Below are 72,089 nucleotides of genomic sequence, written 5' to 3'. Positions count from 1 at the left end.
ATCTATGGCATTAGCCTGAGGCTACAATCCCATCAATTGGCCTTTCATTGTGGCTATGCCCTATCTCCCAATTCTCTGTAACCCTCAACCTAGTCTAGCCCTCCATTGTCTTACCTCCCTATGTCCTCTGGTTACTTCCCACCCTTGACCTTATCTAGACCCCGTTCTCAGCCTCCCAGTCACTCCCTTCAAGATCCTTCCTAGATCCCTCCCATAGTCTTTCTGTATATAAGGTCCATCTTGTCTCCATTAAAGTGCTCAGATTCTTATAATCTAGCCAATAGCTCACTAATGTTCAGACTCCTTAAGAGTCTGCCCAATATGACAGAAGTTCTAATAAACCTTGTATTTGGCTGAAAGATGGCTTGGGTCAAATTCTTTCAGGCAGGACCTGTGTGTTGTGATTTTGGGGTCCCAGCACCCCTTAACCCCTAAACCTCAACAGTACTCCATTACATTTATATGCCACAACTAATTTGGCCATACCTCAAATATATATATATATTTGTACATATAGTACCTTTTCCTCTTTCTGTGATCTTTTTTAGGTATGGACCTAGCAATGGTATAAACTAGGTTAAAAGGCACATACTTCTCAGTAACTTTTGTATGTATAATTCCAAATCATTTCCAGAGTGGTTGTACCCAATCATAGGTCCACCAACAGTTTATCACTGTGCCTATTTTTCCACAGCAATGCCAACATTTATCATTTTCCTTTTCTGTCATCTTTGCTACTTTGAATCATGTGAAGTGGAATATCAGAATTATTTTAATTTGCATTTATCTAATTAGTAGTGATTTGAAGAATTTTTTCCATATGACTATAGATAGTTTCTTTCCTTGAGAACTATCTACCTGCAAATACCCTTAGACTGTCAATTAAGATTTTTTTTCCTTCTTATAAATGTGAATATATTGTTAAAGTTCTAAGAAATGAAACTTTTATCAAAGTTGCAGCAAAATTTTTCCTAGATACTTGATTTTTTTAACATTTTTTCAATTTATTGATGCAAAAAAAATTTTATGCAATCAAAATTATATATTTTATCTTCTGCTATTATTCCTATTCCTTCTGTAGTAATGAACTATTCTCCTATCCATAGATTTAATAGATATTTTCCCTATATTTCTCTAAGTTGTGTATAATATGATACTTTATATCTAGGTGGTGTGCCCATTTGGAGCTCATCACTGTAAAAGGTATAAAGTGGTAATATGAACTCAGTTTATTCCATTCTGCTATTCATTTTTCCTAACGGTTTTTATCAAATGGTATGAATGTACATGCATATATGTATATAAATATGTACATATGTTTATATGAGTATACACACACATATACACACATAGTATATGTATACACACACATTTATATGTATATATGTACACTACACATATAGGAGATTATATACACATATATTCATATATGTCTTGTGTGTATATATACACATGCATGCATGTATGGGATATCTATGCATGTGTATATATAATATAAAATGTGTCATCGTATATATGTATTTTGAATGTATGTATGCATATGTCTTCTTTTTCACCTTGAATATATACCCTCTCTGTCAGAAATCAGATGGCATATTTTATCATCATTCCTCTACTACCATAGTTAATCTTTGCATTGATCAGAGTTCTTAGGATGTTCCATTTTTTTTTCTTTAAAATGTTCTTTCTGTATTAATTGTTCTCCTTGTTTGTGCTCTGAATCATTTTCCACATATCTTCCCAAGTTTCTCTGAACATCCCTTTCATCATTTCTTAGAAGACAAAAGTATACCATTATATTAAGATACCATAATTTCTTCAGCTAGGCATCTAAATGGCACAGTGGATAGAGAGTCAGATCTGGAATCAGAAAGACTCATCTTTCTGAGCTAAAATCTTGCCTCAGACCCATACTGTGTGACCCTAGGCACTTCATTTAACCCTGTTTTCCTCAGTTCCTCATTTGTAAAATGAGCTGGAAAAAGAAATGGCGAACCACTCGAGCATCTTTGCCAAGAAAACCTCAACTGGTCTCATGAATAATTGAACATGACTGAAATGAACAACAACTTCTTCAGCTAATCCCCAATTCTTGAGTACCTGAATAGATTTCAGTTCTTTGCCACTGATGAGATCTAGAGGTTTAGGGGTGCTAGAACCCCAAAATCATGACACACAGGTCCTGCCCAAAATAATTCAACCCAAGCCCTCTTTCAGCCAGTGACAAGGTTTATTAAAGATATGCCATATTAGGCAGACTCTTAAGGAATGTGAGCACCTGTGAGCTATTGGCTAGATTGTAAAAATCTGAGCAGTGGCTGAGCAGATTATAAGAATCTGAGCACCTTAATGGAGACAAGATGCACCTTATGTACAGAAAGACTGTAGGAGGGATCTAGGAAGAATCTTGAAGGGAGTGACTGTAATGGGGTCTAGATAGGGTCAAGAGTAGGAAGTAGCCAAGGGCCATAGGAAGGTAAGACAATGGTGTGCTAGGTTAGGTTAAGGATAACAGAATTGGGAGATTAGGCAGAGCCACAATGAAAGGCCAATTGATGGGACTATAGCCTCAGGTGAACACTAGAGATTTGGCCACATGGAAAAGTTCAGGGTTTTTCCTTTCTGGAGTTCAGATCCTATCCTCATCACCACCATAAAATGGACTACTATCAAGATTCTTGTATTTATGGGTCTTTTTTCTCTTTCTTTGATCTCTTTGGAATATAACCATAATAGTTATATATCTGAGTCAACTATGCACAGTTCAGTACATTTGGGGTCATAGTTTCAAGTTGCCTTCCCAAATGTCTGCATCAATTCACAACTCCACCAACATGTCATCAATATGTCAGGTCATCATTTTTAATACCCCTTTAACTCAGTGCTTTAAATAAAACATTAAAATGAAAATTTTTTTTTTCTCTTCCTTACTTAATTGTTCTATCAAAAAACAAATAAAAAAAAACCTGGAAAATTATCTCTTTTGTCCCAGGTAGCTTCATTTATGATTCTTGAAATAGAGCTTTGGAAAAGTAAGCTTTGATAAAGCCCATTGGGATTCAAATTAAGCTTCTTGACTGTCTTAAAATCACTCTGGCTGTCACTGGCTGGTCCATAATAGGTCTCAACCAAAGTCTCAGTTGGTTATTGTTTGAGTTTTAATGGTTCAGAGTGAGTGTAAATAGCAATGATTTCTGTTCTGGCCAGAAACCCTGAGGGTCTTCTCTTCCAGTTTTTTTTTTAAGTGGTCAATTTATATTTTTGTAAATATTCATCCATTTCACTAAGATTGTAAAATTTATTGGCATACATTTGGGCAAAATAGTTCCTAATTATTGTTTTAATTTCCTCTTCCTTGGTGGTGGATTGACCCTTTTCATTTTTGATACTGGTAATTTGGTTTTCTCTTCCCATTCAATTTTCTCCAGAGGTCTATCATACTTAACTTTTCTAACATTCTATTTAACTCCTTAACTTCTTTCTTGATGCCTTTCCACAGCTCTGTTTCACTTAAATCCAATTCACTTGCAAGTCAAGACATCACCCTCCTGATGTCATTGGTCCTCTTCTAGAATGAAGGACAACCACCAGCAATAAATGAAACAAAAAAGAAAGAGTGAGATGTTCTTCCCAGACTATCCAAGATCCACTGATTTGACTCCAATTCTGATCTCTATTGCTTCACTACCTTCTACTCTTTCAGTTCTGGTTGGGTCACTGAGAATTGACTTTGGTTTTGGCTTTACTGCTTTATGACAGCTATGTAGAGATGAGTATACTGGCAAATGTTTAACAAGCAGTTCTTCAAATTTTAAAAATGTGCACATGACATGTTTTAATTTTAACCTAATTTAACATTTTCCCATCACATTCTAAGTCTAGACAATTAACAAAACAACAAATTAAGCCCAGATGTGTAATTTTTGCTGATTTCTGAGGTCTAAATGTTCAAATAGAAAATTTAACAATTGGCTCTCATGCGTCAGTTCCAGCTAGATTAGCACACCTCTGGAATGAAGACTAGGATATCCTCCAGTGGGTAATTGAAGCATTAGGTAGGGATCCCATGCATTAAATTTAGGAAAATGGTATGTGTATGTGTGTGGAGGGGGAGTGGGTACCTGGGAGGACTACATATCTTCAAATCTATCCAAGAAGTACCAGAATATGCTTGGGTGAGTAGAAAATTGTTATTGCTAATACACTGCCCCTGGTAATTTCTTTGTAGCTACTTTGAATATATTGTGCATTTGACTTTTTGTCAAATGCACAATACCATACTCCTCCCCCATACCCATGAACACACAGAATGTAAGGGTAGCACTTGTAATAGGGTAGCACTTGTAATAGTTTAATGTATGTCTGTATATCATCAATTCCAACAAGATGACTAGGAGATAGTAGCTACTTAAATGAGTGTTGAATGAATTAATTTTCTCATGCATGCCTATTTGACTGGAAAGAACATAGGAGTTAAAACCAGAGGACATAGATTTAACTCTAGGCTCTACCACCCATTAGTTATGTGACTTTGGACAAGTTGCTTCCTATTTCTGGGAATCTGTTTCTTCATGTACAAAAGTCCCTTGCAGCTCTAAACCCTGCTATTTCTGTAATTCAAGTGTAAAAGGGGGACATGAATGAAATGATATATTGACAACTTTCATTTTAGTTGTAGGTCTTGAATTGGAATGACATACTCCCTAACCATCAGATGAGCATACTCAGTTCACAGACAGAAAGATTAAAATTCATATTGCTGTGTCTTTGACATAAGGTAATGTGTGTGTGTATATACATACACATATATACATATATACACATACACACATACATACATACATATATATTTATATGTATGTGTGTATATATACCTATGTACATATATACACACACATATATATCTATATACGTACATATACATATGCATATAAATGTATGTATGTATATTCATTTTTGTATCCTCAGCACCTAACATTGAGCCTTGCATATTGTAAGGTTTTAAGAAATATTTATGAATAAATCAATTATTAACTTTCGTAAAAGTGGGAATTCACTGGATATTGAAGGACAGGGCAAAGTAAGTCATAGGAGCCTTTCCATCCAGTACCACTCTCTGTCCAGATCTCATTCTCACCAGAGAATTGAGACCACTTCAGTACAGTTCTATTACGTGTAGAGACCTAGCATAAGGGCCATTCCCATTTATGGAACTCAATCACAATGACTCATAATCTTTCCTTCTCCTATGTGTGAATAAGTCTTTAATCAACTCCAAAGGATTATGGCACTTTGGATATTGGATGAAAAGCAGCAGAAATCATCATGTGACTCCCTAAGAAAATCATACATGCTCCTGATATAAAAGGGGCAAGAGGAGGAGCCACTTGAATCTCAGTGCCTATAGTCATAGAAATTCTGAATTTGCTTCTATTAATGGGATAGTGTTTCTCCCTCAAGTACCTTTTCTTTTCTTTGGACTTTTTGCTTGTTTGTTTTTTGTTTTGTTTTTGTTTTAATAATTCATTTTTTCCTTGGCATGTCAAAGAATGTCAGGCTTATTGATTCCTCAGGGATCCAAATATATGAGAGGACAGCTGGATTCCCCTACTTAATTGTTTATTATTTTTTTTTAACCTTATACTTTTGTCACCATGGAAACTGGTAACTATTGAGTGCAAAAAACTCAAAGTTCTTTTGCAAATCAAACTATGTTACAGACAGGAATTAAATATGTTTATTTTAATCTGTTAGATTTTTAAATTCTGCAGACTTCTAACCTATGGTCCCAAGAACAGATCTTGATGTTATGTCATGATATACAATGACAGAATATTCTTATAAATAAACTCTTAAGAAACAAAGCTATACTTGGGAATTCTAGAACTTAGGGAAAAAGAAATAGGAAAGAAATAGAGTCTGGAATTCCCAAATTTTGTCACTTGCCACCATCATTACTGATCCCAAATATCCAATATCTTGTAGCTTAGATTTCCAGACCAGGTGATTTATGGGTGGTTGATTTTGATTGGACTTACTGGTACCAACATGCATAGTTATGGGGGAAGGCAAGACCCTTGGGATTTATGCTAAGGAGAGAAAGTAGCTAAGGGAGAAATTGTCTATCATTCCTTTCCCCAACGATATGAAATCTGGGAGATTTTACCTACTCCTTACAGTGGTAAAGAATAAGCTGATATTAGCAATGAATGCGAGGGTTCTTTTACTTCTAACCTTAATTACCTACCTTTCTTCCATTTTTTTGTTTGTATTTTTCATGGCTTAAATTGGTCTATGAGCTCTCTATGCTTCCATAGCAGTCTTTTTAGACAACTTCTCCTATTCTTCCTCATCGTGATAATTAGATCTCTTTTATATCAAATAGCGTCTTCTATATGTTCTTGGTTTTCTTGTCTCTGAACTCTTTGAAATCCACTCTTTCAAAATAGGTCACCCATAATAGGTCACACTTAGCTGATTTTCCTCTTCTTCTTGATCACGAACTCTTAGATGGTCAATTCCTTCTAAACTTCTCATAATTACTATTTCAGCAAAAGAATTGGGTTCCAGAATAGCCCTTACTATTATTTACTAAGGTATTAAAATATTAAAAGCTATTATGATTTTGGGCAGAGAAAAATATTCCAATGAAAACTAAATCGTGTGAGTCACTCATCACTACTATACTGTGCTATGATTTTTATCTATTTTCCAAAATCTCCACATATTTCTTCTCTCTTCCTAGGTGGTCTTTAATACAATCCTGCCACAAAAGTTGTTTCCCTTCCAACTGACCTTAATCCCAAACATTTTCCACCATGTTTTGCATCTCTGTTCCTTGGCATTCCCCAAAATATAATCTTGATTTACAATGCTACTACTCTACCTTTTTAAAAATTATGTTTCTTTTGAGAAAGGTATACCATTCCAAAGTCTTACTTCTAACATATGGCCCCACCAGGCCAAGTCTCAAGCTCTTTCTCCTCAGTTTAATCAGCTCACATCTTGTCAGAAGAGGTTTAAATTTGTTACTTCACTTATGCTCTACAGGAATCCTTTCTTTCCTCCTCTATTTCATATTATTCAATTTTAATTTCCTAACACAGTTTATAATTTCCCCTTGTCTCTCCTGATCTTTCTACTTTTTTTTCTTCTTAAAATCTTTCCATTTTAGAAGAATCATTTATTCTTCTTGATTCCCTGCAGAGTGGAAGGACATTTCACTCACCCTTTTACTTTATCCTTTAATAGGGAAACTAACTTGAACTTTGGGTGTCTATAGATATTACTTCAGTCAACATCAGCCTCTTCAGAATGCTTTAAAAATTCCTTCGCTTTCCAATTTTAGATATGTCAAAATGTGAAAAAAAAATATAAAGTAGGAAACATGGAATCTGAGTATTAAGTAAACTAAGCTGATTAGGAGAGCAAGGCAGAGTTGTCAAACAGTTGGATTTTTTGTAGAACTTCATACCTCAGGTCTTTGGAGATCCTTCCAGCTACTAATGCCCTGATACAAGTTACCTTATATTTATTTAGTATGTATTTTGTCTCTACTAATATGTAAAAATGTTATTTCCCCCAATATAACTAGTGACCAGTTTTACTTTTTGTGCATCTATCTCCATTTCTTAACATACTACCTTGTTCCAAGTCAGAACTTCCTAAATGATTGTTGATTGGTTAATAGATGATAGAAATTCTGAAAAATTCTACCACTAGAAGAAGGTTCTATCATGCTGGAAAGGCTTTTAGTATGCCCATAGCAACAGAATAGTCTGCTTTTTGAGGACCAGCACAGCTAAGAATAGAATAGCTAGCATCTCATATATGCATATTATGGCCACTGAAACCCATGACAGAAATAAAATAAAAAGTGGCCTCAGTCCGATAGTGCATTGATGGTCAGTCAGTCAACTGGCATTTACCAACTAAGCGCTTGCTATGTTCCAGGCACTGGGCTGAGAGCTGAGGATATGAAGAAAGGCAAAAGATAGCCCCTGCTCTCAAGAAGCTCACAGTCTAAGGAGGTATAGTGAAATAAGTAGTAGTCCAGTGGTGGTTGCAGAGTGGTGGAAAAGAGAGCAGAGGGTACTAAAATGACTATTTTAGACAATCTATAAATATGAAAGATTTATCTAAGTTTAAAATATTTGTCTATATTGATTTTTTTTTATTTTCAAAGAAATTTCATTATAAGTTATATTTGGGGATGGCCTAGGTTTGTGTAAAGATACCACATTTTTTCCTAGAATTACCCCAGTTACTTTAATGAGCAATTGGACATTGCTGAGTTATAAAATTGATCTTACATTTTAAAGTTTCTAAAAAGTGTTTTTTTTTTCCTACCTTACTTCATCTTTAAAATGGTGCTGTTGGACAAGTGGATTATCTACCAACAATTAGGATATTCTTAGTCACTGCTAATGAGGATAAATATTAAGACAGTATCATTCTGAAATGTAATCTACTCTTCATTTCTATCAAGACATAGCACAGCTACTCCCTACTCTATTTTTATGATAACCTAAGGCATCTATAATTATCTCAAGGGATATGTTTTTTAAAAGAAAACACTCTAAACAAAATTAATAATATTCTATAATTCAGTTTGAGGAGTCATACATTAATGAAATGAAACAAATCCTGAACGTGTCTCATCTCCAACTATTATAGACATAATCAAGACTTTTTTTTTCTGTTCCTTAAATGCTTGGGCCCACGATATTTACAAATATTAAACAAGATGTGTCACAGATTCACTTGTCCAACAGCAAGACCTAGAAGTACCTCCCAGAATATGTTAGTGTAGGCAGAGGTGCTAAAGTGAAATTTAGGAGCAGAGACATAGACATTTAAGGAATAGTGAGAAACTGATATTTGCCGTACCCCACCCCCACTTATTCCAGTTTCTATTTCAATGGGATTTGACAAACATAAGTACATATAATACAAAAACAAAAAAAAATATGTTTGGTTCTGGGCAAACCAAGAAAAAAAGAGAAAGGTCTGCCCTCAATGTGTTTACAATCAATAGGAAAGATGCAACATATATCCAGATGAGTAGATACAAAGTATATACAGAATAATTTCAAGAGAAATTATCTTCTTCAGAGCAGGGAATTGGAGGCTCTTAAGAAGAAAACTATTTTATTTGCAATAAGATTTTTGATCCTGGATATGATGAGATTCTGTACCTTAAAAGAGAATAGAAATGAAGACACTATTGTTTTGGGTTACTTTAATAAAAGAACAGAAAGGTAATATGCAAATAAGAAGAGTAAAAAGCACAATATGGAAATTAATTCTAATTACTTATGGAATCAGAAATTTTTACATGTAGTAGATGGCACCTGAGCAATGTTCTGAGGGGTCATAGACATTCTATGAGAAAAGGGTTAACAGGATATGCATTCCAGACATAGCAGGTAGAGAGACACAGGGAGACAGAGAAGAAGAGGAGGAGGAGGGAAAGGAAGGGACAGGGAGGAGGAAGGAATGAAGGAATGAAGGAATGAAGGAATGAAGGAAGAAAGGAAGGAAGGAAGGAAGGAAGGAAGGAAGAAAGGAAGGAAGGAAAGAAGGAAAAGAAAGAAGGGGAAGGAAGGAAGGAAAGGAGGGAGGAAGGAAGGAAAGGAGGGAAGAAGAAAGGAAAGGAGGAGGACACGAGACATAGTCATAGTTTATTCATTTCTTCTAAGAATGCTTTACAGAGGACAAAAGGACCAAAAATTGTACTCCATGGCAATTAATTTACATCTATTTGTTCCTAAGACACTTCTTGTCATGAAAATGAAGTAGTTTTAATTTATGCTACTTTTCCTATCTCTTGATATCAGAGATAGAGTTTGTAGGTTAAGTTGAAACATATTGTGATCTTGACTCTTCTCACTTGTATATTACCTCTCTGTTATTTGATGAAGGTAACCCACAAACAATGTTTTCATTTCTATCCTATTTTAAGGTACAGAATCCTGTCATACCTAGGATGAAAAATCTTTTTGCGAATAAAATAACTTTCTTCTTAAGAACCCCTGTTCCCCACCCTAAAGAAGCTAAACTATTACTTGTTTTTCTTTCCCAAGAAACTGAGGGGATATTTGAATTTGGCCAACTGACCAGGTCAGTCTATTTCACATGCTGATATCAAAGAAGTTCATGAATCTGGAAGAATTTGTTTACCAGAGTGTGACTCTCTAGGGAAGAACACAGCACATTTGTAATTCTAAGGAGACAGTAATGAGCAAAAACCGGCAGCATCCTGAACAGGGCACAGCTGTTCTAGATGCAAATAAATAAGAAGCAGTACAGGAGATCTGTAATAGGAGCTAGTTTTTCACACACACACACACACACACACACACACACACACAAGCTGAACTATTGCGTGCTGGACACTTGATAGTATTGTTTGCCTAAAACTCATTTAAACTACTCAACCGTTTGGATTTCAAACACAAGAATCTTCTTTCACCAAGATCAAGAAAATCTATACTCTATAAACATATTCACATGCTCACTAGAGACACCTAGGTGGCACAGTGACTATGATGGGGTATGGGCCCAAGCCAAGACCTTTGCCCCTTATCCCAAAAAGAATTTGGGTCCCATTTGTCTACAGGCCCCAGAACATCCTTAAGCTTTCATTGAACTCACTTACCTGGTCAGGGAAGTCTAGCGGTCTCCTGATTATTATTCCTATCAACTGGCTCTTCCTTATCACCTAGACCCTATGTTCCAGTTCTTTGTTACCCTAATAAAGCCTAGCCCTCCATTACTTTCATTGGGATTCTTCCAGGACCCACCCCAGTCACCCCAGCTTCAAGATCCTCCTTAAACTCCTCCTTCAGTACTGACCACTCTCATTAAGATATCCCTTCTCCCAGCCTGCCCCTAGTTACCTCAAAACTATTTGACCACTCCCAGATCCCTCCCTGAGTCTTTCTGTATATAAGATCCATCCTAGCCACCATTTAGGGGCTGAGAATTCCTCATGCCCATTCATCCTTATGGGCATTACAAATGGTCAGATTCCTTAAGAGTCTGACCTATATTGCTCATCTTTAATAAACCTTGTCTTTGGCTGAAAGAAGTCTTGAGTTGAATTCTTTCAGGCAGGTCTCACGTGTCATGATTTCAGGGTCTTAGCACCCCTAGCATCTACATCTCAACAGCTAGACTTATCTTCTTGAATTCAAATCATTTAACTCTGTTTGCCTCAGTTCCACAACTGTAAAATGAGCTGAAGAAGGAAATGGAAAAACACTACAGTATCTTTGCCTAGAAAACCCCAAATGGTGTCATGAAGAGTTGAACATGACTGAAATGACTGAAAAACAAAAAACAAATCTAGAGTTTCATTTCATTTGCAGTGCTTTGAGCCCCAGGTTCTTTTTCTGATGTTTTTAAAGAAAAAAAAAGATCTTTGCTCTTTCTCAGGCTGTTACCTTGAGATTAGGGATAGACCTTTCTCTAGGAAAGGCTGCAAAGTTTTTGTTATCTTGATATTGGGCAAGAGTGTTTTGTAACTAGACTAAATGTGCATATGAGTGAAATGTATTTGCTTCTATCCCCTCCCTTTTAATGTTTGTAGGTAGGCACTGTGACATAGTTGATAGAAAGCTGACCATGATTTCAAAAAGACCTGGACTTAAGTCCTCCTTGAAATACTTATTGATTATGGGACATTTGGCAAGTCATTTAGAATCTTACCATCATGCCCCACCCCCATCTTGATCAGTCTGGAAATGTAGGGGACACTCATGACTGAATCCCAATGGTGATTGGTACAGGAAATTGGTAAAGCTCTTGGCAGTCTTTCATTCCTAGGTGGTCTCTCCATATTAATGCTGCACTAAGTGGGGACACCCAATCAGTTTAAGCCCTATGCAGCTCACAGTTTCTGAACTCAAGCAATCTACCACGATCATCCTCCCTCACTTGCAGGAATTATAGGCATGTATAAACCAAAACCCAGAGGCAACTTTCTAAAACTATATGTTGCAGAAAAGGTGTCAATATCCATTGGTATAATAAATTCACTGCCAAGAATTCATTTTATTACTGATATTATTTTAATTTCTGGTTCTAATCATATATGTATACATAATCTCTCCCACAAATCTTTCTTGATCCTCCCAGGTCATTAAATATCTTTCTCTTCAGACCTAGCACACTAACTTGTACTTCTCTATCTCACTAATCATCTGATATTTTGCTTTGTGGCTTTCTTAGGTTTTGTATTATCTGCTAAATAGACTGAAAGTTTCATGAGGTCAGGATCCATGTTTTATTTTGTATCCTTTCAGTTATCAACACAATTTAACCCACAGTAAATGGTTTGTGAGTAATGTGTTTTTTTTTTTCCTTTGTTTGTTTATTTTACTGCAGGGACATTAAGCTACATTTTCCTAGACATCTCAATTGCATATGACAGCAGAGGCAAGGAAGTTGTCTAATATTCAGCAAGGGAACCTCAGTACATCAGAATTCCATGATTTCTGCATTAGCCCAAGTTTATGGACTGTATCAGAAGGCATGTCTGATAAAAAGTAAATGCCCTTTACCAAAGAGAACTCAACAGCACAGTACTGTTTCTCACCACAGAGAACATACCAAGAACACTGGTTGAAAGTCAGAGAAGCTTGATGCTGTGGGACCTAGTTTGCTGAGCAGGAGTTAACTGCCTGCCAGTCAATACTTGAAGTGTTTGGAGTTCTGGGACTACAAAAGAAGGGAATTTAGGATACTGGCTCTCCATGGATGGAGCTGGTGTCTCCTTTCTGGAATAATGGCAAATGGTGACAAAAAGAGTGAACAACAGATCTTAAGGCTGACACTTAGGTTTTTAACCCTGACCTCACAAGTTTCCTTGGTAATTACTTATTCACTAAAACATAAGCCTATAAGAGATAATATCCATTTCATATGAGGACAGCAGGGCTGAGAATGATTCTATTTTCCATTTAATTTCCTGCATGTTACCTTGCTGTCCTTTCTTAATTAAATTCTTTGTGTTTTTGACTTGTAGATCATGCAATGTCTATGAATATAGATTGTACAAGAGTTGCTATAGTTTCTACTAGATTCTGCTTAACTTAGGTATACACTGCCTCCAGCTTCTGGCTAAGCTAAACTCCTTTGCTCCCTCTTAGGGAAAAGCAAATCTTGTCACACTTTCCTAGATTAAAACATATAGTTTTTTTTAATTCTTTTAGAAAATGGAAAAAAAAAACTTGCCCTATTTTGAACAAAATATTTTCCTGTCTTGTTCTCTCTGGCTACTAATTTTTAAAGCAAGAGGTTCTCATTTCCAGGCTGCAATCTTTTGGAACAGCCAGATGGCACAGTGGATAGTGTTCTGTGCCTGGAGTAAAAAAGACTTGAGTTGTTCAAATCCAGTCTCAGACACAAAATACTTGTATGACCCTATGCAAGTCACTTAAACCCTATTTGTCACAGTTTCCACACCTCTAAAATGAGGAAAACAATAGCATCTCTCTTAAAAGGTTGTTGTGAAGATAACATTTATATAAAGCTCTTGACACACAGGAGGCACTATACAAATATGTTATTATTATTAACATCATCATCATCACCATCATCAACTGTAGGACAAAGAACAACATTCTCTTACCTAATATCCTTGGGCTCATTTTTTTTTTCCTTTTGATTCCTCTTATTCATTCTAGAATTGTTTACCCTTAGAGACTTTACCCTAGTGGTAGTTATCTCAGATACTTTCAATTTTCAATCTCTGAAGCCTAAGTAATAACTGAGGTAATGGATATCTGGTTAACAACCAGCAAACAACTCTTGGGTTCATGATTCCAGTTTTCAAATGCTAAATCCCTCAGTTAGCTCATAGAAATGAGTTTTTAAAGAAAGGAATAGAGTGACATCAAGAAGTCTGCAATCTAACTAAGATCTTCTGACATGGGGATTAGATTCATTACTTCAATTTATCATCTTAGTGAGATACCTGAGCACTGAGGGCTTCAGTGTCTCCCCTAGCATCACAAAATGTTAAGATCTGTACCCAAACAGGTATGACACAAGGTAAACTGGGACAAGGGCGAAGAGAAAGTCCTATAAAAATCAGAGAAAAGAGTAATTTTGAGGGGGGTGGAAAGAGAAAAAATTAAATCAGGAAATATTTCATCAAAGGGTATCGTCTGAGCTAAGTTTTGAATGAAATATAGGATTTCAACAAAGATATGGAGGAAGTGCGTATCAGGAATAGGAGATGGGCTTCATGAATACATAAAAGTCAGAGAGCATAGGCTCTGAAATTGGGGAACACTTAGTAGTCCAGTATTAAAAAATAATATATCTTATTGTAATATTTCCTTAGGTGTAATTTCTGAAATATTTCTCTTTTGGAGACACACAGAGAGAAAATCCCCTCATCAGTGCCTTCTTCCTGCCACAGAAGATTATACCTGCTGCTATATTATCTGGGCAACTGGCTAACCTACTGTCTCATTTTTGTGTGATGAGGCTTCTGTGATGAACCCTGTGGCTCTGGCTTTATGAAAGGTAAAACTCTCCTGGAGACTTCACTCCAGTGTGTGCCATGGTATTTTGAAATCCCTTTAGTTGGCACCTTTGATTCTCTAAAATAAATAGATGCATTATTAAAAGAGTTATGAACAAAGTATTTAAAATTAGCACACTACTAAGTCACAATTTGACTTTTGATGCTATCTGCCCAAATTAAAAATGAATTGATTTATAATTAATAATAAATGCACTTGTGTTCTTGGTTTAATCCTTAACTCAGCATGGCATCATGGAAATAACCCTGACCTTTGAGTCAGAAGGTCTGGGTTCAAATACCAGCTCAGCCTCTTTCTATTTTTATGACTGACAAGTCACTTGGCTTCTATAGATGTTAATTTCTTTCTCAATAAAATATTATTGATGCTATATATAAATACATGTGCGTATATGTACATGCATATATATATACATAAATGTATATACATATGTACGTATGCATAGTACATACATCTGTAGTAAAATAATGAAAATGTTTTAAATTTCATTTAAAAAGAAACCAAAATTTGCTTAATTTTTCTATTAAACTCAGTAATCATGTAACAAAGATTTTCATGTAGTAGCAAGAAGTAGTAGTGTGGTGCCATAGACATCAGTGCATCTGGATTTGAATCCCAGTTCTACTTTCTAGCTATGTGACCTTAGGCAAATCCCTTAACATCTCTGATCCTTAATTTCTTTATCTATCCAGTAAGAGTGTTGGATTAAATGATTATTACATTTCCTTCCAGATCTAAATCATTAATGATAATATTAATTAATATAAGAAAACCCTAAGCATGTGTCTCCTTTCTAAAGAATATCATTTTCAGCTGAAGTACTGTTTCCTAACAAGCACAAGAAATGCTATATTATTTGCTCCTTATGTAGGGAAAATAAAAAGGACTAGACTTGGAGGCAGATGGTTAAAGCCTTCTTCTCTTTACTACCTACATAACCAATGATGAGTTACTTTATGCCATTCTCACGCTATTCCCATCTCCCAGTTGTAAAGCATTATTGATTCTATGGCAACATTTTACATCTATAAAATAAATGTGTTACTTTTATCACATAGTTTTTGTGATAAAAGTGTGATGCAAACCTAAAAGTCCTATCAAAATCATTACCAGACAATGCTGTTTTATGTACAAGGTGTCACTTGTAAATATCCTAATTGTCATAGAAATTTTATATAAGTACATGTAAATTATCTTGAGATTTGACATTCAAAAATGTATTTTTCAGTGATGGCATTGGAGGCTAAATATCTTTCTAAAAGTTGAAGTCATGACTTTAATCATATGTAGTAAATACCTAATCTTCAGATGTTATCAACTTCACTAATTTCATCTCAAAGTCTAATATTTCTCGAGGTTTACTTCTTGATTAATTATGAGAGAACTAAGTCACAGATTTTCTTTTTCAGTTTTCATGTTCAGGTTCTGATGAACTGTATATCATTCCAATTCCATATCTGTCCCCGTTCTATATCTTGTCTTTTTCATTAGGGGGAATCTGGATTGGCCAGGATTATTTTTTTTTCCAGTGTCTACCTTTAAGTTAATTGTTACTCCAGTTTCTTCACCTCATCATCACCCAGTCTTCTCCTACTATTTGTGAGTCTCAGAGAATGAAGTGGCATTTCCTCCTTGCTAAGGCTAATCCTGTACCTATGCTTTTGATCCCATTCTCTTTTGTCAACAATGGCAGTTTACCCCTTAAACCAGTCATTCATCCTCTGTAATTGGTATTCTTTTCTAGTCTATTTTCTCCTTCACAACTTCCTAAAAACACATTCCACTTCTTAAAAGACATTTGTCTGACCGCCATCTCCTTAAGCCACCATCATAAACATTCATCCATAGTCATTTACACTCACTCCCTCCATTTCCTCACCTTCCACTCCTTTTTAATTGAATTTCTGATCCCTATTGCTCTACTAAAACTGCTCTCTCAAAGGTTAGCAGTGGTTTCTTCAATGCAAAATACAACAGCTTGTTGTCAATCCTGATCATCCTTGACCTTTCTGTACCTTTTCATACCATCACCTATCCCCTCTGAGGTGGCCTTCTCTTTTTGCCTGGTTTCTGACATTGGTCTCTCCTGGTTCTCCCAATACTTTTTTGATTACTCCTTCTCATGGTCTTTTTAAGGAATCATCTTCCATCTTTTACCCTCTACAAGTGAGTGTTCCCCAAATGTCTATACAAAGATATCTTCTTTTTTTCTCTTTATCACTCACTTGGTTTTCTCCCTCTCAGCTATTCCCCTGGGGCTCAAGAATTCTCTCTATACATATGACTCCTAGATTTAACCTATATACTTACTCCTTGATTCTTTCCCTGAAAGGCAGCCCTGCATCTCCAACTGCCTGCTAGATATTTCAGCCTAGGTTTCCACCTGGAACCACATCTTCAAAACTTCCCTATCTATGTCAAAAGCACCATCATGTCCCCAGTAACAAAGTTTAGAAATCTTCTGGTGATTTTTGACTCCTTTCTCTTACTCATTTTCCATATCTAGCCAGGTGCCATTTTCATCTCCTGAAACCTCTATATTTTCTACATTTACCATACCCTCACCATAGTTCAAGTGCCTATCATCATTTGTTTAAACTATTGTAATAATATACTAATTGATCTCCCTCCCAAAATACTAATGGACCACTAGTCCTTCTTTCTAATTCATCCTTCATGCGCTAGCCAAAATAATCTTCTGAAGTCACGGGTCTGCCTTCTTTCCTCAAAAATTCTCAGTGGTTCCTAATTGCTGTAAGACTAAAATACAAACTCACTACATTGGATTTTGAGGGTTAATTTAATAAGACACTAATTAGCATTTCTAGCCTTTTTTCCTACTTGCCATACTCTATAATCCAACCAAACTCTACTATTTTCTTTGCTCTGAACTCAACAGGTCATCCCCTGACTTCGAGCTGTACCTTATATCTAGAATGGATCCCTTCTGATGTCTACCTCTCAGAATCTTTTCTTTCTTTGAAGTTTAGGCCGGACGTTATCTCCTTCTTGAAAAATTCCCACATATACCTGACTACAAGTGGTTCCTTCTGTCTCACACTTTCCTAGAGGCCTATGATCACTCCTTTGCTTCTTTTATTCTCTTCTCTGTTTTATCCTTAATCTGTATTGATTTTTTTTAATTCTTCCAATGGAATGTTAGCACCTCAAGATAAATTCTTTAGCTTTTATTTTTGTACTAAGGACATGGACTAACTAGTGTGTTGTACATGGTACTATTTAGATAGATCAGTTTAATTTCATTTTCCTCCTGTCCCTGTTCCTGACTTTCTGGCCTTCAATATTCTTCTACAACTTTCTCATCCTGGAACCTCTCTCAGTTCCTCAGGTCTCCTTACCCCGGAAAATCCTATCATTTTTTAAGCCTGTGGACAATCCCATCCCATTTCTGCTACTGGTGAGTTCCTCCTGGAGCATCCATTTTGGGAAGGGACCAAGACCAGTTTGCCTTCATCTCCTCCCCCAGCCCTATTGCTGAAGCTCTTGATTTCAAAACCTTGTTCCCCTACTGAATACCCTTCAGCTTCCTTTTGGGTGTTGTCTTTCCCCATTAGAATAAGCTCTTTGAGAGCTGGGACTGTCTATTTGTTTATATATATATATGTGTGTGTATATATATATATATATATATATATGTGTGTGTGTATATATATATATATATATATATAAAATTTAATCTCAGAACACATTTACATTTGTATTTACAGCTCCTGGCACATAGTACTTAATAAATTCTCGTTTCCTTCCATGTGTAAGTCATTGTGCTAGTCATTAGAAATTTTTCTGAAAAAAAGACAAAAATAAAACCATCCCTGTTCTCAAGGAACTTACATTTTACTGGAAGAAACAGCATCCACTGTAAACAAAACATACTTTTCAGAAAAAGAGAGTACTAAGAATTGGGGAAGTAGCTTTGATGAGGAGGCAGCCCTGGAGGTAAGACTCTGCCAGGAAATGATCTAGAGATTCTAAGAGTGGGATATGAAAAGGAAATTCAATCCAGGAATATTGAACAACTTATGAAAAGGCATGGAGGAGGAAAAGGGAAAACTAAGTTTGGAGAATAGTACATGTTGGTTTAACTGGAACCAACTGATTCCCCTCTAGCAAGGGAGGAGCTAAGGAAAGAAAAATGTATCAACCACCTACTATGTACCAGGCACTTTGCTAAGTGTTTTAAAATGTTTGCTCCTCAAAATAATCCTTTGAGGTAGGTGTTATTGTTATCTCCATCTTACAGCTCAAGAAATTGAGATAGACAAAGTTTAAGTGACCCGCACAGAGTCACACAGTTGTTGATCTAACAAAGAAGAATGAGTAGTCTGGCAGGTAGAGGGGGAAAAAGAGAAAGCTTTGTGATAGAAACCAAGGGAGAAATGAAGAATGGGGTGTTAACAGTGTCAAAAGCTTTAGGGAGGTCAAGTAGAATGAGGACTGAGAAAAGACCATCAGATTTTGCACTTAAATCATTTGTTATCTCAGAAAGAGTAGTCTCAGTTAAGTGGCAGGGCTAGAAGCCTTATTGTAATAAACATTTATTGAATTTTGAATGTAAATAAAATATAATAACAACTGTTTAAAAAAGAAAGGACTACTTTAAAACCAGTGAGTTCCCATAATACTTTTTCATGATTTAGATGAGATACTGACTTGAATACGAATTGGACCTCAGATGATCCCCAAGGTTTGTTTGTTTGTTGTCCCTCTGACTTTATGATTTGTCATTCCTCAAAATACCTTTTCAAGTTACACAGGTTTATAACTTAATAGTCACCCTCAACTCTGCCCTGACCTACAATATTTAGTATGGTAGTAAGTCTTGTCAATTCTTCCTATTCTCTTCCACACTCACAGCCACAAGCCTAATTTAGGCATTCATTATTTCTCATTTAGACTACTGTAATAATTTTCTAAATGGATTTTCATCTCTCAGTCTCTCTCCTCTCCAATACATCATAGGCATATCTTGCAGAATTACCTTAGCAAAGCATAGGTTTGTCTGTATCTCTCCCTTGCTCAAGTATCTTCTGAAAGGGCCACTGTTGTGTCTAGCATAAAACACATCTCATTTTCATTTACAACCCTTCACAATTTGGAACCAGTCTATTTTTCTGAACTTATATCACATTACTCCCCTTCATATCCTCTGCACTTCAGCCAAAATGATCTTTCTTTTCTTTAAATTCAATATCCCATCACTCATCTGTGCACGTTTGTCACTGGTGGTCTTTGAATACACTTCCTACTTATCTCTGTTGCTTAGAAGCTAATGGCTTCCTATAAAGATCATCTCAGGTGCCAACTCTTATGGGAAGCCTTTCTTTATTTGTCAGTACTTTCTCTTTCTTCAAATTCCATTGCATTTACTTAACTTTAAATATTGTGTCTTGCTCAGAAAAATGGCAGCCCCTTAAGAGAAAAGATTGTTTTTATTAAGCATTGATATCTCCAGTGCCTGGCTTAATAAGTAGGTGCTTAATCAATTTGTGTGGGTCCTTCAAAAAGCACACAGACACACAAAAATAAATGTAGAAAGATCCCCTGAGGGCAGCTAGGTGGTGCAATGGATAGAGCACTGGCCCTGAAGTCAGGAGGATCTGAGTTCAAATCCGGTCTCAGACCAAACACTTGATACTTACACAGCTGTGTGACCCTGGGCAAGTCACTTAACCCCATTGCCTAACCAAAAAAAAAAAAAAAAAGGAAGAGTCCCTGGTCCCATTCTCCTCAAGAAAGGACAAGTACCTCTCCCCTTCATGGTTCTAAAGGTACCCCTGAGAAATTGAGATGCCTCTTCTCTAATGTCATCAACTCAAGTCATAATTCTTGGTGTTTCTCCCCACTATTAGCAACTAGATGCTAGCAATACATCCATTTAAGTAAGTAGCAATTCACAAATTTACAAAAGGTTATTTTACTTAATCTTTTAGAAAGAACAAAATTACAAATATATTTACCCAACACCTTGAAGATAGACTGTGCCCTTTGCCTCCTTGGTCTTTAGGAAGCATGGGCATTCCCTTACCATAGTTTCTACATAGCTGCTGGTCCCACCAAGTTCAAATTTAATGTGGCCTTGCTGCCAGATGACTCCTGCCTGTCTCAGCTATCTCTGGATGGGTCCCAAAGGTAACATCACTTAATCAAGGAATATTATTAACAATGTAATATGTATCAGGCCCAGTGCTAAGTAGTGGTGTTATAATATATGGTATCAATTGCTTCAGGGCATCAATACTGGTCTGGCTGCAAAACCTGTCATGGATTCAACAACTATACTTCCAGACAACTAGCTAGCTTGGTCTCTTCACCTTTAAAACTCTCAGGGTTGTAGCCTTAAATTTCCTTCACATAAAATGAACAAATGCCAAGGTAAAAATAACCAAGGCCCACATTCACGAAGCCACACATCAGCATCAGAGAGAGAAGGTCTGAGGCCTCTAGCCTCTACAGCATTATCTCTTAATCAATTCTAACATCCAAAAAAAATTCTAAAAAGAAAAGGAGTCCAATCAAGAGGAGATTCTGAGACAGAATAATGCCTTTAGAAAGCACCACTCAGATCTGGCTCCTCAAATGCCCCCAAAGAGACCGCTGTTCCCCTTATAGTTAACAATCCACAACCAGTTACAGAATGTCTTAGCATACCCCAAAGTCTCTCCAACATACCCTCCCACCATTATATAGCACTACAACTCTCCCTAAAGCAGATTCTCCAGGGTTTATCACAAGGAGAATGCTATCAATGCCACTTTTAGCATGCTCATAAAGACTGGGCTCGTTGTCAGGCCTCCATTAGACTTTTTTTTAAAATTTTTTTGGTGAGACAGTTGGTGTTAAGTGACTTGCCCAGGGTCACACAGCTAGTGGATGTTATGTGTCTGAGGCTGGATTTGAACTCAGGTCCTCCTGACTTCAGGGCTGGTTCTCTATCCATTGTGCCACCTAGCTGCCCCCATTAGACAAAAATGGAGAAATTATTTGGTCCCATCAGTAATTGGCAGTCAGACTACGTAAGAGGGAACTGAGTTTAAGAACATGAAAGGATGGGAAATCATGGCGGGGGGGGGAGAAGAAGAAGGAGGAGGAGGAGGAGGAGGAGAGAGAGAGAGAGAGAGAGAGAGAGAGAGAGAGAGAGAGAGAGAGCACAAAAGTGGATTGGTAAAATATAAACATGAGATCTGAATCCAAGAGAAATGTTGCAGTATATAAGCTAAAACAGCGTTAGAGAGATGAATCAAGCGCTTCTGTGCAAAATTAATTTAATGATCAGCATATGCTAATAATCCTCACTTCTTCAAGGGGCTGGACTGTCAGAACACAGCTGGTAGAGGTTTCCTTAAGTAGCAGATTTCTGTTCATACTTCTTATTGGGGAAAACATAACAAAGATTGCCAAAATTTGTCTTAGTTACGACTGAGATAGGAAGCCACTCATAATATCAAATGCAGGGTGCCCCTGATGTCAGTTCCAGTCAGATTTATAACTAGGTTGCATCAGCTGAAGAGAATACACCTCAGCAGCTTTATTCCTTGCAGCTTACATTCTTCTTCCATCATGTACTTATGTGTTTATGATTTTTTCCAGCCTTAGTATATTTGATAACCAGTTCTGTTGATTTTACACGGGCCCATGTCGCTCTGTTTACTACTTGTCAAACATCTCTTTGCCAGTTCAGGGTCACTGGCAAAACATTTTTCTGTTGTCAGACATGATGTATTTGTGGTGCTGAAATATTTTATTTAGCATTCCAAGGCTAAATTGAGCATTCAGCTTGTGGAGAGCTTTTCAGGATAATGTAAAGTACTGAGTATAGAATCAAGAGGTGCTAGCTGTGTGACCACAGCCAAATTACATTACTTCCCTGAGCACTGATTTCTTTAGTTATAAAATGGAAATACTAGTGCTTGTAGTACTGATCTCAGGGTTTCTTTCACCTATACTAACAACCACTAGAATAACCAGGGTTATTCTAGGGAAAATACTTTATATTCCTTAAAACACTGTATGATTCAGATAGTCAACTAGCATTTCTTTAAGGTTTACTATGTTCCAGTCGCTGGGCTAAGGGCTGTGGTATGAGCTTTTGACATCACAGGCCACTACTGTCGGCATCATTATGTCTCAGTTACTGTATTAAGAGTTGCAGTGCTATCTTCATTATCACGATTGGTTACTGTCTCTTCTGGCCCACTATTTCAGGAAACTTCCAACCAGACTTCACTTCACCTCCTACTCTCTGATCCTCTTCTTCATAGTTATGCCAGCCTGTTTGCTCCTGACAGCACAATTTCCTCCATTTTTCTACCTTGTAAAACATGATCAATTAATCCTGACCAAATGAACTTCAGTATTATTGGATTGTAACAATCTTCATCCTGTAACCTTTCATACCAAAGTGCCCCATCCCTGACCACCACTTTGCCATTTATATGGTCTTTCCATAATTAGATGTAAACTCCTTGAGGGAAGGGACTGTCTTTGCTTTTGAATTTGTATCCCCAATGCTTAGCTATGTTTAATATATAACAAACACATAATAATTTTTTAACTCAGTAAGTCAACAATATTTATTAAGTGCTTATTATGTGTCAAGCACTCGGTTAAGTGCTGGGAATACAAGTATGAAGCAGAAAACAATAGTCCCTAACCTCAAAAGGCTTCAGTAGTCAACTATCTTAAACACTATTAAATGACGAAATAACATCTAAAAAACAGCCTATATTCAACTGTTAACAGTATGGATTGAAAAAATACATCTTCAGGGAAATTTACCTTTCACTCTAATGTATCTCTCCTCTATCTTGGACTATGACTACACAAAGAATATTGACATCATGCATTGGGCAGTCATCTGGCAGGTTAGTGGTTCATTGGCCTGTAGAAGGACATGTCTCAATCAGACATGTCTTGTTCAGTTTGCAGACATAAACAGAGGTTAAGCATTCTAAATAAAAGAGAAATTCACTTGCAGCATCCTTTATTCTCAGGAATCACATATTGTCCCAAATCCCTTATTCATAAAATCAGAGAATCTTCCATTTTGAGTCTGAGGAGAAATGTCCCTTAAATATCTATAATAATTGATGCATCTTTGCAGAGGAAAGAGAACAATGGGTTTTGCCAAATACCCTACCAGCTACAATAAAATGTGGGCACCTTCAGAGTATAGCAAATGACAAAAACTCTGGTTAGTGAGGTGGAGGTGACTATTTTGAAGAGCTGATGCTTTAAAGAGCATAGTGAAGCAGGAGAATTGTACATTTGGATCATTATTCTATGTGAGTTTTTGTGAACTAGCCACTTGGTGTTTCACTGATGTTTATAAGCCTTGAATTGACTTCAGACTCTCTTCTTCCCATGCTCATCATTCCACCAAAAACCACCAACAGCAGATAAGCATTAACTAAAAAAAAAAAAAAGTATTGAGTATTTAAGAAGATAAATGCATTCCTTCCCTCCTGAATTATTAGGAAAAAAGGCAGTGTAATATTTTTCTCTTTCCTAAAGCTTATTGTCCTCCTATGGGGTCAAAATGCAGCAGTGCAAAAGCAAACCTTTGAAATGTGCATATTCAGTTGTACAAAGAATATTTAAATTCAACATTTAAAGGTTCAGGACCTTTATTTCATTAAATGCATTATAAGCCTTACAGTCTAAGCATCTGCATTTTTTGTTGTAGTCATTCTTGGCACTTGGTTATTCTAACTGTGTCAAAATTTCACATTTTCTTCTGGAGTATGTTTTATCCAAGCATCCTCATATCTATGTTTTACTCTGTATCAAACAACACAACAAATGGCTATTGGCAACTATTTATCTGATTGGTACACAGGTAAAATGTAATTTTCTTTAAATGGCATAACCCAGTCACAATTCTAATTATCACACTGTTGGGAAGGTTTGCTTTTAAAAAAAAATGAGAGAGAGAGAGAAAAAGAGAGAGAGAATGCAACATAAAATTTAATGATTCAAATTATTACGATGATAATTGTTCAAGGTTGTAGAAATCTATATGTGTATCAGTATTCATAAACCAATGCCCTTCTACACTCAGTTTTATGGCTAATGCAATGCCTCATTTAATAATTTTAAAAATAATTTATTATAGTTAAATTACTTTCTCAGAAGGCACCATCTTATCTTTCTCAGTTTTATAAGAATCTCATTTTAATTTGTTTGCTATGCCATCTCTAGCATGAATTTTGGAATTTAATGGAATGAGAATGGAAGACTGACATCACTGAAATTATTAATTTCATATTTGAAGGTTTTATTTGGTTGATTCAGAAAAAAAAAGTTTCAGTACTCAATTATCCCTGAACTCTATTAAAGAGGGAAGCACTAACTAAATAACAGCTCTCACTCAACCCTTACCAGTATGGATTGAAAAAAAGACATCTTCATTACTACTATTTATGTAATGATGTTAATAGCAAGACAAATACTATTGCTCAGAAAGGAGAATTATTTCCTAAAAACGTTAGGACCAAAATCTTAAAAGTGTAACATTAAAACAAAACAAAACAAACAAACAAAAAACCTCTGAAAATCCCTAATTTTGATATATCAACCACTTACAGATTCATCTCTGTCTCAACTGATAATTGAATCCAATTAACGATACATATACATATGCATATGTGTATGTATGTGCGTATCACTTATTCTTTGTCATGCAATATCCTAGTCACTTGAGCTATAAAGACAAAAATGAAAATAGTACCTATTTTCAAGCTTATGTTATATTATAGCAAGGGAGTACATCAATGAATTACAAAATATCTGAGTAATTAGTACAAAGAAATATGTGTTGAGAAGTGTTAACAACTGGGGACATCAGGAATGACTTTTTGTAGGAGGTAGTACCTCAACCAAGCTTTCAAGAGCCAGGGATTCCAGGAGGCAGAGATGAAAAGAGACAGCATGCCAGGCATGGAGAACAGCTCCTGTGAAAGCTCAGAGAGATGACATAGAAGGTTGTTTATGAGAAACTCTAGGTAAGCCAGTTTGACTTGAATACATAGTATTTGAAGAGAAGTAATATTAAATCAGTGTGAAAATATAAGGTAGAATAAGATTGTGGAAGGCTTTAAGTGCCCAACTGAAGAGTTTGAATTTTGTCCTGGTAATAAGGAGTTGCTGAGGTTTCATTGTGGGGGAAGAGGGGTGGAAGTATATGAAAGAAGGGGGATATGATCACATCTGTGCTTTAGAATGATCAATCTGGCAGTTTTGTGTGGAGTCCTCAACTGGAGAGGATACACATGGTTATGAGGAGAGGGGATTACAATTTTAACTAATGTACTTCACTTGAAGAAGTGTGAAACTGCGAATAAAAATCATTGCATCTCAGAAAAAAATCCAAAAAAAACATAAATAGTTCACAGATGAGATTGTACAGTACACAAATGAAGGACAACATTTATGTGTGTGTGTGTGTGTGTGTGTGTGTGTGTGTGTGTAGTACAACAGTAGTCAATAGTAGGTCAATTGAACATTTATTAAGTGTCTACTATGTGCCAGGCACTATGCTAAGCACTGGGGATAGAAATAATAGCAAAATATAGTCTCTGTCCTCAAGGAGCTCATAATCTAATGAGGGAAGAAAACACACAAAAATAAGATGAAAGGGAAGGTGTACTCAAAAGGAAAATGATAAGACAGCTGTCCTGGGTGTCCTCCTTAAATGGAAGATTTAGGAAGAACTAAACAATGGTGGTGCAGTTCATAGAATGCTGGGCCTGGAGTCAGAAAAACTCATCTCCATGAGTTCAAATCTGTTCTCAGACACTTACTAGCTATATGACCCTGGGCAAGTCACTTAACTGTGTTTGTCTTAGTTCCTCATCTGTAAAATGAGCTGGAGAAGGAAATGGCAAACCACCTCAGTGTTTTTGCCAAGAAAACCCCAAATGGATTCACAAATAGTTGGACATGACCGAAATGACCAAACAACAACATACAAAATCCACACTCTACCCTCTCCAGTCAGAAAGACAGAGGGGCCCCAGAAGCAGGGGATATTGAGAAGGTGTGTTTCAGAGTTGATGGGATCTTGTAAAATGAAGAGATTCCAAAGAGTACAATGAAGTCCAGGGTATAGCCAGGTAGGAAATGAAGCAGCTGACATTTGTATAGTCCTTTAAGGATCTTAGATGGAGAGTTGGAAGGGACTGCAGATTCCATTCAGTCCAGCTTTTCCAGGTGAAGAAGATGAAGTCCAAGGTGGCTAAGGGACTTCCAAAGATCACACAGACAGTATCGCTGACAAGAACTGAACTCAAGTCCTCTAACTCTGAAGCTGGTGCTCTTTTCTCTGGATCACACTCTTCCCTCTTCACAACATTCTAGGTGTGCAAGTAAAGCAAGCTTTTATTTTTATTATCAATTATCAATTTATTCTTATTATCAATTATCTTATTATCAAACTGAGACTCAGATCAAGTGATTTGCCTCTGGTCATATAGCTATTAAATGTGTCAGGACTAAGATTCAATCCCCAGTGCTTCTCCATTCCAAGTCCAGTGGTCTTGATACTGCACAGTTTCATTTTTGTATTACATTAATGCTTCAGCATTAAACATACTAAATTTAACATCTTTGAAGGCCTTATCATCCCTTGGAAACTGACAGAATATCTTTTGAAAACATATAATCCAACACCCACAACTTGCAGTTGAGAAAACAAAATCAAGTTCTCAGAAAATGAAAGAGTTGAATGTCAAGACCTTAAAGGATCCTTCAAATTTGAACATTATATGATAGTAGGTTCATCATAATTCCCTCAACAATAACCACTATTATATATATTAATATATATTTAGGACATATGTCAAATATGTCAAAGCAAGACTTGAACCCAGTTGGCTCCAGCACCAACTTTCTAGATACTCTGCAACACTGCAGAGTATCAATACATACAGGTTCAGAAAAAACTATAAGAAAGGTACAGAAATAGGAGGAAGAAAATGACATTTCTGATTTGGGCAATTAGTGAAGGATTCTTAGAGTAGGAGGTACTTGGTGGTTAAATAATACTTTAACTAAAAAAAATGAGGCTAAATAAGCTAGGCTATAACTTCCCTGACCCCCATCTCAGGCTCTAGTTGGGGAGACTAAGCTTCCATAGATCAGATAATTCAACATCAATCACCTTTCCCTCCTTCACTTTTTATCTATTCATGAACCAACAACTCTATTCTTATTTTGTTTAATGTCACCATACTCTGTATGATGATCTCAGTAACTGGCCATGCTTTGGTTCTGTATGTGCCCTATATACCTCTGTATTACTCAAGAATTTCATGTCTCATTATTCTCACCCCTGTCCATTTTTCATCCCTTAATGTTGAGCCATTACTGTGTTCTGGATGGAAGTTTCAAAGAGATAAACCCAGGCATGACATGACGAAAAGAATCCATCTGAGCTATATAGCCTTATGTCCTCTCTGCCAGCCTCCAAGTAGGGGGGGCACTCTACATCAGCCATTAGGAGCCCCCTCTGGAGGTAAGTATTGTCAGGGAGCCAGAAAAGTCATTACAACTTAGAGTAGAAATATGTAACTTAAATAGTGATACCTTTATTATTTTGAGTTTATGTATTCAAAATGCTATATAAATGTAAGCTAGGTGTAGGCGTGGAAACAGTGCTGTCTTTAGAGTGAAGAATTAAATTCAAATTCTACTTTGAACTTACTTGTGGAACTTCTCTCTGTATCAATTTCTTCATCTGCAAAATGGTGATAGTACTAGTATCTACCTCCCAGTATTGTTGTAAGGATCAAAAGATATATATCTTTTTACCAACCTTAAAACTTTACAAACAATGATATAAATGCTAGAAAACAACAATGATAATACTAACAATCACCTTTTCTACAAAACCTTCACTGATTCTCCTGGTCAGAAATTATATTTCTTATGTTTGCCAATATCTCTGATGCCAAATCCTGCCCAGTTGTCTGCTCTCTGTCATCTCAAAAAACTCCTGCCTGCTTCCTAATTCCCTGGAGACTGTGCTCTGAATGTATTTTGGAGCTCTTCTTTCCAGAGATTTGCTGGTGATACAAGAAAGCTGATTGTTAAATTTTTATTGTGAGCAGGTTTATCTTGGAAATCAGCAAATAATACAAATTAGGGCTTGATTTGCTATTTTGTTGATGATTTATAGACTTAAGAAAGTGATGGAAAAAACGTTAATAATTGAGATTAAACTTAGAAGTGTGTTTTGCACACATTTTTAAAGAGGATCAGCTGCGGTTACTAGTATAGCCATGATCCTCTCTCTACTATATATACTTAGCTCATGACTGCTACCCAGTATGGAAGAGTGGACAGAGAGCTGGTCTTGGAGATGGGAAGAACTGGGCTCAAACCCTGCCTCTGACACAAATATACTGGACAACCCTAGATAAATCATTTAACTTCTCCTTGCCCTAGCAACACTCCAAGACTATAATTAGCAGAGAAAGTACTCTGACCTGCATTTGGTAAAGGGCCTCTCCTCATTTGGGAGTTCCATATACCAATAAAATTATGGGTAGAAAACCTATCCCCTATTACCCTATTTCTCTAACTAGAATTTAAGCTTCTTGAAGACAGCAAACTTTTTTATCTTTGTATCCCCAGAGTTCCTTAATAATTGTAGAATTAAAAAAAAAATTTCCACATACTTCTCCAGACTTCCTCTTGCTGGCCATTTCTAGGAATTCCCTGGATGAGCTGGATTATCCTGTCAGTCTATCTAGTTCCAGGACCAAGCCATACCTGGTTTGGCCCATACCAATGTCCACTATCAGAAGTTTCTCCACCCTTAGATTTGGATGATGTTTACTAAAGGCTGAGTAAAGACAAGAAAAGGAAGAAAATCCCATTTGTGGCTAGATCTAGCTGGTCTATCTGACCTGGAACTATTTTGTTACATGACCCCTCATCATAGTCTATTTTGTATTTTAGAGTAGAATAAACAACTGATTTCTGCAGTTCATTCAATTGGCCTTAAGATGATCCAGACCAGCCATTAAAGTGGATATATTATCTGGATCTCCAATTATCTAAGGTTATTGTTATTTAAAATATACTGACACAACCCATCTAAAAACAGAATAAAACTATATCCCGAATCATGTGATTGAAATTGGCATTTTATATTGTGCATGTTTTTTATAGAGTTTTAAGACACATTTCTGAGAGGAGTTTACTGAGTACTCATTTTAAACTGTCAAAAATGGCATGAACCCTTGTACAATCTAGATGATACTTAATAAACTCAGCTTGGTAACTGTGATGCTGGGAAGGCTAGAATAACTCAGATTAGCATTTCACCATTTGTCAATCAGCCAAATTCTGTCCATGAATAAACTATTTTCTGACCAGATAGAAGGCACTTGGAATGAACACTGACTTTTCAAGTTTCTAAAATACCAATTGCTATAGTAGTGATTTTTTTGTTTTTTGTTTTTTGGTTTTTTGTTTCTGTTTTTGTTTTTGTTTTTTTTGGGGGGGGTAGGCACAAAGTAAGTTTAATGTTTCTCTCAAATTTCAGAGAATCCATGAGTCCTGTCTACTTTAAACTTATAGCTGAGAGACTTAACTTATTGCTGAAAAAATTCCTGACCTTGAGTCAGGAGACCTGGATTGAAGTCCTATCTCTGACATTTATTAGATGAATGATCATAAGGCAATTGCTGCTATAACTCATACTTTTATACAGTTCTAAGATTTGCAAAGTGTTTTTTTCACAACAACCCTCTTAACAATTGAAAGTTATATTATCTCCATTTTGCAGATGAGGAAAGTGAAGCTCAAAAAGTTTAAATGCCTTGTCTAAAGTCACACAAGGAGTCAATGTTAGAGATCTGTTTCAAATTCAAGCCTACACTTTTATGACCTAACTTAACTACACCTAACTTTTCTGATTCACAGGTTCTTCAGCAGAAGGAAGAAAAGAAAGAAGGAAGGAAAGAGGGAGAAAGAAAAATGAAAGAAGGAAGGAAGGACAGGAGAAAGGAGGGAAAGAAAAGGGATACTTCAAAGATTTATCAGGAAGAAAACACATTGCAAATTTAAAAGATTCACATGAATGTGACACAATGATGATGTTGCTTTCCTGATTATTGTTTCATTTATTTTCACTGTCTTTCTAGGTAGTAAGTGACAGAAGCAGGATTACCAAACTATCGCCTGGTTTGACTAGGGAAGAATCACTGGAGTCTGCTACCCCAGAAAGCATGACATCATCTAATTATGTTACAATTACTCAGGAAGAGAAAAATGAATTCTACTCCGGACATAGTATTTTTAGAGAAATGGAAAGACAAGGGTATATTATTTACATCCAGATTAATGCAAAGATCTTTAAAGTGATAATAGGGTCTGATCTTTTAGAGATGTGAGCTTCAGTAAAAACCTATTAGCCATACCAAGTATTAAGTAGCAAGTTAGGACCACTAACAATGAATGTCGTTTTCATTGCAATATTACTCCATCAGTTTGGGCATATACAGAGGGCAATGAAAGCTTTTTGATCAGTTTAGTTAAACTGCATGGAAGCTAGGCAGACCAAAGAAACACAAAAAAAAAAAAAGAGAAAAAGGTGGGTCACCACTGTGTGATTTTGAGAAAAAAACAAACAAACAAACATGTCATACAAACTGATATGACAAATGAAAAGTCTGAGAGACATAATTTCTGGGTAATTAATTGTTTTATTAATTATGACTAGCAAATAATTAATAAAAAGATGATTATTTGGCTTTCTCACATAAACTAAAGACCCCTCATGGAGGCCTCTGGATGCTTATATACACCTGGAAGAGTAGGTGTTCCCAACAGATGGGAAACAACTCTGATTGATTAATAATTAATGAAAGGAAGAATATTATGAGAGGTGGGCCTATTTTAATGAGGGGCTGGACATATGACTGGGCAATCTATACAAATGGATCTGTCCTCCATCCAGTCAGTGAACAATAAACAATGGTGGGTTAAGAATTCCACCCAGATCAGATTCTCCTTGTAAGGTCTTCTAATTGGATGGAGTCTCTTACCTGATAACTAAAAGCATGTACCCAAGGATTTGAGCAATCACTTCTTTCAGTAATGTCCTTCAGATGCTGGTTGAATAACTTACAAGAGGCTGATTTCTGAATTAGGAAATAGAAAAGTGGAATTCTTAATCTCAGTTAATAACTGGTCATTAATATGAGAAAAATAATCATTTCTCTCACTAGCTAATTAGAAATTTGTAGATCTAGTTGAGAAAGTCCATTGTACATATTGTAAGTGAGTGAGTGAGTGAGGAAGAAACTATAACAAATGAATGTCTTTGAGGTCAGAAAAGAATATTTAGCAAAAAAAAAATGCCGTATCTCTGATAGTGAACACAATAAGGTTATAACTTATTTAGTCAGCAATATGTATTGAGTGCTTAGTTTGTATGGCACTATAAGAATGACAGTAGAATATATTGGGAAAATGGAGGAAAAGAACTGTAAGAAGTTTATATTTGATTTTAATTTTATCCATGAAAAGGGTGATAAAATCATCACAATGAAAAATGATATTGTCATTGAAGATGAAGAGGCAGTGAGTATCACATGTTAGGGACTCAGTAGGGGTATTAAAATCAATTTGATAGAAAAGGATGAGTGTGGAACTGAAGGAAGCGAGTTGAGAGCTAGAACTGTATGTTAGTAGTGCCTTAAAATCTGAATTGTAAATAAGATAAGGGCATGTTTAAAAAAGAAGAAAGATTTTGCAAAGATGCAGAAATGTATGTGTCTCTGTTGATATATATGCAGAACATCTGTAATGACATAGATTCAACTTGAAAGGGAACAAAGAGAAGGACCTATTAAATTTACATTGGTAATATTTCCTTAAATAATTTCAACTTTTTGTCTAAAACAAAAGATGTATTATCTTTATCCAAAAATGTCTCAAAACATAATGAGCCAAATTTAATAAGAATCATATTTTGGGGTTAAATATAAACTCAAAAGTCATCTACTCCTAGCCATAACAAACAAAAATAATCCCTGTTACAATATACCCCCTCAACTGCACATCTAGATTCTGCTCTCCATTTTTGTACAATTCTAACTGGTAGAAAGTTTGCTCCCTCTCCCCACCCCTGCTCTGATATGGAGTCTACATTTACTTATTTGCAATTATTCCTTATTTGCCCTTGGAAGGCAAACAGAATGTCACATTCCTCTTTCATGAGAAGACAAAATTGAATAATTGAAAAATCTTGAGTTTGAATTTTAACAATCACATGTGCAGGTAGAGAATCAAAATGTGGAATGTGGGTAGTTCATAAAGTTGAAATCAATTAGCTTGGTTTGGAATCCTGATTATTTAAGAGTTCTTTGCACAGTAATCAGTGATCACTAAAAATAATTATAAATTCATCAAGATCATGTCATTCCAAACTAAGGTCAATTCTCTTCAAGGAAGGGTTATTAGACTGATAGATCTGCCATGGATATAATGTACCTGATTTCAGTGAAAGATTTGATCAAATTCTTCTACCATATCAAGATGAAAAAGATAAAGAAGTATGACCTGGAAAACAGGACAGTTAAGAGAATTTTGAATTTGTTGAAAAACCATGCCAAAACATCCAAGATTAATAAAGGTATCAATGTTGACCTCAAATGAGACATCTAGAAGAGTGCCCTAAACATCTTTCCCTGGTCCTGTGCTATTTGAGAGGTTTATCAATGATTTGGAAAAAGACATAAATGATAATGTTTGTTTGTTTCCCAATATGAGTAATAATGTAAAATTGGAAGGGATAAAAAACATGTTGGATAGTCAGAGTGGTATTGAAAAGGAGCTCTTTATAAATTAGAACTGGACAAATTTAACAAGATGAACTGTAATAGTAAATAAATGGAAAATCCTACTTTGGGTTTCAGTAAATCAATTGCATGAATATAAGATGAGAGAGGTATCTATGAAGAGTTTATGTGAAAAACTTCTGACTGGTTAAGTAAATGGTAAACTTAATATTAATTAGCAGTATGGCATGGCTATCCAGAAATCAATGCAATCACAAATCATTCAGGAAATGTATAACTGGAAAAGAAATCATAAACAGCTAGATGGTCATTAATGGACAACTGATATATAGACTAAGGTTTGTGTTCATATCCATATAATGTTAAAAGATATAGGAAGCCCTCTAGAACACTGGCTGTATCTTTATTTCTTATCATAGCCTCAGAGCAATAATGGAACTCAAAGGCTAAGTAGTCTAATCTCCTCATTTTAAAGCTAAGGAATCTGAGAATTACTTGGCCAGTTCAAACAGGCAGAATGTAGCAGAAACAGGATTTGATCTCAACCCTAGATGTCACGACAGCAAATCTAGTGTCCTTTCTATTGTACTATGTTGCACTGTGGGAGAATTTATGGGAGGACATGGACATGAGTTGAACATGATGAAAAGATGCAAATTCATTGTGATCTACACTACCAGGGAGAGTAATCATATTAATTAGATCATGTTTTCATTGAAGTACTGAAATGCACACTTTCTGCACACAGTGAGGGGATAATAATTTCACTGTACTCTTCCTGGGAAAGTCTAACTCTAAAGGACTAGGTTTTGGGTAATGCATTTTAGAACTGTCATCTATACATCAAAAAAGTCAGGAAACAAGGGAAACCAGAATATCAAAAGGTCTTGAGACATGTCATATGTGGATTGGTTGAAGAAATTAAGCATATGCAATGTAGAGAATATAATATTTGGTATGTGTGCGGGGGTTAATGTAGAAGGTGGCATTTGATCTGAATCTTAAAGGAAGCTGGGGATTCTAAGAGTAAACTCTAAGATTCTAAGATAAAGAACATTCTACATGGAAGATAATCAATGCAAAGACTTGGAAGCAGGAAATGGAATGTTGTATCTGAGGAACAGCAAGCAGATCACTATGATCAGACTATAAAATGCATGGAGGAAAGTAACATGCAAGAAGAATGGAAAGATGGGAAGGGGCAAGGTTATGTGGAGTTTAAATACCTAGCAGAGCAGTTTTGATTTAACCCTGGGGTAATAAGGAGCCACTGCAGCTTCTTAAGTTGGGGGTGACATGGTCAGACCTATACTTTAGAAAAATAAGGGTGTCAGTTGTGAGGAAGAGGGATTGGAGGAGGGAATGATTGGAGTAGAGAGAAAGTCAGGGAAACAAATTAGGAGCCTATTGAAATAGCCAAGCAAAAAAATAATGAGGGTCTGAACCACAGTAATAGCTATATGAATGGAGAAAAGGGAACTTATTGGAGAGCTGTTGTGGAAGAAGAAAGAAGATTTTGCAATGGATTTACTCTTCTTTTTTTCACATTCAGTGAACACATAAGCACCCAATTTCAGGGATACCTTTATACATCAGTAGCAACAACAGACCACCTAACTTTTCAACACAGCTTTCATTTAAAGGCTGCCCTGTGGTTTTGGCCACAGCATCTCTTTACAAATACAGTGCTCCTCAAAGATGCTTCTAGGCCTCAAAAGCCTTCTGATGTCTTTCCTTAAAAGAAGGCACCCTGTCTCAGAATGCTGCTGCACTCTAGACTTGTATCTCTGCCGCTGTTTCTCAGCATACCCTGGTGATATTCTTTGTATGAGAGACACCTAGAGTGAAGGGAGTATAAAGACTGCATTGCTTTCCTTTTATTTTGTTCCTAGAGGGAAAGCCACTTAGATCACAGAGGGAATCACTTCCAAGGTAGTGGGAGGATAGCTTACCAACAAAATAGACTGTCTATGTCATAAGTGACCTTTCATAAAAGCCCTCAATTCTTAACCATTCTACTCCATCAAATTTCTCAGGAAGAAAAATTTGTACAATCTACTGACCAAAATTAAAGAGAAAAATCTACATTTAAGTAACTTGTGAAAAACTAAAAGTTCATTTTCCACTCATACTTTTGTGTCATTATCTTTCAATACAATGTGAGTTAATGATGGAGTCTCCAGCCTTTGTGAGGTATAAAAAGGTTTTTGCTGTTGGAATAAAGAAGTAATTCTCACTCTTTTATTCTCTCAGGTGTTTTTTTGTTTTTTCCTTTTGTATTAGACCAGACAACTTTAAAGTCTATTAAATCAATTACAAAATGATATAACTCCACAATTAGTGAAATGTTCAGGCAACCAACGTTTCAATTCAACTCAGTTCCCAATTATTTTAAAAATATTTTATTCTATCAATGATAAAGAAAAATACTCTGAAAAACTCAATCTAAATAAAACCTAGATAGTTTCAAACAATAAAATGATGTGATTCTTACTACTTAAATACCATAACAAATGAATAATTAGATTATTAAACTTTGAAGAAATAATGATGCTCCAACAGGATGAAATAATAAAGAGAGATGTTAAAATGTCATATATTGACATATTTTGGAAACCTTTGGATGATTATTAAAGTGTCACACAGAAATGAGGTAATTGATTAAACAGACCTACTTTTATTCTAACATCAAATCTATTTTCCCCATAAATTAACAAGGATCAATGTATAATTTGAACCAACTTTAATCAATGAAAGTATTAGTTGTAAGAACTACAAAAGATCACATATAACAGTACACAAAGTTGGAGAGCATTCCAGTTTTTGAAACACTTTGTGCTTTGTTTTGATCCTCACAATGATCTCTACCAACTGGGCAGAACAGTAGTTAGTATTATTCCTATATTATACAAGGGGAAACTGAGACTCAGGAAGGCTAAATGACTTGTGAAGAAATCTTGTTACTAATTGGTGAAGATCAGGCTCTAACTCTTTCTAATATACAACACTATACTCCCCTTGCCAAAAAATATGGATTGATTTCATGATTCTCTAGAATCTCTAAGGAAGTAATACATTAACACAAATGAGATTCTGAGTCAAGATTGCAGAGGCATAGAAATGAGTATAGCCAAGTTCCCTTCTCTTCCAAAAAGATGCAGAAAATATATGAGAGAATCTTGATGGGGGGAATAAAGAAAAAGTCACAGTGACTCATTTTTCCAGCTCAGCATAGGTAGACAAACAGGGAATTATGCAGGGTCTACAGACACTGAGGGCAGGGTTGAGGCAGAAACACATCCATGAGAACTCCAGCACCCACGGAGAGAATACACATAAGGGCTAGTGGCACCATTAGACCTACACCAGGGCACTGGGGTAGAGACAGGTGTAAACTGGTAGCTTTTTTGCCCACTGCTTAATTTCAGTTGACTTATCCAAAGTAGAATAAGAAGGGTACTTATGGAGAAGGTGGGAGAATTACTTGGTAAGAAGGCTCTGGGCAGTACACTTGGAAAGGAGAATGTTTTGATTGCAGCAGCAGCAGCAGCAGCAGCAGCAGCAGCAATGATGTAGCTCAGACCCCAGGCACACAGAAGCACCAGCAAAGCTTTCTAGATGGCTAATAAGGGCTGAGTTTAGCAGCAATCTGATACTATTGAGACTAAAACCCAAGATGACAACTTATAGCCCTCCAAGTAGGTGGGCAGCAATCAAACTTCACCCTAGAATAGTCAATTCTGAGGAGATCCTACAATAACACAATCAGAATAGCCCAAGAAAGCTGCAACAGAATTTGCCCAGACCTTCCTTGCATACCATCTACAAGCAAAGTCTCAGAGGGGGGAAAAAAAAGCAGCTTGGAAAAAATCCAACTTGAATTCCTGGAAGTGATAAAGCAGAGTTAATGCTTTTTAAAAAGCATTAAAATGTGCTTATGAATGAAATAATAGTTCTTGAGGAAAAAATGGAAAATAAGTGAAATCTATGTAAGAAAGAATTGGAAAGACGATGAATAGCTTGGTTAAAGACGGAAAAAACATTGTCCATTCAATAAACCCCCAGACAATTAGAACAGACCAAACACGAGCCAATGACTATGTAGGATGACAACAAGAAATAATAAGATAAAGGGATTAAATATATAGAAGAAAATGTAAGGTGCCTCTTTTGGCTGACTTGTAAAAAAACTGACTTGTAAAACAGATCAAGAAAAAAAAATCTAGGAATCATTGGTGTATTTGAACACCATGATGTAAAAAAAATAAAAATAAAAGGACTTAGACATCTTATTTCAAGAAAACTTAAAAGAAAACTGATCAAAGACGGTGAATTAGTAGATTAGAGGCAACCCAGTTGAACTCTTTAATCATTCCCCTCTAAATAACTTTAAATAACACCTCAAATCAAATTTTAGAGTAATAGAGTCAATAAAAAGTCAGGGTAAGATATTTTTCTGATTTAAGAAAGCTTAGGAGGTCAGCAGGAAAAGTATGTGATATCAGGGTGGAAGATTCTACACGTGAAGTGACAGCAATAGTGGCTGCAGCATGAGCATCTTTAGGAGCTCTCAGCCTAGAGAAGGTAAAAGGTTGCACAACTGATCAGAAAGAGAATACAAAGAATCCTTTGCTAGCCTTGGCTACAGCTGCCACTAACTGGTGACTCTATTGCCCTGGCTCACAGTCCCAGGGCAGAGAGGGGTGTTGGGGATCAGTCACAAGGGAGCAGGGGTCCTGGTCATAGTTCCTAGGTAAAGAGCACTTGTGGATGCAGGGAACCAGGGGCCTTAGCTAGGTAAACATCTAGGGTCTTCCCATAGCTATGGAAATGAGGATCAGACAGAATTCCTCTGTGTTCTCTCCAAGGAGCTTAATAACTCTATTAATGGTATTGTCATAGAGCCTAGTGAGAATACAAAGATTCTTCAGCAACGAGGCTCTCGAATGTGAACTAAGAATCTGGTTCCACTGAAGTCCTGGACATCAGTAGGTCAATCCAGCAGAGTATCTCTCCAAAGTTCATTCTTGCTCTTGCATAGTAACCACACTGATGTGAGGCAAAGCTGAACCTGGTTCACCAATGGAGAATCATTCTGGCTGAAACCAAAGAATTCCCCATTTCACTGTAGGAAACTTAAAAAAAAGAGAGAGAGAGACTCCTACCTAGAGTTCTTTTTCAGAAACCTACCTTTGTTTTCTTAGCCAGGACTATAAACAGATTTTTACAATAGGTGTGCCAGGTTCCTAATTGGCACTTTTACCAGGATCTGAGGGAAGGGGAGGACAAAGACATATATAGCCAACCTGTACTCCAAAGGTGGCTGGATCAGGTGAAAAACAGAATTCCTGCCTGGGTTTGCCATGTGTTCACTCCAAGGTTTACTAAGTTGGAAATATGCAGCTACTCAACATCACTCTCTCCTTCCCTTCCCCCCCCCCATTTCTTGAAATGGGTACAGCAGATACAAAGAAATCTAGCACAGATTGACAATAGAAAAAAATTTTGTTTTTAAAGGAAAGTTGATTTTTGACACGGAAACACTTCATCTTTGAACATGTCAGTTTTTCAACTTTGGAATTGGGTTCTAAATAAATTTGAGGAGAGCCTTGTGTCTTTGTTGAACTCAGGCACTGGGATTAAAAGATAAACTTGTTTACATATCTTAAAAAAAAAAAGTCTGAAGCTTGGGACAGTGCCTTCTCACCCCTAGGTGAGCAAAGCCCAACTTTAATATAAGGTTTGAAGTGAAGAAATAGGTAGGAAAAAATAAGCAAAAACAAAACAAAAAGAATTTGACCATAAAAAGTTACTGTGGTGGCAGGGAAGACCAAGACATAAACACAGAAGACAACAATGTGAAAATAGCTATAAACAAAGAATCAAAGAAAAAATGCTAACTGGACACAAAACCAACAAGAATTTCTGGAAGAGTTAAAGGAAAAGCTAAGAGTGGTAGAGGAAAAATTGAGAAAAGAAATGACAGTGATGGAAGAAAAGTGTGAAAAGAGTTTGGTAAAAGACACATACACAGACACATACATACACACACAAACACACACACACACACACACACACACACACAAATACTGAATAAAAGAATGCCTTACTTGACCAAATGGGAAAAGAAGTACAAAATCTCACTAAAAAACAATAATAATTCCTTAAAAATTAGAATTGGGAAAGTGGAAGCTCATGACTCCATGAGACATAAAGAAACAAAAAATAATAATAATAAAATCAAAAGAATGAAAAAAAAAGAAGAAAATGTGAAATACCTCATCAGAAAAACAACAGACTTGGAAAATAGATCAAGGACTACCTGAAAGACGTGATCAAAAAAAAAAGCTCACTCAAAAAACAAAAGTAGATAGCAAAATGGATTAGAAACCAGAATCCAACAATATTTTTTAAGAGGTACATTTGAAACAGAAAGACATACAGAGTGTCAAAATAAAGGGCTGGAGCAGAATCTAAAATGATTCAGCTCAAGAAAAAGAGGTAGAGGTAGCAACACAATCTCAGACAAAGCAAAACCAAAAATAGATTCAATTAAAAGGGGAAATCAGGGAAACTACATTTTGCTGAAAGTTACCATAGACAATGAAGCAATATTAAAAATTTTTACAGCAAGTTTCTCATTTTGAAAGGCCTCATTTCTCAAATACATACTGAAAATAAAAGAGTCAAATTTCTAAAAATAAGATCGATTCCCCATTTCATAAATTGTCAAAGGATATAAATAGTTTTCAGAAGAAGAAATCAAATCTTTCTATAGTCATATGAAAAACTCCTCTAAATGACTACTGATTAGAAAAAGACAAAACTGATCTGAGGTACCACCTCATACTTATCAGAAATGAGAAATGTTAGAGAAAATGAGGGAAAAATATGTACACTAATGGACTAGTGAACCAGCCCAACCATTCTGAAAAACGATTTGGAATGAAGCCCAAAGGCCTATAAAATTTTGCATAACCTTTAACCCAGGAAACAACCTATATGTGCAAAAAATATTTACAATAGCTCTTTTTGTGGTGGTAAAGTATCAGATAGAGAGCGGATGCTAATCAATTGGAGAATAGCTGAACAAAGTGTGGCATATGATTTTGATGGAGTACTATTGTTGGGAAATGGGGGGGGCAGTTTTCAGAAGAAAAAAGGCAAGACCTATATGAACAGTTGCAAAGTAAAGTGAGAAGAACCAGGAGATCGTTAAGCACAGTAACAACAATGTTATAATGATGATTAGCTGGGAAAGACTTGGCTACTCTGATCAATGCAATGTTCCAAGAAAATTCCAAAGGACTCATGATGAAAAAAATGTTTTGTACCTCCAGAGAGAGAACTGATGAACTCTGAGTGCAAATTGAAGAATAATTTTTCACTTAGTTTTTCTTGGCTTTTTTTTTGAAATGCGGTTAATAAGGAAATGTTTTGCATGATTTTGTATATATAATTGATATCATATTGCTTGCCTTCTCAGTGTAGGGGAAGGGAGAGATTTTGGAACTCAAATTTAATCCAAGATTTCCATTTCAAAGAAAAAAAGTACTACAAGCAGCCAGCAAGAAAGAATTCAAGTAGCAGGAAATCAGTCAGGATCATACTAACAGCCACCACTAGAAAGGAGCAGAGAATGTGGAATACCCTATTTCAGTAGGGAAAGGATATGGGCTTATAGTCAAGAACTTACCCAGGAAAACTTAGTATAATGCTACTGGGGGAAAATAAACCTTTAATGAAATAGATTTTCAAGAATGCCTGATGAAAAGACCAGCACTATAAAGAAAATTTTAAGTTCAAACACAGGAGTGAAGAGAATCATGAAAAGATAAACATAAATGAATAATTAGAAAATAATAAACAAGAACAAAATACTTATTTTCAAATATATGAAGATGCATATGTCTCCTTTAAACCCCATCATCATCATGGGTCATAAAAGGAATCCAATTAGACAAGAACTGGAAATGGCTTCTATTATGTCTTGCTGATCTTAAGAAAAGAATTGATGGTGAAGAGCAATGTCCTGGGGGGGTAGGATGGAGGAAACAAAGGTTAAGGAAAATTATTTCACATAATCATGGTGCGAACATAGACATCTCTACAAACAAAAAAGAGTGGTGGGGATTGGCATCTAGCATTCAACACTCATTCTTATCTGAAGTGGTCAAAAGTAGGAAGAATACACATGTGCACACAGCTGGGTACAGAAGTATGTTTCATTCAACAGGAAAATAGGAAAGAAAGAAGAGAAGAGATGAGGAGAATTAAGGGGAGGGTATTTCAAGGGAAGGATTACTTTAAAGCAAAACACACTCTAAAGATAGACAAAAATATGCACTGCTCTTTTTGAGGTGGCAATGAGAATCTGAGGAAGATCCCACAAATTGGAAATGGATGAAAAAATATGTTATACAAATATGATGGAACTCTTTACTCATGTAATGGCAAGCCATTACTCAAGAGAACTAATGATGAAACGTGCCATACACCTCCTGACAGAGAGGTGAAGGATTCAGTGCATTGAATGAAACTTTTTTTTTTTAATTTGGCCAATGTGGAAATTTGATTTGATTGACTATATGTGTTTATAACAAGGGTTTTGTTTTTCTTGTGTTCTCAATGAAGATGAGAAAGTAGAATTTGTCTGACTACAACAAATAAATATTTTTAAGTACAAACAAAAATGATCCTTCTTATTTTTATTATTTCAGAAAGATTAAAACTCTTATCTTTTACGATATGCATAGTTTAAAACAGAAGATAATTTATACACAAAGATTTGACCTACTCAACAGAATGTACTTTCTTTTGTATTGTGAGAAATTATCTCCAGATAACATTCAATGAATGCTATGGAGATGATCAAAAAATTCCCTTCCATTCAAATTAATTTGATTTAATGACTATTTATTAAGTGATAGAGATTGAGATTGAGAGAGTGCTGGATCCAGAGTCAGGAAAACCTCAGTTCAAATCCTGCCTCTCATATTTATCAGTTGTATGAACCAGAACAAGTCATTCAATTTCTCTAAGCCTCAAAGGTTCCTAATTTTTTTTTTTTTTTGGTGAGGCAATTGGGGTTAAGTGACTTGCCCAGGGTCACAGAGCTAGCAAGTGTCAAGTGTCCGAGACCAGATTTAAACTCAGATCCTCCTGACACCAAGGCCAGAGCTCTATCCACTGTACCACTTAGCTGCCCTGAGGTTCCTAATTTTTAAAATGAGGCTAATATTTGAAGTTTTTCTTCCCAGGGTTGTTGAAATCATCAAATGAGAAAATATTTGTAAGGTGGTGCATCAGTGTCTATCATTTTTATATGGAAGACCCTCTTTAAGGAATTTACATCTCCTTGTGAGGTCTAATCTGGATGAAGTTAAGAATAATACAAGGTAGGGAGTGAAAAGGTTAACAGAGAGAGGAAGAGCATGTTCTTTCAATTTAATTTAGTGGTAGTTAATCCTTCAATAAATGGAGGAAAGGACAAGAGAAAACAGTACTAGAATCTGACAGATAAGGAGAGACAGGTTGCTAAAGCAGAAATGATAGGAAATTTTAGAGAAAGTGAAAATCATCAATTTGGTGATCATGATAGAGGATAAACCTGCATATTGTCTGATGTAGATATTGAATTTTTAGGTTAGTTGATTTCAACATGTTTAGAGAAAGTGTCCATTGGGATATTTTTTTTTGTCAGGGAAATTCAGCCAAGAGAAATGAGAATATCTCAAGTATATGTAGGTGAAGGGATTTACTACTTCCATTAATTACAAATAACCAAGACACTCAATTAATCAATATAAAATATTGTTGTTTGTCCTTTATTTTCTAAGAAAACCAGTGACATTATAGAGTGATGTCTTGACTTGTTCATGAGTTGAATTAAAGTGAGGCAGAGTCACAAAAAGTTGTCAGCCTCGCCCTCTTTTCCAGAAACATCAAAGTCCAATGGTAAGACAAAAGTCAAGATGACTGGCAATGGCCCAGGATGCTGCAGAAAACCTTGGTGTCTTTGATGTCTGACCAAGTTCTAAGTGTTCCACAGCGCCTGATTCAGCCACCTTTACAGCTATTGGAACAAACTGTTCTCATCCATGCATCCTCTGCTGGGAGAAGTCTTCACATGCTTAGGGTAGACATCCCCCTGACTCACTAACAGGTATGAGGTCTGTCAGTTATCCTCAACCTGATTTAGGCCATCTGCCAAGATGGTTTAGCAGAGTGAGGCCATTGTGAATGTTATAGCTTTTTGGAGCCAAAGGTGAGAGCTGAGTGCTAGGTAAACACAAAAGGGGCACGAGCAGCCCTGAAAAGGGCTCAGTAAGCCCTCACACCGAAGGTGATATTCCTCTTTGTGAATAAGTTCTAAATCGATTCGAAAATATCTAAGGACTTTTCAGCTATCAGATAAAATACAGATGATAACACAAATGAGATACCTCGCAATGGTTTAGAAAATGAAGTCATGCCTCTTGGCCTACATACAAATGCAACAAGTTAGAGGGGAGCCATGTGCACTGATGATGGGGGACTCCAAATTTGATAACTGAAGATTCTAGTAAGAGGTAATCATTTGAGAAGGTGAAGTGTCCCCCTGCCCGTGCTCTCTTTCTTCCTCAGTATTGATCATGCTAACTACAAAGCCTAATAAGAGACGATGTGTAAGCTAAGAGTAAAGAGTAATATGTTAAAGGCAAACACCTTTCCCAAGAAGAGGGAGAAAAGAACTCCTAATAACTAGAAGATGCAAGTCACCCCTCATCTACATGTGTTCTCCATTCATATTCCTCCCTACCACTTAAATATGTTTGAGCCTACTGTGCTCAGAGAAGCAAACAAGTGAGTTCCCATGAGTGACAGAACTATAAACCTCAATGACTTTCAGGGGTTACTCCCACAATGCTGAGGAAGTTACAGAAAGTAAACTGAGGATCCAGCCCATTAAGGTGAGTGGAAGTTAGGGAAGTAGCTTTAAGGGTGTGACACAGGGGAAATTCTGGAGATACCACAGAAATTATTCTGATAGGGAGAAAATAGGACAGCTGCTTTAGGAGCTGTAGATATATACGCAGCTGATTGGCAAAGTCAGAATTTAAAAAGATATAGAAAAACGGAAGCAAGAGCAAGAAATCGATGACAGTACATAGAAAGAGCACTGACTCTGGAGTCCTAGAATTTGGATTCCCCTCTTTCTTTTGACATTTGACCTTGACCTTGGGCAAATCAATTAATGTTCCTGGGCCTCAATTTTCTCATCCTCAAAACAAAAAGTTTGGACTAGATATTCTCCAAGATCCCTTATAGCTGTAGATCTAAGAGCCTCTAATGCTGGGAAACATCAGTAGCTCTAAATCCCAGAAGAAACTGAAAATAATCCAAAATGCTAAGGATGACAAAACTGTATTTTTATTTGCTTGCTTGTTCGTTTGGCCAGGTTTGGGGGCAAGAAAAGGTCCATTGCATTCAATGGATCTGATGCTAGTAAATGACAGTGAGAAGGGTGATCTCAAAGAACTGGGATATAATTCTTGACTATGCATGGTCAAAAGGCCCATTTTTAATAAAGAGAGTGTTACCAGCACACTAAACATTATGAGCTCAACTTGTATTCCCAGTAAAATTCTAGATAACAGCAGTAAGTGGATAATTTGTGAGCAGGCACAAAATAATAGGAGTACCTAGGTGGCACAGTGGATAGAGTGCCAGGCCATGAAGTCAGGAAGACTTATTCAAATCTGGCCTCAGACACTTATTAGCTGTGTGATCTGGTGACCCTGGTTACTCTCTTTCCCTTAATTTCTTCATCTGTGAAATGAACTGGAGAAGGAAATGTCAAACCACTCCAGTATCTTTGCCAAGAAAACCCCAAATGGGGTCATAAAGAGTCACATATGACTAAAATAACTGAACAATGAAAAATTTGTGAGCTCCTAGAAAGAGTAATGCTGACAATCAAAAGCCAGGACAACTCAATCAAGAACAATTCAAGAGAATTTTTATTGGCCATATGGTAAAATTTAGGAGAAAAAGTAGTTCAGGCTCAGCTTCCCTTTAACCACCTCAACTCAATAAAAATGTGCTCAATGATGTAATAAAGCCATCAAGAATGGGAAAAAAAAAACATTAGCACAAAGTAATTATTGTAGAAAATAATGACAGAAACTTCCATTTCCTATCTCCTCAGCTCCCTGACACTCCTGGCACTTCCCTCACAGAGTTTGCTGGAATGCTGATCCAGCACATACATCCAGCATCCTTTATGGCTGTTACATTGTTTGACATCATTTCAAGTTAACTCCACAGCAGAGTCTAAGAAGGACCATCTTATACCTCTGAGGGTTGAGGCCCTCAAATTAGTCAAAACTTGGGCATCATTTGAGAAGATTATGGTGATTGTAGAGTCTATTCAAGCCTTTATGGTGCAGGGCTTATTAAAAATGATCTGTGAATAATAATAATAATAATAATAATAATAACAATAATAATAACTAACATTATATAGTACTTATGTGCCAATAATTGTGCTAAGCACTTTATAATTCTTACCTCATTTGATACTCTCAAAAACCCTGGGAGGTAGGTGCTATTATTTTTCCCATTTTATATACAAGGAAACTGAGGCAAACAGAGGTTAAGTGAATTGCCCTGAGTCACAAATATAGTGTTGGAGGTCAGATTTGAACTCCAGGCCCACCACTCTATCCATTTAGCTCCCTATAGGAAGAAAGGAGACTGATAACAGGTGTTATAACATTTTTAAAAAATACTGGAGACTTTCCCCAATAATGGGCTAATATTCATGATTTAAAAAGAATTGATGCAAATATAAAAGAACAAATGTAACCCGATAAGGAAGTAGTCACAGTGGGTGAACAGATAGTTTTCGAATAAAGAAATGCACATTATCAACAACAGGGTAAAAGCACTCCAGGTAATTTTGAATAAAATAAATATAAATTTAAAAAGCTCTGAGGTTTCTCTTGTACTCATCAGATCATCAAATATAAAAAGATGACCAAAAAAAGTAAAATAATACTTAGAGAGGTTTTGAGAGGACAAACATTTAAAAGCAGTTGGTGGAGCTATGAAGTGATTTAACCATTCTAGAAATCAGTTTGGGAATATACACAAAATTTGTACTAAACTTTTACTGTAAGACATTGAAGTTCTGTGCAAGTAAATTGGTTCAAAGCAAAATAATTGAATTGAAAATAGTGGAATAATTTCAATGAGTCTAAAATGAGATGATTTCCCAGTCCATCGAAGCATGTTTATCTCCATTTCTTGGATAAATTTCTTAATCTTTCTGGATATATGACATGGTACAAAGTTATATTGCAGTCTTCTGTTTCTTTTGGGAATTTCTGTAATTCCAGGATAATAATACTTCTTGATAATGTTTATCAATATGTTTATCAGAGTTCTTCATTCCCTCAATAGAGAAGTAGATTTAAAGAACTAGAGGAAGTAAAAAGCACCCAATAGGACATTTGAAGATCAGATGAAAATGCCCAGGTCTTATGAACTTACCTAGAGGTCTTCTAATGACAGTTTTAGTGTAGTTTTGAATGAAAATGTTAATTTTATCAGTAAAAATCACATTTCTCCAATCTTCAGTGTTCTATCTTTGCATTGTCTTTCCCATCACAAGTTTTCCTTTTTCCGTTTCCTTTATATCAATGTTTAGAAGCTGTTTTTGATAACAACATCTTCTTACCCTTCTTCCAACATTAAGAGGTATTCAAGGAAGTATAATAGTCATCAATAATCCCTTAGGATGTCAGGTCCATCTGAAGATATTTATTCATATTGTGAGAATGCTTTAGGCTGTTTTGCAGCAATTGTTTGGTAGTTTTAGGCATCTTGCTTTTGTTTGTATTTGAACTAGCTTTCTTTCATACTTCGAACCAATTAATGTTGTTTTATCATGAGCTTGAATTACTATTAAAATACTTGACTTCCCTATAAAGTCACTAAAATGTCCCTGAGTCATTACAGTTTGCTCTTTAAAAGCTGAAACTTTTCATTCCTCTTCAGAATAATTTACACTCTCATAAACCACAGAATAAAAACTACAGCACAAGAGAACAATGAAACAAATGTGTGTGTGTGAGGCATGAAGTGTAGCACTCAGCCGACAAAAATCAAACTAAAGGTGAGGAAACCAGTTCAACACAGTTTCAACTGGTCATGGTCATATACAATCAGTTCTGCTATAACCATTGCGTTCATTCCTAAAAATCACTATGCTACATAAAATCATGCAATAAAAAACACAGGGTTGATGTGGACAGTGGGATTAGGGACACAGCACTCAAAAACCTTGTCAGTTAACATTTTTTTTAAAATATATATAGAGAGAAGTCTAATAGAAATGGAAGGATAATTTTATACGTTAAATGGTTAAGAAAAACATAAATACTATAATAAATAGTGACATCTGCTCTCCTAGTCCTGTGCTGTGGTTCCTATGGGCACCCTAACTTGAAAAGTTTATATCTAAAAGGATGGCCTCAATGGGCAACACCACCCCTCAGTGGGGGTAGACTTTTTGGGTACAGAGCAGCCCTCCTTTGCCCACATCTCCTATTGCACTAGAAGAGAGAAGATGAATATAGCACTTTTCCTTGAAAAAGACCTGACTTTGCTTGTGGAAAGGGGCATGGGAATGGTTGCGGTTTGTGAGTTATTGTAGAGTGGTGTTATCCAAACTTGCCAACAAAATCACACATAATGTGAAATTTAGATGAGAACAAATTCTTGTTTTCAAACAAGTATGACAGAAGAATTGACTATATTCTGAATCAGTTTAAGGTCAGTAGAAATACACAAGTGTGACTATTACTATCACTAAATGAAACCATATAAAATGTATTGCTTGCCTGACTTACAGGTTGCTTGATAAACAAGATGGAAGACATTTTCTCCAGTCCTCACTAATTCTCAAAAAATTCCTCAAAGTGGAGATATGCATTAGAGGGAGGAAAAATCATCACTATCCAAAGCCAAGACACTAAGAAGCCTAACAAAATAACAGTCTTATGAATTAACAGAATAGAATGCTAATCTCTAACTTTCTCATTAAGCTCTCCCTACCATCCTTCCCCCCATGAATTATCAGAGTGTTTACCCTAACCCACCTGCCAGTTCTCTTAGATTTACTCAGAAATTTCCATGCTGCTGCTTTATTCTTGGCCCTGTGCCTACCTAATTATATCATTAAAGACCAAGAAGCAACAGAATTTAATTCTATTCACCACCTTGCAGAGGATGAGAAAATAGAGGAATACAAGATAGTGTTTGGCCTTGGGCAATATGACAGTGTTCAAGCAGAGAACTAAATAATGGATGGAAGTGTTTGTTGGGCTGGACAAGGCCTAAAGGTAAGGGTACTGGCTTTCAACTGGACTACTACTGCCACCTCTTTCCACCTCTAGGGGACAGATGCTATTTAATTAGCACTTTTAATAGTGAATAACTTAATACTGAAAGTAGCCATGATAGCTTTGAGGTACACCCCTATCCAAAGGAGGAAGATCAGAAAGTGAACGCTATGGAAACATATGGGGGAAAAAAAGACCAGTGCTACCAAAAAAAAAAAAAAACAAAACCCTCAGAGGGAATAGAATAGATTAAAAAACTTAAAATGTAAGCTGAGAAACTCACATGGAAAATATAAAAAACAGAAGGGAAGATGGCCACCAAAACATTCCTTTCTCTATTTCACTGGTCACCACGCTGGCTGCTTCATCTTTGAACTATTGCAATAGGCTGCTAGTCTTTCTCCACTTCAGTATATCCTGCCTTGTGTTGTCAAAGTGATTTTCCTAAAGCTCAGGTCTAGCCATGTAACACACCCCTCCCTCACTCAATAAATTTCAATGGTTCACTATCACCTCCAAGATCAAATATAAAATGCATTGACATTCAAAACGCTTCATGACCTTCCCCTTTCCCCCTTATACTATACATTCCCCATACACAACACACACACACACACACATTGTGATACAGTGACACAGTGCAAGGAATTATTCAAAGAATTTCATTTCCTAATTCTAGGCATTTTCATTGGCTATCCTTTATGCTTGGAATGTTCTCCTCTCCCTCCTCATCCTACCACCCCCCTTCCTCCCCCCCCCCAGCATTGAACTCCTCCTCCCTGCTTTGTTGCTTTCTTCAAATTCCAGCAGCTAGGTGACACAGTGGATAGAGCACTGGCCCTGGAGTCAGGAGAACCTGATTTCAAATCTAACCTCAGACATATAACACTTACTAGCTGTATGACTCTGGGTAAGTCATTTAACCCCTATTGCCTCACCAAAAACGAAAAGAAATCTGGGTAAGTCATCCTCTTAAATTTAGTGACTTCCTTCTGTTGATTGTTTCTAATTTATCCTGTAAGAGTTTATTTGGACACAATTGTTTGTACCAATTTCCCTCCTTTATACTATGAGTTTCTTGAAAGCAGGCACTGTGTTTTGAATTTCCTTGTATCCTCAGTACTTAGGACAGTGACTGGCACATAGTAGGCACTTAATAAACATTAGATTGATTGTCTTTCCCATCTCTATCTATCCACTGAAAAGAAAGAAATGAAGAACCTATTAAATAAGTATAGATGGTTAAAATATATTCCCACATTGATTATATCAAAAGTGTTTCTTACTCTGCATATTAGTACATCATCACTTTATCATGAGGTTGCAAGTACTTCTTTTCTTTTCTTTTCTTTCTTTCTTTTCTTTTCTTTTTTCTTTTTTTTCTTTCTTTTTTTTTTTTTAAGCATTCCAGGAATGAGGAATGACCAGAGAAAATGCCAAGAGCCAAAAATAGAGTGTCTTGTTCATGGAAAGCAAGAAGGCCAGTGTTGCTAGAGTGAAGAATAGATGGCAGAGAATAAGGTATAAAAAGAAAAGAAATGTGTGTAAGGATAGAATTCTAAATGGCTTTGAATACCAAATATACCCCTTTCCTTCCACATGGACATTGATCCTGGAGGTAATAAGGAACAACTGTAGTTTATTGCATAGTGATCAAACCTGTGCTTTTGCAAAATCACTTTCTCAGCTGAATGGAGGATGAATTGGAGTGAGGAAAGATTTAAGGCAGGTAGACTCATAAGTGGGATATTGCAATATAGTAGGTGTGAGGTGATGAAGGCCTGCACTGGGATGGCGGAATTATTAGAGGAGAAGAGGTATATATGAGAGAGGTTACAATTCATCTTTTAAAAAAAATGAAGAATTTTATGTACTGGATTAAAAGTTCAATATAGATAGATAGATAGGTAGATAGATAGATAGATAAATGAACAAATAAGTGAATGAATATGACATGTCTAAACATAGAACTAATAGAATTGTAGGCTAAACTAAGAAAGTGTTTAGAACATGGAATATGATTGTCTCCTTTTACTCTGCCCTGGTTAGGCTTTATTTTCTTCAGTTCTAAACTACACAATTTAGAAAGAACTATGACAAGCTGGAGAATATCCAGATGAAGATGACCAGTGCTGTAAAGGGCATGAAGACTATATCAAATGATAGATACAAAGAACTAAGGTTTTTTTGTTTGTTTGTTTGTTTGTTTTTTTCCTGAAAGAGATTAAACTGTTTTAGTGTTGGGGAAGACCCAGGGAGCATAACAGACATTTTCAAGTATTCTAGTGACATGTATGAGAGGGATTAAAGTGATTCTGCTTAGTCTAAGAAGTCAATGCTAAAAGAAATGGGTGGGAGTTGCAAAAGGCAGATTTAAGCTAGCTATAAGAAAAAAAATTCTAACAATCAGAGCTAAGTAATAGAATGGGATACCTTGGGAAGCAGTATGTTTACCCTAACTTGAAGCCTATGAATAAGAATAGGATAATCTCTTGTTATGGATGATAAACGATAGAATATTGGTCAGATAGAAGTGAAGGGCCTCTGAGGCACCTTCCAATTCTGATACTATGACAATTTGGTGAAGATTATCAAAAGGCAGAAATGAAGAGGGCATGCATTCTAAGTTTACATGTATATAGTTGCATGAAGGTTGAAAAAAAAAAGAATGTTAAGTTTGGGAAAACAGCAAACCCATTTTGGTTTAACTTAAATTATGTGAATGGAAGTAATATCAAATATGGTCTGAAGAGTAAGTTGGATCTAAAGTTCAGAGAGTCTTGCATTCCAGGCTAAGAAATTTTCTATAGGCAACAGGAAGCTACTGAAATTTTTGAGTATGGATATGATATGGTAAGATTTACAAAATATTATTTTGGCAGCTTTATGAAAAATGAAGCAATTAGAAGGGTGTTAAAATGGTCCAAATGAGTAGTAATGAGAGCTGGAATCAGGATGATGGTTAAGGGAATTAGGAGAAAGAGATGGATATAATGACAGGTTTTGACAACTAAAATAGATGTGGAGGGTGATGGAGATGTCAGTTAAAAATGATTCCACAGTTATGAAGCTGGGTAACTATACATAAATGGTGGTACTCAGTTATAATATCCCCACAATTTTCTTATTCAAAGCTTCCATATTGTTTGGTCTAAAGAGTTAAAAGTCAATGTCAATAAGGCCAAGGAACCAGTTAGACTCACTTTCTTCTGTGGCCATAGAATGCTCTCTTAAAACTATTTGTTTCACAAATATTTGTTTCACAAATACGTATCATTGGTAAAAATAGAAATGTGGAAGGATTAGATAGTAAAGTGTTCATTGATTTAGTGTGAATGATGAAATCTCAGAGCCAGAAAGGGCCCCAGGAGGTATATAGAACATTCCATTCTTGAGCCACTCTGTTTCTCTGTGCTTCATAGGTTCCCTTGAAAACATAAATCATGTGCTAGATCTATGTTGTCAATGCTCTCCCCACCCACCTGCAATGACATCATTTACTCTCTCTATATATTGTAAATATTCATCTGTAAATATTGTAAATATGTGGGTGTTTTCCCCAAGTAGAGTGTAACTGCTTAGAAGTCAGGAATCTTTGTATCCTCAGCAAAAATTTCAAGGACAAGGATGGAGAGATCACCAGGGATTCTACCATATTACCTATTGTGCAAACTAGCAATTTTTTCCAGTGCTACAACCTTTTTTTTTGTCTTTGGCCACGTGAAAACATTAAACAGAAAGTGAGGTGCTGAACTATGGTACTATGAAAATGACTTTGTTTTGTTTTGTGCTTTCCCCAGATCAGAAAAAGAAGAATCAAAAATTTTAAGATTGAGGACCTTCTCTTCAAAAGGTTTCACAAAATCAATCATAGAAAGTTAGAACAGAAAGAGGCCTTAAAGAATAGTTAGTCTAACCCTCTGAAGCCCAGAGAAATTAATATGGTTAAAGACCTTCAAAATCTTGCTCCAGCCTATCTATCCAAACTTCTGTCTCATTACTCTCCTTGCTATCATTCTAGTCAAACTGGTCATTCCAGTCAAAATAGATTATTTGCTGTTTCCTGTACTTAGTATTACATCTTCTTCCTCCATGCCTTTGTAAAGGTTATCTTGTGTGTTTAGGACATATTTTCTCCCCAGCTCTCCCTCTGAGAATCTCTAGTATCCTACAGAGTCCATCTTACCCTTGCTACCTCCAGTAGAAAACCATTCTTTTTCAGTCTGGTTATTAGAAATCTCCCTATTCAAAGTATTTTGTATTTTTTTTATCTACTTACACGTTGTATTCCCTAGTCCAATGTAATTCCTTGGGATGGATTCTGTCATTTCTATCACTGTCATAATATTCCTAAAGACCTACCACAGAGCTTTTCACACAACAGTCATTTAATACATATTTGTTGAAATAAATGACACTTTGTGCTCAAGCACATTTATCTAATCAGTAGCAGCAGTTGGACTTAATCCCAATCCAGTACTCATTTCTTTCTTTGTTTTAAAATAAGCAAACAGAAGAACAACCTTAGTAAGGTTTTCACCTCTATCTTGGCCATATTTTTTTATTACATGGCTTGTGTTACATACACTGTTCCTTTGGCTTTGTTTACTTAGTCTTCCTGTGTTTCTCTAACTTCTTCATATGGATTACTTCTTTCTGCCCAATAAGCCCCATTACCTTCATATACAAGATTGAAAAAAAAAACAACATTCCATAATAAATAGGTATCCATATTGTTTCCAGGTTTTTTTGAACACACACAAACACACACACACACACACACAATTGTTTCTAAGAATATTCTATTAAATATTGGAACTTTGTCCTGTCTTTTACCTCCTTGGGTTACTTACCCAGGAGTGGGCTGTCTGTGACAAAGTCTTGAATCATTTAGTTAATTTTCTTGTATAATTCTAAACTGTTTTTCACAATAGAGAGTTCTACAACAATATATAGGTCATGTGACAGTCTTCCCAAAGCTCCTCTGATATGGCCTATTCCCATTTTTTTGTTGTCTTTGTCAAATCGAAGCATATGAGGTGCAACCTCAGAGTTGTTTCAATTTGCATTTCTCTTCTTTGTAGAACAAATCGAGTCTCTTATTCCTCCTTTACCATACAATAATCACTTTAGTTAATCTGAGAGAAAACGGGCCTAGAGAAACTTTCAGCAAGGTAGTGGAAAAGCCAACACTAGAACTCAGATCTCAGAACACAGGGGAATGTTCTTTTTAGAGGCTAATAAACCATGAATCAGAAGTGAAAAGAACAAATCAGATAAACATTATAAATTATCTATTAAATAATTTTGGAGGAATGGAAAGTAATTAAGTATCTCTTTTGACAAAATATTACTTAAAAACAACATTTAGCTTGGCATTTGAGCTCCATCATTATGTTTAGGATGTCTTCAAATTTTATGAATTAGACAGACTAGAAGTCTCCTGTGGAGTCAACTCTGTCATTTGGCTTATTAGTTAATTAAATGTCATTTAATACCTAATGTTAGGAATCCAGGAAAACAAAAGAACTCACCATGGGCCTTTCTAGTCTATCAGGTAGCTGCATAATTAGTCCCCTTTTATAGCACATGTGATCCAATACATAATACAACTAAACTATTAATTTGGACCTAGTGCAACTACATTGAAAGGTCATGTGTTCTTTGTAATAAAAAAAAAATCTGTTCCAAAACTTGTTTGGGAAAAAACCTGATAGGGTTATATGTGAGAAATTTTATGGGGTAAAAAACCTGAAGGCAATTAAAAGCGCTGCAAACTAATCACTTGCCATTTTTCATTTGTAAAGGCAGAAACTTTTTGCCTTGAGATTTTCACATTCTAAAGTGACAAATTCATTTTCTTAGAGGTGGCTTTATATCATTGAGACACTTCCCATGCCAGGTTCCAGGGTAGGAAAAACTTTTATGGCCAGGCCATTAGGAACCTCTGAAAAAGAGTTAATAATGAAAGTGCTGACATTATCTATTGAGGCAAAACTCAAACTTTGTAGTGATAAAAACTGCAGTGAAAGGTAAGAATGTGTGGATAGTAAAGTATCCCCAGCACCCAAACGGGATGAATTTATAATTCTGTATTTCTCAACAGTATGAAATTTGGCTGTTAAATGCAAATTAGTGGAATAGATTTGACTCTAGAGAAAGTCGCAAGCATACCTCTGTCAGTATTAAAGGGTATAAAATATTTTAAACAGCCCAAGGCATGTTTATGAGTTACATATTGTTTTCACCATTCAAGAGCTATAGTTGTGATTAAATACCACAGGGGGAAACAAAAAGCATTAGAGATGGAGAAAACAGCTAGAATAATCACAAATCCCTCATTATTGTGTAAACAACATATAACCCATGTCTATGCAAAGGCAACATTTCAGTTTAGAGAAACAAAAGAAAGTAGACAATTGGTCTAGACGAAGAAGGTGAATTTCTCTCAAGTTCACACATTTGATTATTTTGATACAAATAAAATAACAGAAAATATATATGTATATATGTGTATACATGTATGTATATATGCATATGTGTATATACACACATATATCTGTGCTTATCTCTATCTATACACATTCATATATCTATGTCTATCTCTCTATATTTTAATATATCTATATCTATAGATACAAGAGATACAGATATAAATTCTCCTCACTGGAGATCTTCCAGCAGAGGTAGAATGTTCACTTAACCAGTCTGTCCTTTTCATGTTTTAGACAAAATAGACTCCAAGGTCCTTTCTAGTTCTCAGATCTAGTGATATACACAGACAGGTGCCCAGATGACATGCAGAAACACATGAGTGGCGGCACAGACATACACACAGAAACACACACAACACCCCAAGTTTAAGATTTACAAAGCTTAAAATCCTAGTCATGTAGGTAATGCAAAGATCATTACTACCGTTTTACGTATAAACAAACCTACATTCAGTGCAGTAATGAGACTCGCCTGTAGCCAAACAGAGGTGATAAATTTGATATGCAGAATTTAAGCTTACATCTTCTGACTCTAAGACTACAGTTTTCTCTATTAAAGAGTGCTTCTGTACAGATGATAAACAGAAAAATCTCTAGAGTTCTTAGCTTGCCATAGAAGGTGACTTCTGGCTTAGGGCCATACTCAGCTCTTGACTTACAGTTTATAACTACTTTGGGACCTAAGAGAGGAGGCAAAGAAAAGAAGCTAGATAAAATATCCAAATTTAGGAATGAAAACAGAAAAATAAAGAGATAAGGCTTCTAAAGAAAGAATCATTAATACAAATCCAACCTGATCAGATTTTGCACATTTGGTGGAGGAAACACACGCATGCGCACCTGTGTGCATGTGTGTGCACACGCACACGCACACACACACACACACACAGAAAAAACTATTGTTTTTATTGTGGTAGTGGTAGCGATTGTTGTTCTTTTCCTGTTGTTTCCACATTAACTTTGAGCATGTCTTAAGGATGGACGCTAACTCAGCAAAGTTAAGAAGTAACAAAATCATGTTTTCTCCCTGACAGAGATTTTGAATTTAGTTTGAATCTTCTCTTTGACCCCTGTGAACTGACCCTGAGCTTCATTCTCCTCCTTTGTAAAACTAAGTAATAATACCTATAACTTCAGCCTCACAAAGTTGTTGGGAAGAATGATTGAAGAAATGCGTGTAAAGTGCTGATCAAACATCACAGCACTGTATAGATACCTACGTTGTTGTAGTGGTGGTGGTTGCCTTGCAGTTGAGTACCACCTTGCCAAGTTCCCAACTAAAATTCTTAAGCAATTTCAGGTCCTTCTTACAAAGGTTGGAAGGGTCAAAAATTTTCTTTGTACCAGGGTAATAATAGCTAAGGGTATTTTCATTTTACGAGGATAATTGGAGACATATTGGTAAAGATAAGTATTCTGTATTTGGGATTTCAGGTAGTCACAGTTGATAAAAGATATTTTGGGAGTAGGGAATATTACTTGGATAGCTCAAATTACGGAGGTAGTATAATTAAGAAATAATCATGAAAAGGGAGGTGGCTGGATTGCTCACTCTAGATCACCTGGAGTATCAATATTTTGGCGGGGTCACCATAAGTTCAATGCCTGGTCCTCATTTTCCCACTCATCTTGATTTTATCAATTCACAAAGTGGGGGGAGACCGGGCTTGGGACAGTGATTGGCTCCTGTTTAAACAATTCATAATAATCAAGCTTATGAGATAAACTTTTAAATCAGAGTGCCGATTTATCAATTGACAAATAGACATTTATTTGACAAAGAATTGATGTCAATACACATCAGGCAATCCCTGCTGGTGAGTAAATCCTATTCAGGAGATTAAATTACAATTAGAAGTTTGCTAGTGATTTCAGACTCAGAATGGAAGGATTTACATGATCTTAATATTTTCATCAAACTATGCTCATATTCCATAAAACACCTAATCCAAACTTCTCTCCTAAAACCCTCAAACCCATTCCTTTATATTAAAATCATCTTTGACTTCTTCTCCCTTAATTCCACTTAAAATAAGTTGCCAATCAAGCAACAAACATTTATTAAATTCCTACTGTATGTAAAGTAATGTGTTAGGTGCTGGAGAGGGGAAAGATTATAAAATAAACAAGTCCAGTCCCCTTCTATAAAATGAGACTACACATACACACACACACACACACACACACACACAGAGGCTGAATAAGAGCAGCAAAGTCCTATTCCCCCTCCCCCCCCCCACAGCACTGAGGCCCTATCCTTTCCCCATATGCTGAGGAGACAACCCTTTCCCCCATATTCTTAGCCCTTTCCCCCACATGCTGAGCAGACAACTACTTCCCCCATTTACTGAACAGACAACCTCACCATTCTGTGGCAGACCCTATCACCAGGGACCTTGTGGTCTAGAGACCCTCAGCCCATCCTGTCACCAGCGACCTTGTGCTCCAGGGACTTTCCCAAGACTGTGCAAGCGCAATGTAACTTATGTGATGTCAAAGCCTCCATTAACATCTCATGAATATGATAATGAAGGGACTCTTGAGAGTGAAAGTATAGCTATTTCGAGAAAGCCACCTGGAAGACCCAGTAAAGCACAGGCACAAGTGTTTTTTGCTTGCACAGCACAAAGATCATGCCATAGCATATTTTCATAAGTCACTTCCCCTTCAGCTCCGATATAAGCAAGTCCCCATTCTCCTTCCACCCAACCAACCAGTATCCTGAACTGCCTGGTTCCCTTTGCTTTTAAGACAATAAAGCCCTGCTTGGAAGGATTCTGGCCTTGGTATTCTTACTGACTCTGACCCGGCTCTCCCACTGCACACACATACTCATCCAAAACACAGATTGACACGTTAAGAATAAGGCAATTTTTTTGGGGAGAGAACGCACAAACAGCTGGGAAGATCATGAAAGGCTTCATGTAGGAAGTAGTTTGAGCTGAAGTTTGAAGGAAAATAGGAATTTAAGCATGTAAATAAGGAGTGAATTCCTCATATAGGGAATAACCAGTGCCAAATCTTGAAAAATCTTTGTGTGCAAAATTCCCTTAATCTATCCCATCTTTGGCATTCCCCTCAGTAACACTCTAGCCAGATCTTCATCCTCTCTTACATTCATCAGTTTACAGCAACAATAACCTCCAAACAAGTCCTTCTAGCTCCATGCTTTCTACTCTCCAATTCATCCTTATTTATCATTGCCAAATTAATCTTCCTAAAGAATAAACACGATCATATCACATTTAAGAAACATGGCAACAGCTCCTCATTTGCCTACTAAATGGAAGGTGAATTCCATATCCTGGTATTCAAAGGCCTAAACAATGTTTTTTCAATATAATTTTCAAGCCTGATCTCACATTCCTCCCCACCATGAATTATAAACTTTAGCCCATCTGGCCACAGACCTTACTCTTATCTCTTCCTGTTAAAATCATACCTATACTTCAAGACCCAGCCCAGATGATACTTTTTCCATGAAGCCTTTCACGATTTCTCCACCCTGCAACTTCTATCCCCAAATATAATTATTTGTGTACATCTGTTCCTTCCTACTAGATTGCAACCTCCTTCAGGGAAGGGGCTGTCTAATTCTTCTTAATCTCCTCCATCCCATGTCCCATGTGACCAAATAAGGTGTTTTGCATATGTTAGGTTCTCTTTAAATGTTTGTCAAATGAACGGGAAATTCCTTCTCTTAATAAGCCTCTAGAGTAGTTTGAATTGCACTTTAATGAGCTATATTCTTTACTGGAACATCCCCTTTTCATATTCTTTACTGGGACATTCCCTTTCCATATGCTATTTGTGGTGACCTGAAATGAAATGTAGTTAGGGAACGAGCATATTAATGATGAAAAAACTGGAACTTTATTCCTTAATAAGAATGCTGTGGCAATAACTAGCTTCACGCAGTAGGTTTAGAATCACAGAGATGTTCCCCTGGGAGGTAAAAAAAAAACTATAAGGAAGTTGGAGAGGCAGAAGGGAGAAGAGATAGAGGAGAAACATATGGTTTGTCACAATGACTGAACCTGCCAAATGTCAAGAGCCCAGGCAGAACTAGGAGCAGGGGAAAGAGGAGTAATGAATCTGTTTATCAAATATTCCTCAGTTTGTATTCTGCTCCCTCAAAGAAACATGCCAATACCCGTTTGATACCATTCCCAACCCTTCACTTCCTTCTTATTTCTTTTGGCCTTCCTCTCCCCTGTCTTCATGCAAATTTTAAAGCAGAGGCTGACAGTGAACATCACCAAGGATGATATTGTATACAGTGACTACCACAGGAGCAGGCCAAGAAAGGCAGCCTGGTAAGGGGAAAAGAGTAGTGGATTTAGACTTTTAGAGTTCTATTCACATCCCAGGCTCAATATGTACCAATTGTGTGACCATGATTTTGTCACTTAATAACCATAATGATAACCCAACATTATATAATGTTTTCAGGTTTTCAGATGATTTACATGTGTCATTTCATTTGATCCCCACAATAACCCTGTGAGGCAGGTGATACTATCATCCTGATTTCATAGATGAGTCAACAGTGGCTTATATAAGTTAAGTGACTAGCCCAGGGTCACACAGCAAGTGAATATCTGAGGCAGGATTTGAATTCAGCTATTCCTGACTCAAAGTCTAGTACTCTAACCACTATCACAGCCATTCAAAACTGAGTTTGTTAATCAGTAAAATGGGGAAAATAAGGAAAATGCTTAGGAAACTTTAAAGTGCTATATAAATATGACATTCTATTAGTTCTAGAACTTCATAGTAAATGTGCATAGAAGGGTATAAGTCCCAAACAGGGTGTACCTAAATATTTTTCAGTAAGGTCAGATCATATCTTCATCCAGCTCTTTCCTGCTAAGAGTGTATATCCTCAAGGCTCTATCCTGGGTCTTTTTCTCTTCTTCTTCTGCATTATTTTGTTTAGTGATCTCATCAGATTCAATAGAGTCAATCATCATCTTCTTGAAGAAGATTCTCAGATCTACTTATCCAGCTCTGACCTCTCTCCTCTCTTCTAGTCTTACATTTCCAACTTTCTATCTCAGTCACATCCTGAATGAGACATCCCTTAAATACCTTAAAGTAATTATGTCAAGAACTAAGACCCATCTTTATCCCCAAGCCTGCCACTTTTCTTGATTTCCCTATTTTGGCCAAGGGTGTCACCAGACTCCTTGGTTCAAAATCTTAAGTGTCATCCTGTACTCCTCACCCATACTCACCCCCACATCCAATCTTTTTCAAAGTACCATCAGTTCTATCTTCTCAATATCTCTTGTATACACCACTTTTTCTTGTCAAATCCTACAACTACCTTGGTACTGGCTCTCATCACCTTATTCCTAAGCAATTACAATAGTCTACTGATCGTTCTCCTTGCCTCAACTCTCTCCCTGTACCAGCCATCCTCAACTCAGCTGCCAAAGTGATCTTCCTAAAGTTTATTTGTGGCCATGTGACCACCACTCTCTACCCCCACCATTCAATAAAGTCCAGAAGCTCTGTATTACCACCAGGATTAAATACAAAATCCTCTGATTTTTAAATCCCTTCATCACCTTGCCCCTTCCTTACCTTTCCAGTTTTTCACTTTACTCCTCTCCATGTACAATATGATCCAGTGACAATGGCTTTCTTTCTGATCTTCCCACAAGATATTCTCCCAATACTAAACTTTTCAGCATCTGTGCCCCATTCCCAGAATACTCTTCTCTTCATTATCTCTATCTCTGGGCTTCCTTGAAGTCTCTGCTAGAGTCCCATCTTCTCAAGAAATCTTTCACAGTCCTCTCTAATCTCAGTGTCTTCCCTATGGGATTACTCCAATTCATCCTGTATATATCTTGTTTGTACATAGTGTTTTCTATGATCTCTCCTCCATTAAAATGTGAACTCCTTCAGTGTAGGAACTATTTTTGCCTTTCTCTGTATCCCCAGTGCTTACTTAGCATGGTGGCTGACACCTAGTAGGTGCTTAGTAAATGCTAGTGGATTGACACATTGTAAAATAGAATCAAGAAAAACAAATTATATTTGTAAGTTACAAGACTATAAGCAAGAGGGTCTAAGAGAGTATATGTGAAGGATATTATTTTTTCTTTGTTTTATTTTTATGAGGTTAGAGTATCTCCCAAACCCACTTATTGAAACATAAATCCAGAGTCTAATTGATTGGAAAGTAGCTATAATTTCCCCCATTGCACTATTAAAATTCAAGGTACTACAATTGTTAGAGTAGGGTAATGGACAGCATGAAATTTGGTATAATGAGAGTCAAAAGTAAGAGTTTACCAACATTTGTCTAGCAATATTCAGGGGACAGAATGCTCTAATTCTAAATGATTGATATATGTTGTTTAGACATGAGTAGCACTCTAATACAGAAAGATAATTCATACATTCACTCAAAAAACACTTATGGGGCTAGGAGAGACATGGAGAAAAATAAGATATCATCTCTTTCCTCAAGTTTATAATCAATAGTGTTGTAGTGATAAGACATGGACACAGATAAATGTAATACAAATCATGATATAGGTTCAGAGAAGAGCACTTTGTAAACTGCTGTGGAAGCAGATGAAGTCACTACAGACCAGCACAATCACAGAAGGCTCATCTCAAGTGGACCTTGAAAGATGGTTAACATTTGATAGGCAGATGGGGAAGAGAACAAGTAGTCTAAATTGTCTGATTTATACACTGAATGAAAGAGAAAAAACAAAAACCATTGGAGGGTTTTAAAACATGATAAAATCAGACTTGTACTATAAAAATAGTTTGGCACTGGGGTGTGGAATGGATTGGAGAGGGAAAAGACTGAATCTAGAAAGACCTCTTATGAATCTCTTGATATTGTACAACTCAGAGGTGATGTCTGAACCTACATGGTGGCAGCAAAACTAATAAGGAGGTAATCTGTGTGGTAGATTTCAAAAAGCAGTATTATCCTTTCCAATTACCATCAATAGCTGCCCTTTGATTATCAGTTAAAAATCAAACTTTTCAGCCTGGCCAACTCTACTGACTACAATCTAGTATTCAAATCATATTTCATACTGCTTTGCACACATTCCAGATTAACTGGATGACAACCTATTCCCTAAATTTGAAATTCCATCTCCTACCTTCATGTAGGAGTTAAGTAACTTGTCCAGGGTCATACACGAGGTTGGATTTGAAGCCAACATCTCCCAAATTAGAGCCACTGATAATACCACTGAGCCTCCTTTATAGCATATACTATCCCCCATTTCTGTAATGCTGTCCCTCCTCACTTTCATCTCTCAGAAATTTTTATCTCCTTTCAAGGACCAGCAAAGATGCTGTTGTGGTCTGAGAGGTTGAGACCCCTCAAAGACCAGAGTACAGGACGGGTCGTCTGGAATGAATTCACAGGCTCAAGCATTCTTTAAGACAAGGTGGCAAAGATTTATTGTTATGCTTTTCAGAGGGCAAGGATTCTTAAGGAACCTGCAAAAGACTGAAGATGGAGCTAGGGTTTATATGGAAAAGGGCATGGGAAAGGAATGTCAAGGATACTGATTAGGTAATCCAAAGGTCCAGGTGTCTTTGGGAGCTATGGATGGGAAAGTACAGGGAGTGTACCAGAGAGGGAGGGAGATGACAGAGCTATGGATCTTGGCAGTCTGGCAGGAGGAAGAGTCCTTGGGCCAGCCAAGGACAAAATTCCTTGGTCTGGGCAAGGCACCCCTTTCTCTCTGTTTTGTTGAGAGAATGCTCTGCAACAAGGAAAAGCTTTCTCACAAGACAGGAACTTACTAAGGAATTGGGAGGCTTCCAGAGACATGATCTGAGGGCTGGGGCCTGAGCAGTCTAGCATTCTCTCACCCAGCTTTGTGTAGCTATACCAGGGAGAGACATAAGGGTCATGCTAGGGCCCATGCATGAGTAATTGCTAGGCACAGTGTCCTTGGGCTGGGGAGTGATTGTCAGAGGCAGTTTTTCTGAGACTAGGGAAAAATTGGGGTCCAAGTACAAGCACAAGCACCCGAACACAAGCACCCAAGCACCCCATCAATACCACCTCCTAGGTAAAGCTTTTCTTAATTTCTGAATTTGTAGATGCTCTTTTACTCCTCAAATTACCTTTTACTTATTTCTTTCTGTGCATGTTGTACCCCCCTCCCAATGATAGCAGAGTATAAATACATTGAGGACCAAGATTATTTCTTTTTTGCCTTACATCCGTGATGCTGGCACAGTTCCTTGTGCATCAACTCAAAATTAGTGTTGAAATGAAATCAAGTCTTTGTATAATATATTGGAGACAGATTTCAAAGGACCGTGCTTGCCAGACTATAAAGTTTGGAGTATTCTATGTAGACAAATGAGAAACTATTGAACTGTTTCAAGCACTGGAGTGATAGGCTCAGGCTTGTGAATTAACAAAATTAATCTGGCAGTGGTATGTGGGTGAAAGAGGGGAGAAGACCAAGAGAGCTGTTGGCAGTAGGGTGGAGAAAAGGGTAATTTTAATAGTCCAGGTGAAAGATGGTGAAGTCCTGAACTATGGTAGTGGAATTTTGAATGATGTGGTGTAGAGAGATGTAGAAAATATTACAGTAGTAAAATTTACTATGCAAGGTGAGGGAAAGGGAAGATTAAAGATAAATGACAACTAGGCCTAGAGTTAGGTAGACCTGAGTTCAAATCCATCCTCAAATACTTCCTAGCTATGTGATACTGTGCAATTACTTAACCTGTGTCTGCCTCTGTTTCCTTAACTGTAAAATGAACTAGAGCTATAGGTCTCTGGTCCAGGAAACAGAAGAGATAAGATTACCAATGAGAGAGGCATATGTACAAGTGGTTGAATCTTTGGGAGCGGATCAGCATGAGAGACAGTATGGCTCCTGTCAATGGGAAGTAATGGGGTGACACAACCTTTGACACACACTAACTTTGTGACCGTGGGCAAGCCATTTAGACTCTAAGAGCCTCTTAACAACTCTCTAAGACTATAAGTTATATCCAAAATTCAGGGCTGAATCAGCAAAGGGATAAAATTGAAGGTACAGGCTTGGAACAATCAATCAATAGATGAATTAAAAGGATTAAAAGGAATAAATAAGTACTTGAATAAATGGATAAGTAAAAATAATAATAATATGAATTAATGAACAAATAAGTGAATTAATTAATCTAATACAGGACATTAAAATTGGAAAGAATCCTAGAGATTACCTAGTCCAACCCCTCATTTGACAAAATAAAGTCTTAAAACTGAGACCCAAGGAATTTGAGTGACTTATCTGATGTCAAATAGCAAGGAAGTGGTAGAGCTAAGAAAAAAACTCAGACTTTGAAAATCCCAGTTCAGGATTCTAGCCACTTTACTGCATGTACACATCTTCTTAATGTCTCCAAAAGTTTTCTTAAATTGCATACTCCCTTTCCACCCTCCACACAGATAAACCTCTCAACTATGTAAATGATAATTTTCTAGAGATTTTATTAGTTTCATAAAAAGAGGTAAATGCCTTACACAAACATTTCCTATCTTCCTTTGGCACTTAATCTGCTCAAAATACCTTGTGTCAACTCAGAAGGGAAATTGAATTCACAAACATACTGTTGTTTTCATTTGTATTTTAACACACAGTATTTGGCAGAATTCCAGAGCAGAATGGTGGAAAAAAATAAAGTAAGGCATAAAGGCCTTCAGGCCTGCAGACCTTTTTCCAAACCTTTAAAGCGAACCAAGAACTGAAAACTCCTTGTGGAATAAGGCTACCCTGTGCACTGTGAAAAGCAAATTCAAAAGACTATCCCAGCCTCATAGGAACTTAAATGATCCAGTGATGTGAGCATAACAGGAGTCTTTGTAGGTCACTTTCACATGAATTGAAAGTCAATGAAAAGAGTAGATACTGGAAGTATAACTAACAATCTCCATTTATGGAGTATTCAGCTTCTGAAAGAAGAGAAAAGGAGAAAATGTGCAAGTGAGAGTCTGAATTTTCAAGGTTTTGTTTTGTTTTGTTTTTGTTGTTCAGAAGGGGGAAGGGAGGGGAGTAGGGCTGTAGCTAAAAGAACTATACCCCCATTAATTTCACCAGACTGCCACATGTGACAGGATCCCAAATCACTGTCAGCTTGTCCTCTCCCTTTGGGAGACTGGCTGGCAACTCTTCTCTTCACTCTGCTGTTAGCATCTGCCAAAGAGCCAACTGTGATAATGATCACTTAAGTATTTTTCCTCAGCTGCATTTAGCGATTTTTTTCTTATTCACAGTAATGAATAAGTCAGTGGACTTAGAGCTATAAAGACCTAGGTTCAAATTGTGACACAGAAACTCATTTAATATGTGACTGCGTAAGTCACTTAACTTCTGTGGGCCTTAATTTCCTCATCTGTAAAATTAGACTGCGCTGGATTGGCATCTAAATTCCCTTCTAGTTCTAAATTTATGGTCCCATTATAATACTGGGATTTATTCCTCATCCCATTTAATCAACCAATCAAAGGACAAAATTAAATATCATCTTGTTTATTCCCTATGATCTCTTTTTAAAGTATAATTTTCTTTGATTGGATAAAGAAGGTGATGTAATTGTTTGAGGGAATGATTCATGTCCATTGAAGCTATGCTGGTTGGTTGGTAGTTATCCTTTGTTCTCAAAGAGGAACAAAATGACATCATTGTATTGGTGTGAAGGTACAGTGTGTTGGACTGTGGCTGATCAGACCAGCATGAGCTCAGAATGCTCAACTACAGGTCGGGCACAAATGGTGCATGTAAACATTTAGGGTGGATTCTCTAAATCTGTATCTCTCTTTTGAGCTACTCTGCTTTGTACATAGAGCACAGGACCTTCTCTGATGAGGGCATGCCATCTTGGGTAGTCCTGCGTCAGTGTCTCCCATGTCATGAAATCAATTCCAAAGTTCTTAAGAGACCTTGAGAGTGTCCTTGTTTCCCTTTTTCTGACCACCATGTGAACACTTGCCCTGTGTGAGTTCTCCATAAAATAATGTTTCAGGCAAGCATATGTTTGGCATTTGAACAAAGTAGCCAGCCCATACTCTGTTTGGCTTCTCTTTTCAGAGTAAACAAAAACCAGGGTCCCTGCACAGATAAGTGCCTTGGGAGCTGGGAATAATTATCTTACTCAGTTACACCCCTTAGAAATTGACTAACTTTCAGAGGTTAGGAGTCTGAGGAAATGGATGGATTCACACATGTATATGGGTAATAAATAATACAATCGAACACTAATTTTCTACAGTACCAACTGTTCTTACTATATCACCTTAATAAAAACCCTGTTCTAAAAACTAATTGTGGGTACTGGCTTATTATCAATGGAAAGCACACATGCTGGGGCTTATGAATAACAGTAACCACACCTATTCCTAGAACTTAGAGAGGTGAAGTCGCCCACCAGTCGGGGGATCTGGCCCTCTGATGAGAGTGGGAGCTAAAAAAGTAGCCCCAGAGGCAGTGCTATACTCTGATCTTACGAACTTGTGCACTTTCAAATTTGTAGAGCACTTTCTTTTAGCACTTTCAGGTAAACTGAAAGCTCCATGAAGGTCAATTGTGGAAAGGAAAATTCTTCTTTGGGCTTTGACCCTGACTAAGGCAAGGCTCAGGGCAAAGAGAATTAAAAGGATTTTATTACAAGTACATCAAGGTAGCAACATATTGAGAGAGGGATCACTGGAAATTAGCAGTGGCTTCGAGGTGGGGACAGCTTTTACAGATGACTTTAAGATAGATCCACCTTAGCAAAAGAGGTTGGGCCCTTGCATCTCAGTTCCTCCCCAAGCTAGCAAGAATGTGACAGTTTGCAGGTAGGGGTACTTGAGAAAGAGCAGGTGAATACAAAAACTGCAGACTTGGTGTCTTCTTTGCCACTACAGCCCCCTCCAACACTTTGATAAGCAGGGCTGAAAACAGTGGACATCTGAGTCAAAATAACTTTCACCACAATTTTCCCTTCCCTCAGTTATTTTTCAGTCATGTCAAACTCTTCGTGACCGCATTTGGGGTTTTCTTGGCAAAGATACTGGAGTGGTTTGCCATATCCTTCTCCAGCTCATTTTACAGAAGAGAAAACTGTGGCAGACAGGGATAAGTGATTTGCTCAGTGTCACACAGCTAGTAAGTGTCTGAGGCCAAATTTGAACTCAAGAAGATAAGTCCTCCTGAGTCCAGGCCCAGCACTATATCTACTGGGCCACCTAGTTACCTACCTCCATGAAGGTGGGATTTTTTTTTTCACTTCTTGTTTGTATCCCCAGTGCCTAGTATATATTCAAGAAGGACCTGTTATTTTATTAGTTCCCAGAACTTTTCCCTCCACTTATGTTCAGATCCTTTACCTGTCTATGATTTAATAGATATGTCATGAGGCACATAGAGGTGTGGTGAGCTTTACAATGCCATACAGCTAATAAAGCAGAGGCATAGTTTTGAATCCAGGTCTTCCTGACCCTAAGCTCAACACTGTCTACCATACAATGTTGTCTAGCATATATTAGGTACTTAATAAATTATTTTGAATTGGAGGTAGAAAGTACAAGGCTTATCAAACCTATTTCACAAATTAGGAAAATGAATTTGGGAAAGGCAAAATTATTTCTGGACAATTACCTAACTGGGAAGTATCAAAGAAGGATTGGAATTCAAGTATACTGACTCCAAACCCAATGGACTTTTTACTATGCCAAGGTGTTTCACCAGGCAGTGGGGATCCCATGGAGCTTGGTTTTATTTATGAATGGACAGTTCAGTTTGCCAACACAATGCAACAACTCTTGATTGGTTTCCACATGTGCTGCCCTCCACAATGGGGTTATCTCAGGATTGGCTACTGAGCACCATAGGGGATGGACTCTTGTAGAGCAAATTCCTGACTCAGTGAGAGCTGTACAATATAACTATAGTATGGCCTGCTTGTGTGTCTCTCTTCCTCTCTCCTATTTCTGTTTCTCTGTCTCTGTCTCTCTCTGTCTTCTGTCCCTCACTTTCTTTCCCTCCCTTCCCCTTCTCTCTCTGTCTCTCTGTCTCTGTCTCTGTCTCTGTCTCTCTCTCTCTGTCTCTCTGTCTCTCTCTCCAGATCTAGTGCCAACTATCTGTCTTGGATTTCTAACAACAGGAAGAAGGGATAAGGGGATTACCCTGGTTCTTTTGTTCCTTCAGGCCCAGAGTGACCCTGTTGGTGGCCATTTTCACATAGAAGTGGTGTATTATGTAGGAAGCATTTCCTTCTGGATAGCTAGGACTGACTTAGAAACTCTCATCCTCTCAATCTCACCAAGTTACAACCAGAATTGGAAACATCTTTTTCTCTGTATTGCTCTTCAGGAACAGGAGAAGCAGCAGCTAAGGATTTGAAGTTCAGTCTCAGGCTCACCCAGGCAAGGAAATGTTTTCTTTGCCCATCGTAGATGCTAATCTGACTGGAGTGGAGGTGGCAGGTGGGTGGAGTGGTAGAGAAGAGAATCCTCTTTTCCTCTCCACCAACTGAAAGACAAGGGAAGAACTGTGCTATGCCTGTCACAGGAAGCTAGCCTAAACAAAGAAAGAGGGGGTAAAGCATTTCTACACCTCTTAAAGATGACTGACAACTGAATGGAGAGGTTCCTTCACAAGAGTCTATCTCCAATGTCACACAGTGATATAACTCTTTGATATAACTTTGAGTCACAAGGTTACAGAGTAATCTAAACCAGAGTTATTGTATCATCTCAGCAAGAGGTTCATGTACAAGTCTATCTCCACAGACCTGAATTTAATCAATTCAATTCAATAACTTTATTAAATAGCCTCTATTTGCCAGGCATCTTGCTAATACTGGTAATCCAAATAAGAGAAAGAAAGACAGTTTCTGCCCTCAAAAAGTTTACAATCTAATGGGAAAGACAACACATAAAAGAAAGCTGAAAGGGAGTGGGAGGTTGGGAAGCCACCCTCCAGCCCTCCAATCAGAGGAGAGAGGCACATGAGGGAGCTGGGAAGGCACTCTATATCACAAACAGCTTGATGATGAGATTTCAGGTGATCAGCTCAACCTGGATGAGGCATGATGTTGGCTGGAGTCAAAACCAAGACTTGCAGAGGATAGAAAAGAGTGAGTTCCCAGGCATTCCAGTCACTGATCCTCCTGCAAGACTACATCAACTCTGAAACTCACACCTCCTCAGTACCCCTTGGCCTTGGAATTCCTCTCTCCTTCTGACTGATGAGAGTGGAGGGTGGACATCCATTGAGCTACTCCCAGATCCTCCATTTAAGGAGGAAGTCAGACCAGCCATATCTTCATTTCCCATGATGCTATAGGTCTTCATCATACCCCTAATCTGGGCATCTCCCTCACTCTTTTCAGCTTTTTTTCGGTGTGTTGTCTCTCCCATTAGGCTGTGAACTCCTCGAGGGCAGGGATTGTTGTGCCTTTCTTCTTATCCTCAGCATTTAATACATCGTACATACTTAATAAGTGTTTGTTGACTGACAGAACCAGAACACATGCTCCTTGGGACTACTGGATACTCTCATCAGCATAGCTTGTCATTCTACTACTTTAGGTAGAACATTTTTTTTTTCCTTCTATGTCTGTTTGTACATTTTCTTCATATCGGTTGTGAAAAGTGCTTCCAATACTGAGCAGAGCTCTGGACACTTACCTATGTCTTGTTATTCTTTCTAAGTGGAGAAAACTGGGTTTGGATCACTCAGAAACAGGGAAAGACAGAGGCAGGCAGTGAGAGAGAAGCATACACCATTTGAACATCCAGAATGTGAGTTCCTTAGCAATGAAAATCCTGTCACAGCTGTTAGAATTTACTCCTCTTATCCATGTGACATTTTAACAGGATATAAAGCCAAGTTATTCTAAACAGATATAAAACACTCCAACTCTAAAATTACTAACATTAGCCACCTCACACAGGCAGTTCACTGTTTACAAATTTCTAAAACAAGGCTTGTCGATGATTGGATTTTTCTATAGCTATTTGACTCTGCTTTAGTGTTTTATTCTGGAAAACTTAAAATAGCTAGTTAAAAATGTTATTTTAATTGCCACTTAACATGTAAAAGGGAGAAATTTATAGCCACTGAATTGGTTAGTGGCAGAAGAGACGATTCATAGATGTCATTTGCTTAACTGTACTGGACTTCCTATATGCACACAGTAATAGAGAGAAAAGGAAACAATGGGTGAAAAGAATAAATTAAACATATAAATGGAAAAGACATTTTGGAGGGATAATTTTTTTTAACTACTTTGAAGACAACCACATGGATGCATGTGTACTGTGTGTGTGTGTACACACGTATGTGAGTAATGCCCAGATAATTTTGGCTACTTTATTTTAACTGATATGAGACAAATAAACGGGCTGACTTTCCTCTTCCTATACTACAAAGGATCCAGGTTCTCATTAATGTGAGCAGTTTGCAATCTCTATGTGCTTGCATGAAAGGTGTGGCAACCTTTCACCTTATCTTCACCAGTCCAAGCTCTACAAGATCATAGCTTTGCCCTGTCTCTGATCTGCTGCTTTTAGCTCTAGGTTCCCCTTTATGTGTTCTCTTCTCCTGTACACTCTTTGAAGATAGGGACTGTCTTGCTTGTTTTATTTCCCTAATGCTTAGCATAGTAGCTAGGATATGGTATATTCTTTAAAAATGTTTATTTCATTAATTTTTATTCAGAATTTTCTAGATGAATAAAATCATAGATCCAGATATGCCATCCCCATGACGTCACCCCACCATACCATACAAGTGAAAATGATAGTGTATCTAAAACAATTTTTAAACTTAAAATTACTAAACAAAAGTATCATCATTATGATATTTATTGATAACCTTCAGACTTTTTTTTTTTGTTGTTCAGTTTTATACACCTCTTCTAGACACCATATGGGGATGTTGTTGGCAAAGATACTGAAGTGGTTTGTCATTTCCTTCTCCAGTGGATTAGGCAAACAGAAGTTAAGCGACTTGCCTAAAATCACACAGCTAGTGAGTGTCTGAGGCCAGATTTCAACTCAGATCTTCTTGAGTCCAGGCCCAGAGCTCCAGCCGCTGAGCCATCTACCTGCCTCTGTACACATATAGGCAGAATGGAAAATAGTTTTAAACCCAATAATGCACACATGTTCCATTTGCATTCTATTCTATCACAGAGAAAATGTATTAGAGATAAGGCAAAGTAAAAAGTTGACATATCACCAGCTAATCAAGACTATTTATCTGCCCTTGAGCCCAGAATCTATTTCATTTCCTTAAATAAATGTTTACTAAATACCTAGTATATACAAAGCATGGTGTTAGTTTTTGAAGATATCCAAATGTTCAAATCAATCTGTGATCTCATTGATTCGGAAATTCTCTGCAAAGACACAGGTTGCCACTCATTGATACTGATGCCTATTAGTCCTAAGCAATTCTTGTCTTTATGCTCCCAAAAATGTGCCACCATGGTTCTACCCAATGACTTGAGGCCTCACTTGTTTTCTCCCAACATTATGGGGGTGTCAGTGGAGTACATTATCTAGATACTTATCATCCATCATCTTTGCAATGTGATGATCTCAATCTTGTCCTGAAATACATTTACTTGATGATATAATTTGATTCTGACCTTAGGAGTCGATTCTTAGTACATGACAGTAGAATGTTCCTACCCACCATGTTCATTGCCCTCATTGTGATATTCATCTTCACGTCTTTGAAGATGGTATTGGGGATGCAAGGACAAAAAAAAAAGCAGCTTATGTTTTATAGGTGAGTATGCTACATTGAATCATAGGATCATAGCTTTAGG

Source organism: Vombatus ursinus, unplaced genomic scaffold (genome assembly GCF_900497805.2).
Source record: "Vombatus ursinus unplaced genomic scaffold, bare-nosed wombat genome assembly UNPS02014864.1, whole genome shotgun sequence".
Taxonomy (NCBI): domain Eukaryota; kingdom Metazoa; phylum Chordata; class Mammalia; order Diprotodontia; family Vombatidae; genus Vombatus; species Vombatus ursinus.
The sequence above is the reverse complement of the archived record's forward strand: the minus strand, read 5'-3'. Positions refer to the sequence as shown.